The following is a 72,089-nucleotide window of genomic DNA, read 5'->3' on the forward strand; positions in this document are numbered from 1 at the left end:
TCACTGTCAAAGTATACTATTCATTGATAACTGATCGTTTCAATGTGTATGTTATTGTTATTATGCACTAAAAACTCAATAAATAAAAAACAAAAGAATGTCTAGGGTCTCAAAAAAAGACACTACCCGGTGATGGATGGCGTTAGTGAAAATGGAGCTAGTGGTTCAAAAATTATGGTAGGCTGATTAGTGGCAAAATATCTGCTGCCAGTCAGCCTGGTGTAATTTTTTGATGCGCAAGCAGCCAAATAATGACTCCTGTCTAAGCATAGACAGGAGTCACTACCACTAACCCCATGCCCACCACAAGGGAGCAGTGTCCCCAGGGCAAGCCCTACATACCCAGTGCCAGCCTGGGGGGCCCCTTGTAAGGAGCCCCCAGTGGCACACCACACTTACGCACATATAGTTACCTGCAACTTGCCTGGGATGAGCTCCCTCCTCCAGTAGTGTCCTTGTGGTATGGGTGGTGGTGATGCTGCGGTTTGGGGTGGGTATCTTTGTGTACATTCCATGGTGTTTGCCCATGGAAATGAGACTACCAGCGCATTAACACCTGGTCTGACCAGGTGTTAAATAATTACGCTAATCGGGCCTAGTGCCATTCCTTAGGTCCACCTCCTAGTTGTGCGCCATTTCAGTGTTGGGAGTTAAATATGGTATGGGGGTAGCATCATTTTTAGTAAGGGAACGCTTACCTTGCATCTCATCGATGAAAGGTGGGTTTGCACTTCCTAGAAATGGCCCTAACGCGAAATGGGTCTAGCATCAAAATATAGATCTGGAGTTAAGTGAGCGCCACTTTTAGCGTCAAAATAAATGGCGCTATGGTGACGCTAACTTTCCATAAATATGGGCCCCAGTTTTCAGACAAATTTGGTTTAATTTGCATGGGGGAATTGCATTTTGGGGCCTCCTTTTTTTCAGTGCTGGCTTGACGGATTACCCTGAAACTTTTAAAGAAGGAGCTGAGGTGGATAAACGTATTTCGGGAACATTTTGTGAAGTTTTGTCAAACTGTGCAAACTGTGCATGCAGCTCCCCTTCCCAGGCTGATTTCCATCTGGGGACCCCCATTCTCCAGGGTCCATTACTTAATTTAGGGGGAGAGGGGCATGCATCTCCCCTACCTGGGCTCATTTCAGCCCTGGGACTCCATTTACCTGGGCCCAGCCATAGTGTAAATGGAGAGGGGGCACACAGCCCCGCTGCCCGGACTGATTTCTGGCCTTAACAACCTCATCTATTGGGCCAAGCCATATTAAAAACGGGGGAGAACATGCAGCCTCGTCCCAGGACCAATATTGGCCTGGAGACCACATCCCCAGGGCCTTTCCAATTAAAAAATGGGGAGCAGGCTGCATGGAAACCGCTATGTACTGGGGGTGGGCACCCAAGGACATAGCTGGAGCCAGCCCTGGGGAATTGGGTCCCGAGGGCCAGCAATGGCTCCAGGAGGGGAGCTCAGCTGCCTCTATCCCCCTTTCTTCATGTCCTGGTCCAGGTGGCTGATGGTCCCTTGGGCCAAAATTAGACCAGGAGGGGAATGTGTGTCCTGTGTCCCTTTCCCAATATTCAAAAAGACTAAGCCCTGGGGGGTGAGGGTCCCCATGGCTGAAGTCTGCCTGAGGTGGGCTGCATACCACCTTCCCTCCATTCGTATTGCTGTGCCCCAGGGGGTGGCAGTCCCTGGGGCCAAATGAGTCAAGGATGGAGTGGCCTCATGCATCCTCCTCCCCGTTATATATTAATTAATTCTCGTCTGTGTAGGAGGCTGGCCTGACTTGTAGTGGGTACCATGGGGTACTTACACTCTGTACCAGGTCCAGTTATCCCTTATTAGTGTAGAAGAGGTGTTTCTAGCAGCTTAGGCTGATAGAAGGTAGCTATAGCAGAGAAGCTTAGGCTGAACTAGGAGACATGCAAAGCTCCTACTACCACTGGTGTCATATGCACAATATCATAAGAAAACACAATACACAGATATACTAAAAATAAAGGTACTTTATTTTTATGACAATATGCCAAAAGTATCTCAGTGAGTACCCTCAGTATGAGGATGCCAAATATACATAAGATATATGTACACAATACCAAAAATATGCAGTAATAGCAAAAGGAAGTAATGCAAGCAATGTAAAGTTACAGTGAATTGCAATAGGAGCACATAGGTATAGGGGCAACACAAACCATATACTCCAAAAGTGGAATGCGAACCACGATTGGACCCCAAACCTATGTGGGCTTGTAGAGGGTCGCTGGGGCTATAAGAAAACAGTGAGGGTTAGAAAAATAGCCCACCCCAATACCCTGAAAAGTAGGTGTAAAGTGCACCTATGTTACCCAGAGAGCACAGAAGTCGTGATAGGGGAATTCTGCAAGAAAGACCAACACCAGCAAAGCAACCAAAGTGGATTTCCGGACGAGAGTACCTGTGGAACAAGGGGACCAAGTCCAAGAGTCGCAACAAAGTTGAGAGTGGGCAGATGCCCAGGAAATGCCAGCTGATGGTGCAAAGAAGCTGCCACCGGATGGTAGAATCTGTGGATTCTGCAAGAACGAAGAGGGCTAGAAACTTCCCCTTTGGAGGATGGATGTCCCACATCATGTAAAAGCTTGCAGAGGTGTTCCCACGGAGAAAGACCGCAAACAAGCCTTGCTAGCTGCAAGGGCCGCGGTTAGGATTTTTGAATGCTGCTGTGGCCCTGGAGGGACCAGGATGTCGCCACTTGGAAGAGGAGACAGAGGGGGCGCCCAGCAAGTCAGGGAGCCCTCACAGAAGCAGGCAGCACCTGCAGAAGTACCGGAACAGGCACTTAGAAGAGGAGTGAACAAGAGCTCACCCGAAGGCACAAAAGGGAGTCCCATGATGCCGGGGGACAACTCAGGAGGTTGTGCACTGCAGGTTAGAGTGTTGGGGACCCAGGCTTGGCTGTGCAGGAAGGAAATCCTGGAAGAGTGCACAGGAGCCGAAGCAGCTGCAAATCACACGGTACCCAGCAATGCAGTCTAGCGTGGGGAGGCAAGGACTTACCTCCACCGAACTTGGACTGAAGAGTCACTGGACTGTGGGAGTCACATGGACAGAGTTGGTGAGTTCCAGGGACCATGCTCGTCGTGCTGAGAGGGGACCCAGAGGACCAGTGATGCAGTCTTTTGTTGCCTGCGGTTGCAGGGGGAAGATTCCGTCGACCCACGGGAGATTTCTTCAGAGCTCCTGGTGCAAGAAGGAGGCAGGCTACCCCCAGAACATGCATCACCAGGAAACAGGCGAGAAGGCGGCAGGATCAGCGATACAAGGTTGCAGTGGTCGTCTTTGCTACGTTGTTGCGGTTTTGCAGGCGTCCTGAGCAGTCAGCGGTCGATCCTTTGGCAGAAGGTGAAGAGAGAGATGCAGAGGAACTCTGATGAGCTCTTGCATTCGATATCTAAAGAATTCCCCAAAGCAGAGACCCTAAATAGCCAGAAAAGGAGGTTTGGCTAACCAGGAAGGAGGATAGGCTAGCAACACAGGTAAGAGCCTATCAGAAGGAGTCTCTGACGTCACCTGCTGGCCCTGGCCACTCAGAGCAGTCCAGTGTGCCAGCAGCACCTCTGTTTCTAAGATGGCAGAGGTCTGGAGCACACTGGAGGAGCTCTGGGCACCTCCCAGGGGAGGTGCAGGTCAGGGGAGTGGTCATGCCCCTTTCCTTTGTCCAGTTTCGCGCCAGAGCAGGGCTGGGGGATCCCTGAACTGGTGTAGACTGGCTTATGCAGAGATAGGCACCATCTGTGCCCATCAAAGCATTTCCAGAGGCTGGAGGAGGCTACTCCTCCCCAGCCCTGACACCTTTTTCCAAAGGGAGAGGGTGTAACACCCGCTCTCTGAGGAAGTCCTTTGTTCTGCCTTCCTGGGCCAAGCCTGGCTGGACCCCAGGAGGGCAGAAACCTGTCTGAGGGGTTGGCAGCAGCTGCAGTGAGACCCCGGGAAAGGTAGTTTGGCAGTACCCAGGTCTGTGCTAGAGACTCGGGGATCATGGAATTGTCTCCCCAATGCCAGAATGGCATTGGGGTGACAATTCCATGATCTTAGACATGTTACATGGCCATGTTTGGAGTTACCATTGTGACGCTATACATAGGTAGTGACCTCCAAAATGTTGATCTGTCCAAACTTGCATATGACCACCTTAGCTGAAAAGGAGCAAGGAGTCTCTGTGTAGAAAGAGGTTTGAGTGTAGGGAAGAATCCTTCCTTGGAATTATTGCTTAACATGCTTAGAGAACAAGATAAGGCCACAAGGGCCCCATCTGTTGAAAAAGCAGCTAATGGTTCCCAATCTGATCCAGGGACTCCCCTAGAAAAAGATTCAGGAAAGAAACTTCCTAGCCTGCCCATTACTAGACAGTCTAGCATAGTTGGTACTGATGGTGAGTCACACCATACAGATAGTGTTGTCTCACATCATAGCAAGAGCATTCATTCTCACCACAGTAGAACTGATGTTTCTGTTAACCAAGCTGTTAGGGTGCCCTCTGTAAGGGACAGGTCTCCTTCTGTCCATTCTCACCATACTTCTGTTTCAAGACATTTTCCTCCCACCCACCCTGATGACAGATTGTTAGAAAGGAGAGCTCAATAGATTGAGAGTGGAACAAACCAGACTGAAGCTCATGAAGCAACAGCTGGATTTGGATAGACAGTCCTTAGAAGTAGAGAAGGAGAGACAGAAACTGGGTTTAGAAACCCATGGTGGCAGCAGCAGTATTCCCAATAGTCATCCTGCAAAAGAGCATGATTCTAGGAATCTGCACAAGATAGTTCCCCCTTATAAGGAGGGGGATGACATTAACAAGTGGTTTGCTGCACTTGAGAGGGCCTGTGTTGTACAGGATGTCCCTCAAAGGCAGTGGGCTGCTATCCTATGGCTATCATTTAGTGGAAAGGGTAGGGATAGGCTCCTTACTGTGAAAGAAAGTGATGCCAATAATTTTACAGTTCTTAAGAATGCACTCCTGGATGGTTATGGCTTAACCACTGAACAATACAGGATAAAGTTCAGAGAGACCAAAAAGGAGTCTTCACAAGACTGGGTTGATTTCATTGACCATTCAGTGAAGGCCTTGGAGGGGTGGTTACATGGCAGTAAAGTTACTGATTATGACAGCCTGTATAACTTGATCCTGAGAGAGCATATTCTTAATAATTGTGTGTCTGATTTGTTGCACCAGTACTTGGTGGACTCTGATCTGACCTCTCCCCAAGAATTGGGAAAGAAGGCAGACAAATGGGTCAGAACAAGGGTGAACAGAAAAGTTCTTACAGGGGGTGACAAAGATGGCAACAAGAAGAAGGATGGTAAGTCTTCTGACAAGGGTGGGGACAAATCTAAAAATGAGTCTTCATCAGGCCCACAACAACACTCTGGTGGGGGTGGTGGGCCCAAATCCTCTTCTAATCAAAACAAGGAAAAGAAACCATGGTGCTATTTATGTAAAATAAAAGGCCATTGGACAACAGATCCCAGTTGTCCAAAGAAAATCACCAAGCCTCCTACCACTACAACCCCTACTGCTACACCTAGTGTCCCTACTAATAGCAGTGGTGGTGGGAGCAAACCTACTAATAGCCAATCCAAGGGAGTAGCTGGGCTCACTTTTGGTAACTTAGTTGGGGTTGGTCTGATTAGGGAGACCACAGAGGCTGTGTTAGTCTCTGAGGGGGCTATTGATTTAGCCACCTTGGTTGCTTGTCCCCTTAACATGGATAAGTACAAGCAACTACCCCTAATAAATGGTGTTGAGGTTCAGGCCTACAGGGACACTGGAGCCAGTGTGACTATGGTCATAGAGAAACTGGTCCACCCTGAACAACACCTACTTGGTCACTAGTACCAAGTAACCGATGCTCACAACAACACACTTAGCCACCCCATGGCTGTTGTAAATCTCAACTGGGGGGGGGGAGTTACTGGTCCAAAGAAAGTTGTGGTAGCTTCAGATTTACCTGTAGACTGTCTATTAGGGAATAATTTGGAGACATCAGCTTGGTCAGATGTGGAGTTGGAGGCCCATGCAGCAATGCTGGGCATCCCAGGGCATATTTTTGCTTTAACAAGGGCTCAGGCCAAAAAGCAAAAAGGACAGGGTGACTTGGATCCTGGAACAATGGACCAAGTGCTCCCTAAAGCTAGGGCTAGTAGAAGTAAAGCACTTCCTACTATCCCTTCCTCTACAGTGGATTCTACTTCTGAGGAAGAAGAATTTCCACCTTGTGCAGAACCTACACCAGAGGAGCTGGAAGCAGACACTGCTGAGCTTTTGGGTGAAGGGGGGCCTGCCAGGGAGGAGCTGAGTGTGGCACAGCATACCTGTCCCACACTAGAGGGTCTAAGACAGCAAGCTGTCAAACAGGCTAATGGGGATGTCAGTGACTCTCACAGAGTTTACTGGGAGGACAACCTCTTGTACACTGAAGCAAGGGATCCGAAACCTGGAACTGCCAGGAGGTTAGTGATTCCTCAGGAGTACAGAAAGTTCCTCCTAACTCTAGCCCACGACATTCCCCTTGCTGGGCATCTAGGACAAATGAAAACTTGGGACAGGCTTGATCCCTTGTTTCATTGGCCTAGAATGTCTGAGGACACAAAAAAATTTTGTAAGTCCTGTGAAACCTGTCAAGCCATTGGCAAGACAGGTGGCACCCCAAAGGCACCCCTTATTCCACTGCCTGTGGTTGGGGTTCCCTTTGAAAGGGTAGGGGTTGACATAGTTGGCCCCCTTGACCCTCCTACTACTTCAGGTAATAGGTTTATCTTGGTGGTAGTGGACCATGCCACAAGATATCCTGAAGCAATTCCTTTAAGGACCACTACAGCGCCTGCAGTGGCAAAGGCCCTCCTGGGAATATTTTCTAGGGTGGGCTTCCCAAAGGAAGTAGTATCAGACAGGGGAAGCAATTTCATGTCTGCTTACTTAAAGGCCATGTGGAAGGAGTGTGGTGTAACTTACAAGTTCACTACACCCTATCATCCACAAACTAATGGACTGGTAGAGAGATTTAACAAAACTCTCAAAGGCATGATTATGGGACTCCCTGAAAAACTCCGCAGGAGATGGGATATCCTTTTACTATGCCTCCTTTTTGCCTATAGGAGGTACCCCAGAAAGGAGTGGGCTTCAGCCCCTTTGAACTCCTCTTTGGACACCCTGTTAGGGGTCCACTAACACTTGTCAAGGAGGGTTGGGAACAACCTTTAAAAGCTCCAAAGCAAGATATTGTGGATTATGTACTTGGCCTCAGATCAAGGATGGCTGAGTATATGAAAAAGGCCAGTAAAAACCTTCAGGCCAGCCAAGAGCTCCAGAAGCAATGGCATGATCAGAAGGCTGTTTTGGTTCAGTACCAACCAGGGCAGAAAGTGTGGGTCTTGGAGCCTGTGGCCCCAAGAGCACTCCAAGATAAATGGAGTGGACCCCACATAATTGTTGAAAAGAAGGGTGAAGTCACCTACTTAGTTGACTTAGGCACTGCCAGGAGTCCCCTTAGGGTGCTCCATGTCAATCGCCTGAAACCCTACTATGACAGGGCTGATCTCACCCTGCTCATGGCAACTGATGAGGGACAGGAAGAAGACAGTGATCCTCTACCTGATCTCTTCTCTTCCACAGAACAAGATGCTCTAGTGGAAGGTGTAGTTTTGGCTGATTGTCTTACTGCTGAGCAGAAAGACCATTGCATAAATCTCCTGGGTCAGTTTTCTGAACTCTTCTCTACTGTGCCAGGTACCACTTCTTGGTGTGAGCACACCATAGATACTGGAGACAGCTTGCCTGTCAAAAGTAAGATCTATAGGCAGCCTGACCATGTCAGAGACTGCATAAAGCAAGAGGTGCAGAAAATGTTAGAACTGGGAGTGGTTGAGCACTCTGAAAGTCCATGGGCCTCTCCTGTGGTACTTGTACCAAAACCTCATTCCAAGGATGGAAAGAAGGAAATGCGGTTTTGTGTAGATTATAGAGGGCTCAACCAGGTAACCAAAACTGATGCTCACCCTATACCCAGGGCAGATGAGCTCATAGATACTCTGGCATCTGCCAAGTATCTAAGCACTTTTGATTTGACTGCAGGGTATTGGCAGATCAAATTATCAGAAGATGCTAAACCTAAAACTGCATTTTCAACCATTGGAGGTCATTACCAATTCACAGTAATGCCTTTTGGATTGAAAAATGAACCTGCCACTTTTCAGAGGTTGGTGAACACAGTCCTGCAAGGGCTGGAAGCTTTTAGTGCAGCATATTTGGACGATATAGCTGTCTTTAGCTCCATCTGGGATGATCACCTGGTCCACCTATGGAAAGTTTTGGAAGCCCTGCAGAAGGCAGGCCTCACTATCAAGGCTTCAAAGTGCCAGATAGGACAGGGGAAGGTGGTTTATCTGGGACACCTTGTTGGTGGGGAACAGATTGCACCACTACAGGGGAAAATCCGAACTATTATAGATTGGGTTCCCCCTACTACTCAGACTCAGGTGAGAGCCTTCCTAGGCCTCACTGGGTATTACAGGAGGTTCATTAAGAACTATGGCTCCATTGCAGCCCCTCTTAATGACCTCACATCCAAACAGATGCCTAAAAAGGTATTGTGGATAGCTAGCTGTCAGAAAGCTTTTGAGGAGCTGAAGCAGGCCATGTGCTCTGCACCTGTCCTGAAAAGCCCTTGTTACTCTAAAAAATTCTATGTCCAAACTGATGCATCTGAATTAGGAGCAGGGGCAGTCCTATCACAACTTAATTCTGAGGGCCAGGATCAACCTGTTGCTTTTATTAGTAGGAGGTTGACCCCTAGAGAAAAGCGTTGGTCTGCCATTGATAGGGAGGCCTTTGCTGTGGTCTGGGCACTGAAGAAGTTGAGGCCATACTTGTTTGGCACTCACTTCATTGTTCAGACAGACCACAAACCTCTACTTTGGCTAAAACAAATGAAAGGTGAAAATCCTAAATTGTTGAGGTGGTCCATATCCCTACAGGGAATGGACTATACAGTGGAACAAAGACCTGGGAGTAGCCACTCCAATGCAGATGGACTCTCCAGATATTTCCACTTAGACAATGAAGACTCATCAGGTCATGGCTAGTCTTATTGTCCTTCGTTTGGGGAGGGGTTGTGTAGGAAAGTACCATCTTGCCTGGCATGTTACCCCCATTTTTCACTGTATATATGTTGTTTTAGTTGTATGTGTCACTGGGACCCTGCTAGTCAGGGCCCCAGTGCCCATAAGTGTGCCTGAAAGTGTTACCTGTGTTATGACTAACTGTCTCACTGAGGCTCTGCTAACCAGAACCTCAGTGGTTATGCTCTCTCATTACTTTCAAATTGTCACTAATAGGCTAGTGACCAATTTTACCAATTTACATTGGCCTACTGGAACAAGCTTATAATTCCCTAGTATATGGTACTGAGGTACCCAGGGTATTGGGGTTCCAGGAGATCCCTAGGGGCTGCAGCATTTCTTTTGCCACCCATAGGGAGCTCTGACAATTCTTACACAGGCCTGCCACTGCAGCCTGAGTGAAATAACATCCATGTTATTTCACAGCCATTTTACACTGCACTTAAGTAACTTATAAGTCACCTATATGTCTAACCTTTACCTGGTAAAGGTTGGGTGCTAAGTTACTTAGTGTGAGGGCACCCTGGCACTAGCCAAGGTGCCCCCACATTGTTCAGGGCCAATTCCCCTGACTTTGTGAGTGCGGAGACACCATTACACGCGTGCACTACATATAGGTCACCACCTATATGTAGCTTCACAATGGTAACTCCGAATATGGCCATGTAATATGTCTATGATCATGGAATTGCCCCCTCCATACCATCATGGCATAGTTGGCACAATCCCATGATCCCAGTGGTCTGTAGCACAGACCCTGGTACTGCCAAACTGCCTTTCCCGGGGTTTCACTGCAGCTACTGCTGCTGCCAACCCCTCAGACAGGCATCTGCCCTCCTGGGGTCCAGCCAGGCCTGGCCCAGGAGGGCAGAACAAAGGACTTCCTCTGAGAGAGGGTGTTACACCCTCTCCCTTTGGAAAATGGTGTGAAGGCAGGGGAGGAGTAGCCTCCCCCAGCCTCTGGAAATGCTTTCATGGGCACATTTGGTGCCCATTTCTGCATAAGCCAGTCTACACCGGTTCAGGGACCCCTTAGCCCTGCTCCGGCGCGAAACTGGACAAAGGAAAGGGGAGTGACCACTCCCCTGACCTGTACCTCCCCTGGGAGGTGCCCAGAGCTCCTCCAGTGTGCTCCAGACCTCTGCCATCTTGGAAACAGAGGTGCTGCTGGCACACTGGACTGCTCTGAGTGGCCAGTGCCACCAGGTGACGTCAGAGATTCCTTCTGATAGGCTCCTTCAGGTGTTGCTAGCCTATCCTCTCTTCTAGGTAGCCAAACCCTCTATTCTGGCTATTTAGGGTCTCTGTCTCTTGGGATTCCTTAGATAACGAATGCAAGAGCTCATCCGAGTTCCTCTGCATCTCTCTCTTCACCTTCTGCCAAGGAATCGACTGCTGACCGTGCTGGAAGCCTGCAAAACTGCAACAAAGTAGCAAAGACGACTACTGCAACTCTGTAACGCTGATCCAGCCGCCTTCTCGACTGCTTTCCTGGTGGTACATGCTGTGGGGGTAGTCTGCCTCCTCTCTGCACTAGAAGCTCCGAAGAAATCTCCTGTGGGTCGACGGAATCGTCCCCCTGCAACCGCAGGCACCAAAGAACTGCATCACCGGTACCTTGGGTCTCCTCTCAGCACGACGAGCGAGGTCCCTTGAATCCAGCAACTCTGTCCAAGTGACTCCCACAGTCCAGTGACTCTTCAGTCCAAGTTTGGTGGAGGTAAGTGTAGGAGGCTGGACTGGCTTGTAGTGAGTACCAAGGGGTACTTGCACCTTGCACCAGGCCCAGTTATCCCTTATTAGTGTAGAGGGTGTCTAGCAGCTTAGGCTGATAGATAATGGTAGCTTAGCAGAGCAGCTTAGGCTGAACTAGGAGACGTGTGAAGCTACTACAGTACCACTTAGTGTCATATGCACAATATCATAAGAAAACACAATACACAGTTATACTAAAAATAAAGGTACTTTATTTTTATGACAATATGCCAAAGTATCTTAGAGTGTACCCTCAGTGAGAGGATAGGAAATATACACAAGATATATATACACAATAGCAAAAATATGCAGTATAGTCTTAGAAAACAGTGCAAACAATGTATAGTTACAATAGGATGCAATGGGGAAACATAGGGATGGGGCAACACAAACCATATACTCCAAAAGTGGAATGCGAACCACGAATGGACCCCAAACCTATGTGACCTTGTAGAGGGTCGCTGGGACTATTAGAAAATAGTGAGAGTTAGAAAAATAACCCTCCCCAAGACCCTGAAAAGTGAGTGCAAAGTGCACTAAAGTTCCCCTAAGGACAAAGAAGTCGTATTAGAGGAATAATGCAGGAAAGACACAAACCAACAATGCAACAACTGTGGATTTCCAATCTAGGGTACCTGTGGAACAAGGGGACCAAGTCCAAAAGTCACAAGCAAGTCGGAGATGGGCAGATGCCCAGGAAATGCCAGCTGCGGGTGCAAAGAAGCTTCTACTGGACAGAAGAAGCTGCGGTTTCTGCAGGAACGCAAAGGGCTAGAGACTTCCTCTTTGGAGGACGGATCCCTATCGCCTTGTAGAGTCGTGCAAATGTGTTTTCCCGCCGAAAGAATGCCAACAAGCCTTGCTAGCTGCAAATCGTGCGGTTAGCGTTTTTGGATGCTGCTGTGGCCCAGGAGGGACCAGGAGGTCGCAAATTGGACCAGGAGTTATAGGAGACGTCGAGCAAGACAAGGAGCCCTCTTAGCAGCAGATAGCACCCGGAGAAGTGCCAGAAACAGGCACTACGAGGATGCATGAAATGGTGCTCACCCGAAGTCGCACAAAGAAGTCCCACGTCGCCGGAGAACAACTTAGGAGGTCGTGCAATGCAGGTTAGAGTGCCGTGGACCCAGGCTGGACTGTGCACAAAGGATTTCCGCCGGAAGTGCACAGGGGCCGGAATAGCTGCAAAAGTCGCGGTTCCCAGCAATGCAGTCTAGCGAGGTGAGGCAAGGACTTACCTCCACCAAACTTGGACTGAAGAGTCACTGGACTGTGGGAGTCACTTGGACAGAGTTGCTGGATTCGAGGGACCTCGCTCGTCATGCTGAGAGGAGACCCAAGGGACCGGTAATGCAGCTTTTTGGTGCCTGCGGTTGCAGGGGGAAGATTCCATCGACCCACGGGAGATTTCTTCGGAGCTTCTAGTGCAGAGAGGAGGCAGACTACCCCCACAGCATGCACCACCAGGAAAACAGTCGAGAAGGCGGCAGGATCAGCGTTACAGAGTTGCAGTAGTCGTCTTTGCTACTATGTTGCAGGTTTGCAGGCTTCCAGCGCGGTCAGCAGTCGATTCCTTGGCAGAAGGTGAAGAGAGAGATGTAGAGGAACTCAGATGAGCTCTTGCATTCTTTATCTAAAGTTTCCCCAGAGACAGAGACCCTAAAAAGCCAGAAAAGAGGGTTTGGCTACCTAGGAGAGAGGATAGGCTAGCAACACCTGAAGGAGCCTATCAGAAGGAGTCTCTGACGTCACCTGGTGGCACTGGCCACTCAGAGCAGTCCACTGTGCCAGCAGCACCTCTGTTTCCAAGATGGCAGAGGTCTGGAGCACACTGGAGGAGCTCTGGACACCTCCAAGGGGAGGTGCAGGTCAGGGGAGTGGTCACTCCCCTTTCCTTTGTCCAGTTTCGCGCCAGAGCAGGGCTAAGGGGTCCCCTGAACCGGTGTAGACTGGCTTATGCAGAATTGGGCACATCTGTGCCCAAGAAAGTATTTCCAGAGGCTGGGGGAGGCTACTCCTCCACTGCCTTCACACCATTTTCCAAAGGGAGAGGGTGTAACACCCTCTCTCAGAGGAAGTCCTTTGTTCTGCCATCCTGGGCCAGGCCTGGCTGGACCCCAGGAGGGCAGATGCCTGTCTGAGGGGTTGGCAGCAGCAGCAGCTGCAGTGAAACCCCAGGAAGGGCAGTTTGGCAGTACCAGGGTCTGTGCTACAGACCACTGGGATCATGGGATTGTGCCAACTATGCCAGGATGGTATAGAGGGGGCAATTCCATGATCATAGACATGTTACATGGCCATATTCGGAGTTACCATTGTGTAGCTACATATAGGTAGTGACCTATATGTAGTGCACTCGTGTAATGGTGTCCCCGCACTCACAAAGTCCGGGGAATTGGCCCTGAACAATGTGGGGGTACCTTGGCTAGTGCCAGGGTGCCCTCACACTAAGTAACTTTGCACCTAACCTTTACCAGGTAAAGGTTAGACATATAGGTGACTTATAAGTTACTTAAGTGCAGTGTAAAATGGCTGTGAAATAACGTGGACGTTATTTCACTCAGGCTGCAGTGGCAGGCCTGTGTAAGAATTGTCAGAGCTCCCTATGGGTGGCAAAAGAAATGCTGCAGCCCATAGGGATCTCCTGGAACCCCAATACCCTGGGTACCTCAGTACCATATACTAGGGAATTATAAGGGTGTTCCAGTAAGCCAATGTAAATTGGTAAAAATGGTCACTAGCCTGTTAGTGACAATTTGGAAAGAAATGAGAGAGCATAACCACTGAGGTTCTGATTAGCAGAGCCTCAGTGAGACAGTTAGTCACTACACAGGTAACACATTCAGGCACACTTATGAGCACTGGGGCCCTGGGTTACCAGGGTCCCAGTGACACATACAACTAAAACAACATATATACAGTGAAAAATGGGGGTAACATGCCAGGCAAGATGGTACTTTCCTACACAACCCCCCCCCAAACGAAGGACAATAAGACTAGCCATGACCTGATGAGTCTTCATTGTCTAAGTGGAAATATCTGGAGAGTCCATCTGCATTGGAGTGGCTACTCCCAGGTCTATGTTCCACTGTATAGTCCATTCCCTGTAGGGATATGGACCACCTCAACAATTTAGGATTTTCACCTTTCATTTGTTTTAGCCAAAGTAGAGGTTTGTGGTCTGTCTGAACAATGAAGTGAGTGCCAAACAGGTATGGCCTCAACTTCTTCAGAGCCCAGACCACAGCAAAGGCCTCCCTCTCTATGGCAGACCAACGCTTTTCTCTAGGAGTCAACCTCCTAATAATAAAAGCAACAGGTTGATCCTGGCCCTCAGAATTAAGCTGTGATAGGACTGCCCCTACTCCTAATTCAGATGCATCAGTTTGGACATACTAAATATGGGGGTGACTAATGAGTGATATGGCGCTCCTATTTCTATTAAATATAGCAACAATTCTATTTTTAGTGCACGGTGCCAAATACTGGGGTTGCACCCTCCAACCTCCCCAAAAGAAGTAACAAAATGTCACCTATAATCAAATAAACGGTATTAGCACACATGCAATGATATAAAGAAAAAAGTATGATGACCAGTAAATATCATACTAATAAATTGCAAATTTTTTACAAATTCCAAATGAAATTTAATATAACAATTTTTTTACACACTTTAGAAAATTTAATCTAAACGATATGATGCATATAAAGTAAATAATATTCTTTTCATCCAATTATCATGATTTCCACATTGAAATAATATTTGTTTCCACACTGAAATATTCTTGTTTAATGATTGAACACATTAATCCCAAGAGTTCATCAAATTCCAAAATAAGTACAATCCAATTAATGGTAGAACGAATTAGTCCCAAAAATTCATAAAATTTCAAAATTAGTGCAATCCAATTCAAAGATTATCCATGAATGAGTTTCCATCCCATCGTCCCGTTGTCAAATGGTAGAACGAATTAGTCCCAAAAAATTCATAAAATTCCAAAATTAGTGCAATCCAATTCAAAGATTATCCATGAATGAGTTTCCATCCCATCGTCCCGTTGTCAACACGTGTTTCATCCTGGGAGTACCCATGGATTTCTTCAGGACCTCCTACAACAGTATTATATATATGATCTTATAATGTTTATAATCACTTTTAATTACTGACATTTCAATCTATATAGGTGTATTGTGAGAACCCAATTGTTAACATTAAATTTCATCAAATTGCATGCTGCGTGTCTTGAATGATTATCAAAAAATTAAGTGAGTATACTCTTATAAGTGACTATAACCACTCCTGTGATAAAGCATATTTTAATTTTAAAATGCTGTCTATACATGACCATTTCCCTCTAATACCTTATTTATCAATCTAGTGAGCTTGATCCATGCTGTGTTCATACCTTTAACTAATTGTTCCAATCGTCAAATTATTGATGTGTCCCTTGACTTCTATTCCAAATAAATCGTTCCTCAAATAAAAATATACAATTTAAAGTATTTTCTCATGTTTTCCACTTATTTGTATATCAAGAAATGTCTAGAATTCGGCTATATTTATCTGCTTACCGCTATCCTTCGTTAATTTTACGTTTATTTTTCTCTCGTTTATTAGCGTCGTCGTGCGAGTACGCCCGACCAGCTTCCCGTATCTAGCAGCCGCGGCGCCTCGGCTGCCGGCATTAAATACATCAAACGGATATAAAAATAAACAACGGACTACAGCTTAGGAGCGTTTGTGTGTTTCCCTATTGATAGAAATAGATGAAAGACTCCCGCATTCAGCAGGTTTACATTATATCGGTGTTCTATGTCACTACTAAAATTAAAAGCTACCATCTTAATTTGCAAATATTAAACTATAAACTTCCTGAAACTGACCCTATTAATAATATTGAGTTATTTTAACTAGTGGCTACCTTTAGCCCCCGATTATTATTATATCATTATCAATTTATTATGTATGAAACCCTTTATAATCTATGTCATAATTTTAATAATACAATGTATCAGTAAATAGAATTAGACTTAATAGAATAATGTTATACATATATTATTATATATTATAGTATACCCTGACCTTATTCTGATAAATAGCACTGTCCAACTATTCATTATGTATCACCCAGGAAGTACTCCATTTCATAATCTGTGTTCAAACCCTGTTCTACAGCTCTAAGCTTCAAAATCCAATATGACTCCCTTCTCCTTAGGGATAATTCCCTATTCCCACCACGTGGGTTAACTGCACAATGTTCAAAACCAAAAAATTTAAACATTTTGTATTTAGCCTGTGCTTGGCAGATCTTCATATGTAACGCTATGGGGTAACGTTCATCTTCTAAATTAATTGCCCTCCAGTGTTCGGCAATTCTAACTTTTAGTGGACGTATCGTACTACCTATTTAAATCTTATCACATTTACATATGATCATATATATCACAAATTTCGTATTACAATCAATATGTGACTTAATAGACACTAGGTTACCATAGTAATCCACAAATTCCTTCTTAGGCTGCCATGCCCATTTACATACTGTACATGCACCACATTTAAAAAAACCTAAATTACGCTTCCCTAGCCAATCTAAATTCTTCCTCTCCAGTGGGTAACTTGGACTCAATATATTACTAAGGGTATTACCCCTTCTATATGCAACTTCTGGTCTATTTCCAATGTATTTTTTAAGTATATCATCTTGTGTTAATATCGACCAATATTTTTTCATACTTCTAATCAATCTCTTAGATTTTTCAGTATAATCTAAAATAATCCTAATCTTACTGACCTCATCTTTAACTAGGGTGTCACCTTCTTGTACAACCTGACCTAGTGTCTGTTCACGTGACATTCTCTTCACTTTTTGCTTGGATTTCTTGATGATTTTCTCAGAGTATCCCCTGGCTAGAAATCTACGTCCCATATTATCAATTTCCTGAAGAAAATCACTATTTATACTACAATTTCTTCTCGCTCTAATCATTTCTCCAAGCGGTATTGCCTCAATCTGATGTTGTGGATGAGCACTAGTGGAATGCAATAAATTATTGCATGATGTTAACTTACGATACAATCTACTTTCTATTTTATTATTTGCAACGAACAATTCCACGTCCAAAAATTCCAGACATGTTTCACTATATTTGTATGTGAACTTAATATTCACATCATTGCTATTTAGATATTTGCAAAAATCCTCCAGTGTATTAACATCTCCTGTCCATAACATAAAACAATCATCGATGTATCGTCCCCAATATAGAATATGGGTGTGCCATCTTGCTGCATTTGGGCCCCATATCCAAATTTCTTCGAACCACCCCATAAACAAATTAGCATATGAGGGGGAAAATTTCGATCCCATGGCTACACCCTGTTTTTGTTTGTACCAATCGTCTTTAAATAAAAAATAGTTGTTATTAAGTATAAATTCTATCATACTAATTATCATCTTCGTATGTTCCATAAGACTTGCAGATCTCTTATATAATACATGTTCTAATGCTTGAATACCAAATTTATGTTGTATACTTGTATATAATGCCACCACATCTAGGGTAACCATAATCATACCTTTATCCCATTGAATATCTGAAAGTATACTCAGTATATGTTTCGTGTCCTTAATATAAGAAGGTAGATTATGAACAAAGGATTGTAAAAAAGTATCTACAAATTCTGATAATCTTTCTGTAGGACCTCCTACACCCGAGACTATTGGTCTTCCAGGTGGAAATGCAGATTGTTTGTGAATCTTAGGTAACGTATATATACAAGGATATTTAGGACGATATACCCGAAGATATAAATATTCCTCCTCATCCAGTAGTTCACTCTCTCTCCAATTCTTTAACATACCTAAACCTTTATTTAAAAGACCAATCATATCCGGGGATAATATTTTATCCGACAAATTTACCACGTTATTCTCTGAACCTTCTATACATTGTATATTTTTTTTTTTCTTTTTTTTTTTTTTTTTTTTCCATGATCTCGTTCTCATTCCTGGGCGGGATTCGCTTTTTTCTTCCTCTTTTCCCTCTTCTTGTCTTCCTGTTCTGTTTTTCTTTGAGTTTAATTCCCAATTGCCTTGTTTTATTCTTCTCAATTCTTGTAAAAAACCTGCTCCTTGAATTTCAGAACCTACACGTACATCTCTAACTTCTATATCACTACTATCTGTGGCCAAGCTACTCCTAGAGGTGGATGATGACTCCACTGAGGTACTTGGCTCTACTGTCAGTTTGGACATAGAATTTTTTAGAGTAACAAGGGCTTTTCAGGACAGGTGCAGAGCACATGGCCTGCTTCTGCTCCTCAAAAGCTTTCTGACAGTTTGCTGTCCATAATACAGTTTTAGGCATTTTCTTGGATGTGAGGTCATTAAGAGGGGCTGCAATGGAGCCATAGTTCTTAATGAACCTCCTGTAATACCCAGTGAGGCCTAGGAAGGCTCTCACCTGAGTCTGAGTGGTAGGGGGAACCCAATCAATAATTGTTTGGATTTTCCCCTGAAGTGGTGCAATCTGTTCCCCACCAACAAGGTGTCCCAGATAATCCACCTTCCCCTGCCCTATCTGGCACTTTGTAGCCTTGATAGTGAGGCCTGCCTTCTGCAGGGCTTCCAAAACTTTCCATAGGTGGACCAGGTGATCATCCCATCTGGAGCTAAAGACAGCTATATTGTCCAAATATGCTGCACTGAAAGCTTCCAGCCCTTGCAGGACTGTGTTCACCAACCTTTGAAAAGTGGCAGGTGCATTTTTCAAACCAAAAGGCATTACAGTAAACTGGTAATGTCCTCCAATGGTTGAAAATGCAGTTTTAGGTTTAGCATCTTCTGACAATTTGATCTGCCAATACCCTGCAGTCAAATCAAAAGTTCTTAGATACTTGGCAGATGCCAGTGTATCTATGAGCTCATCTGCCCTGGGTATAGGGTGAGCATCAGTTTTGGTTACCAAGTTGAGACCTCTATAGTCTACACAAAACCGCATTTCCCTCTTTCCATCTTTGGAATGGGGTTTTGGTACAAGTACCACAGGAGAAGCCCATGGACTTTCAGAGTGCTCAACCACTCCTAGTTCTAACATTTTCTGCACCTCTTGCTTTATGCAGTCCCTGACATGGTCAGGCTGCCTATAGATCTTACTTTTGACAGGTAAACTGTCTCCAGTATCTATAGTGTGCTCACACCAAGAAGTGGTACCTGGCACAGTAGAGAAGAGTTCAGAGAATTGATCTAGGAGATTTATGCAATGGTCTTTCTGCTCAGCAGTAAGACAATCAGCCAAAACTACACCTTCCACTAGAGCATCTTGTTCTGTGGAAGAGAAGAGATCAGGTAGAGGATCACTGTCTTCTTCCTGTCCCTCATCAGTTGCCATGAGCAGGGTGAGATCAGCCCTGTCATAGTAGGGTTTCAGGCGATTGACATGGAGCACCCTAAGGGGATTCCTGGCAGTGCCTAAGTCAACTAAATAGGTGACTTCTCCCTTCTTTTCAACAATTGTGTGGGGTCCACTCCATTTATCTTGGAGTGCTCTTGGGGCCACAGGCTCCAAGACCCACACTTTCTGCCCTGGTTGGTACTGAACCAAAACAGCCTTCTGATCATGCCATTGCTTCTGGAGCTCTTGGCTGGCCTGAAGGTTTTTGCTGGCCTTTTTCATGTACTCAGCCATCCTTGATCTGAGGCCAAGTACATAATCCACAATATCCTGCTTAGGAGCTTTTAAAGGTTGTTCCCAACCCTCCTTTACAAGTGTGAGTGGACCACTAACAGGGTGTCCAAAAAGAAGTTCAAAGGGGCTGAAGCCCACTCCTTTCTGGGGTACCTCTCTGTAGGCAAAAAGGAGGCATGGTAGAAGGATATCCCATCTCCTGCGGAGTTTTTCAGGGAGACCCATAATCATGCATTTGAGAGTTTTATTAAATCTCTCCACCAGTCCATTTGTTTGTGGATGATAGGGTGTTGTGAACTTGTGTGAGAAGGTAGCCTCTTTCTAGCCTTGTTACCCCCACTTTTGGCCTGTTTGTGAGTGTATGTCAGGATGTTTGTCACTGTTTTCACTGTCTCACTGGGATCCTGATAGCCAGGCCTCAGTGCTCATAGTGAAAACACTATGTTTTCAGTATGGTTGTTATGTGTCACTGGGATCCTGCTGGTCAGGACCCCAGTGCTCATAGGTTTGTGGCCTATATGTATGTGTCACTGGGACCCTGTCACACAGGGCCCCAGTGCTCATAGGTGTGCATGTATATGTTCCCTGTGTGGTGCCTAACTGTCTCACTGAGGCTCTGCTAACCAGAACCTCAGTGGTTATGCTCTCTCATTACTTCCAAATTGTCACTGACAGGCTAGTGACCATTTTTACCAATTTACATTGGCTTACTGGAACACCCTTATAATTCCCTAGTATATGGTACTGAGGTACCCAGGGTATTGGGGTTCCAGGAGATCCCTATGGGCTGCAGCATTTCTTTTGCCACCCATAGGGAGCTCTGACAATTCTTACACAGGCCTGCCACTGCAGCCTGAGTGAAATAACGTCCACGTTATTTCACAGCCATTTTACACTGCACTTAAGTAACTTATAAGTCACCTATATGTCTAACCTTTACCTGGTAAAGGTTAGGTGCAAAGTTACTTAGTGTGTGGGCACCCTGGCACTAGCCAAGGTGCCCCCACATTGTTCAGAGCCAATTCACTGAACTTTGTGAGTGCGGGGACACCATTACACGCGTGCACTACATATAGGTCACTACCTATATGTAGCTTCACCATGGTAACTCCGAATATGGCCATGTAACATGTCTATGATCATGGAATTGCCCCCTCTATGCCATCCTGGCATTGTTGGTACAATTCCATGATCCCAGTGGTCTGTAGCACAGACCCTGGTACTGCCAGACTGCCCTTCCTGGGGTTTCTCTGCAGCTGCTGCTGCTGCCAACCCCTCAGACAGGCAGCTGCCCTCCTGGGGTCCAGCCAGGCCTGGCCCAGGATGGCAGAACAAAGAACTTCCTCTGAGAGAGGGTGTGACACCCTCTCCCTTTGGAAAATGGTGTGAAGGCAGGGGAGGAGTAGCCTCCCCCAGCCTCTGGAAATGCTTTGTTGGGCACAGATGTGCCCAATTCTGCATAAGCCAGTCTACACCGGTTCAGGGACCCCTTAGCCCCTGCTCTGGCGCGAAACTGGACAAAGGAAAGGGGAGTGACCACTCCCCTGACCTGCACCTCCCCTGGGAGGTGTCCAGAGCTCCTCCAGTGTGCTCCAGACCTCTGCCATCTTGGAAACAGAGGTGCTGCTGGCACACTGGACTGCTCTGAGTGGCCAGTGCCACCAGGTGACGTCAGAGACTCCTTGTGATAGGCTCCTTCAGGTGTTAGTAGCCTTTCCTCTCTCCTAGGTAGCCAAACCCTCTTTTCTGGCTATTTAGGGTCTCTGTCTCTGGGGAAACTTTAGATAACGAATGCATGAGCTCAGCCGAGTTCCTCTGCATCTCCCTCTTCACCTTCTGATAAGGAATCGACCGCTGACCGCGCTGGAAGCCTGCAAACCTGCAACATAGTAGCAAAGACGACTACTGCAACTCTGTAACGCTGATCCTGCCGCCTTCTCGACTGTTTTCCTGCTTGTGCATGCTGTGGGGGTAGTCTGCCTCCTCTCTGCACCAGAAGCTCCGAAGAAATCTCCCGTGGGTCGACGGAATCTTCCCCCTGCAACCGCAGGCACCAAAAAGCTGCATTACCGGTCCCTTGGGTCTCCTCTCAGAACGAGGAGCGAGGTCCCTCGAATCCAGCGACACCGTCCAAGTGACCCCCACAGTCCAGTGACTCTTCAGCCCAAGTTTGGTGGAGGTAAGTCCTTGCCTCACCTCGCTGGGCTGCATTGCTGGGAACCGCGACTTTGCAAGCTTCTCCGGCCCCTGTGCACTTCCGGCGGAAATCCTGTGTGCACAGCCAAGCCTGGGTCCACGGCACTCTAACCTGCATTGCACGACTTTCTAAGTTGATCTCCGGCGACGTGGGACTCCTTTGTGCAACTTCGGCGAGCACCGTTTCACGCATCCTCGTAGTGCCTGTTTCTGGCACTTCTCCGGGTGCTACCTGCTTCAGTGAGGGCTCTTTGTCTTGCTCGACGTCCCCTCTCTCTGCAGGTCCAATTTGCGACCTCCTGGTCCCTCCTGGGCCCCAGCAGCGTCCAAAAACGCCAAACGCACGATTTGCGTGTAGCAAGGCTTGTTGGCGTCCATCCGGCGGGAAAACACTTCTGCACGACTCTCCAAGGCGTGGGGGATCCATCCTCCAAAGGGGAAGTCTCTAGCCCTTGTCGTTCCTGCAGTATTCACAGTTCTTCAGCCTAGTAAGAGCTTCTTTGCACCAACCGCTGGCATTTCTTGGGCATCTGCCCATCTCCGAGCTGCTTGTGACTTTTGGACTTGGTCCCCTTGTTCCACAGGTACCTTCAGACAGGAATCCATCGTTGTTGCATTGCTGATTTGTGTTTTCCTTGCATTCTCCCTCTAACACGACTATTTTGTCCTTAGGGGAACTTTGGTGCACTTTGCACTCACTTTTCAGGGTCTTGGGGTGGGTTATTTTGCTAACTCTCACTATTTTCTAATAGTCCCAGCGACCCTCTACAAGGTCACATAGGTTTGGGGTCCATTCGTGGTTCGCATTCCACTTCTGGAGTATATGGTTTGTGTTGCCCCTATCCCTATGTTTCCCCATTGCATCCTATTGTAACTATACATTGTTTGCACTGTTTTCTAAGACTATACTGCATATTTTTGCTATTGTGTATATATATCTTGTGTATATTTCCTATCCTCTCACTGAGGGTACACTCTAAGATACTTTGGCATATTGTCATAAAAATAAAGTACCTTTATTTTTAGTATAACTGTGTATTGTGTTTTCTTATGATATTGTGCATATGACACTAAGTGGTACTGTAGTAGCTTCACACGTCTCCTAGTTCAGCCTGAGCTGCTTTGCTAAGCTACCATTATCTATCAGCCTAAGCTGCTAGACACCCTATACACTAATAAGGGATAACTGGGCCTGGTGCAAGGTGCAAGTACCCCTTGGTACTCACTACAAGCCAGTCCAGCCTCCTACATTGGTTGTGCAGTGGTGGGATAAGTGCTTGAGACTACTTACCACTCTTGTCATTGTACTTTTCATAAGAGAAAAATATACAAAACAAGGTCAGTGTATATACACATAGCCAAAAAGTTTTGCATTTCCTCTTTTCACTCTTTTCTAAGTGCTGAAAAGTACTTCTAAACTTTCAAAAAGTTCTTAAAAGTTTAAAAAGTTTTTTTTCTGTCTTTCCAAAAAGTTCTGAAAACTTTTTTCTCTTTGTCTATCACTTTTACTCTCTCTAAAAAATGTCTGGCACAGGCCAAAAAGTTGAACTGTCCAAACTTGCATATGATCACCTTAGCTGGAAAGGAGCAAGGAGTCTCTGCATAGAGAGAGGTTTGAGTGTAGGGAAGAATCCTTCTTTAGAACTGTTAATTAATATGCTTAGAGTACAGGATAAGGCCATAAGTGCCCAATCTGTAGAAAAAGTAGCTAATGGTTCTCAATCTGATCCAGGGACTCCCCCAGGAAAAGGTTCAGGAAAGAAACTTCTCAGCCTGCCCATTACTAGACAGTCTAGCATAGTTGGTACAGAGGTTGAATCACATCATACTGATGATGTGCTCTCACATTATACTGGTAGCCAAGCTGTTAGGGTGCCCTCTGTAAGGGACAGGTCTCCTTCTGTTCATTCCCATCATACCTCTGTATCTAGAAATGTCCCTCCCACCCACCCTGATGACAGATTGTTGGAAAGGGAGCTCAATAGATTGAGAGTGGAGCAAACCAGACTGAAGCTCAAGAAGCAACAGCTGGATTTGGATAGACAGTCTTTAGAAATAGAGAGGGAAAGACAGAAAATGGGTTTAGATACCCATGGTGGCAGCAGCAGTATTCCCCATAGTCATCCTGCAAAAGAGCATGATTCCAGGAATCTGCATAAGATAGTTCCCCCTTACAAGGAGGGGGATGACATTAACAAGTGGTTTGCTGCACTTGAGAGGGCCTGTGCTGTACAGGATGTCCCTCAAAGGCAGTGGGCTGCTATCCTATGGCTATCATTTACTGGAAAAGGTAGGGATAGGCTCCTTACTGTAAAAGAAAATGATGCTAACAATTTCCAAGTTCTTAAGAATGCACTCCTGGATGGTTATGGCTTAACCACTGAACAGTACAGGATCAAGTTCAGAGATACCAAAAAGGAGTCTTCACAAGACTGGGTTGATTTCATTGACCAGGCAGTGAAGGCCTTGGAGGGGTGGTTACATGGCAGTAAAGTTACTGATTATGACAGCCTGTATAACTTAATCCTGAGAGAGCATATTCTTAATAATTGTGTGTCTGATTTGTTGCACCAGTACTTGGTGGACTCTGATCTGACCTCTCCCCAAGAATTGGGAAAGAAGGCAGACAAATGGGTCAGAACAAGAGTGAACAGAAAAGTTCATACAGGGGGTGACAAAGATGGCAATAAGAAGAAAGATGGTGAAAAATCTCAAGATAAGCATGGGGATAAGGGTAAAACCAAAGATCCCACTTCAAATCTTAAACACTCTTCGGAGGGTGGGGATAAAACAAAGTCTTCCTCTTCTTCCCAACCTGCACACATTAAAAAGCCTTGGTGCTTTGTGTGTAAAAACAGAGGCCATAGGCCAGGGGATAAGTCCTGTCCAGGTAAACCCCCTGAGCCTACCACCACTAATACATCAAGCTCTAGTGCCCCTAGCAGTAGTGGTACTAGTGGTGGGACTGCTGGCAACAGTCAAGCAAAGGGTGTAGTTGGGTTCACTTATGGGTCCATAGTGGAAACTGATGTAATCAGTCCCAAGACAGTTTCTGTCACACCTAGTGGCACTGGCCTTGCCACACTGGCTGCTTGTCCCCTTACAATGGATAAGTACAGGCAGACAGTTGCAATAAATGGTGTTGAGGCCTTGGCCTACAGGGACACAGGTGCCAGTTTCACTTTGGTGACTGAAAACCTAGTGCCTCCTGAACAACACATCATTGGACAACAGTATAAGATTATTGATGTCCATAACTCCACTAAGTTTCTTCCCTTAGCTATAATTCAGTTTAGTTGGGGTGGAGTTACTGGCCCTAAGCAGGTGGTGGTATCACCTAGCTTACCTGTAGACTGTCTCTTAGGTAATGACCTAGAGGCCTCAGGTTGGGCTGATGTAGAGTTTTATGCCCATGCAGCCATGCTGGGCATCCCTGAGGAATTGTTCCCTCTCATTTCTACTGAAATGAAAAAGCAAAGGAGAGAAGGCCTGAAAACTCAGGATCCCTCTCCATCAACAGGTAAAAAGGGTATCACAGTATCCCCTAACCACCCTACCATTCAGGATACCATTCCTGTGGTGGGAGAAACCTCTCCTGGGGTGGCACCTGTTCCAAGGGAATCATCAGCTGGCATAGCTGGACTCCCTGAGGTAGAAGTACCTCTCTGTGGGATAACTAACATTGGTGACAAAAAGAACACCATTTTAGTTAACATGGAGCATCCCTCCAACCCTCCCAGAGAAACTTTAGTGCAGAAACCCTGTACTGCCTCACAACACTTAGGACAGCATCCCTGCCCTAGTGTGGAGCTCATAGGACAGCATCCCTGCCCTGCTCCAACTCAAGAGAAACAGCATCCCTGTTCCCTCTTCCAGCCAAATGGACAAAGTTTTTGCCCAGCTATGGCTTTACTGAGACAGCATCCCTGTCTGGCATTTCCATCATTACAAATAGGTTCAGTGGATAATTCCCACTGCTCTAAACTAAAACTTACTGATAGAAACTCTGAAAATACATCTTCACATTGTTGGTTAGCTAAAAAACTTCAAACAGGGTGGTTTACATCCCCACAGCGAAGTAACCATATAGTGGATGATAAAGGGAGTAACCAGTCTATTGCAGAGCTACTCTCTACTTATCACCACTTAGACAATAAAGTCTCAACTGGCCAAGGTTAGCCTTATTGTCCTTCGTTTGGGGGGGGGTTGTGTGAGAAGGTAGCCTCTTTCTAGCCTTGTTACCCCCACTTTTGGCCTGTTTGTGAGTGTATGTCAGGATGTTTGTCACTGTTTTCACTGTCTCACTGGGATCCTGATAGCCAGGCCTCAGTGCTCATAGTGAAAACACTATGTTTTCAGTATGGTTGTTATGTGTCACTGGGATCCTGCTGGTCAGGACCCCAGTGCTCATAGGTTTGTGGCCTATATGTATGTGTCACTGGGACCCTGTCACACAGGGCCCCAGTGCTCATAGGTGTGCATGTATATGTTCCCTGTGTGGTGCCTAACTGTCTCACTGAGGCTCTGCTAACCAGAACCTCAGTGGTTATGCTCTCTCATTACTTCCAAATTGTCACTGACAGGCTAGTGACCATTTTTACCAATTTACATTGGCTTACTGGAACACCCTTATAATTCCCTAGTATATGGTACTGAGGTACCCAGGGTATTGGGGTTCCAGGAGATCCCTATGGGCTGCAGCATTTCTTTTGCCACCCATAGGGAGCTCTGACAATTCTTACACAGGCCTGCCACTGCAGCCTGAGTGAAATAACGTCCACGTTATTTCACAGCCAATTTACACTGCACTTAAGTAACTTATAAGTCACCTATATGTCTAACCTTTACCTGGTAAAGGTTAGGTGCAAAGTTACTTAGTGTGTGGGCACCCTGGCACTAGCCAAGGTGCCCCCACATTGTTCAGAGCCAATTCACTGAACTTTGTGAGTGCGGGGACACCATTACACGCGTGCACTACATATAGGAGCTTCACCATGGTAACTCCGAATATGGCCATGTAACATGTCTATGATCATGGAATTGCCCCCTCTATGCCATCCTGGCATTGTTGGTACAATTCCATGATCCCAGTGGTCTGTAGCACAGACCCTGGTACTGCCAGACTGCCCTTCCTGGGGTTTCTCTGCAGCTGCTGCTGCTGCCAACCCCTCAGACAGGCAGCTGCCCTCCTGGGGTCCAGCCAGGCCTGGCCCAGGATGGCAGAACAAAGAACTTCCTCTGAGAGAGGGTGTGACACCCTCTCCCTTTGGAAAATGGTGTGAAGGCAGGGGAGGAGTAGCCTCCCCCAGCCTCTGGAAATGCTTTGTTGGGCACAGATGTGCCCAATTCTGCATAAGCCAGTCTACACCGGTTCAGGGACCCCTTAGCCCCTGCTCTGGCGCGAAACTGGACAAAGGAAAGGGGAGTGACCACTCCCCTGACCTGCACCTCCCCTGGGAGGTGTCCAGAGCTCCTCCAGTGTGCTCCAGACCTCTGCCATCTTGGAAACAGAGGTGCTGCTGGCACACTGGACTGCTCTGAGTGGCCAGTGCCACCAGGTGACGTCAGAGACTCCTTGTGATAGGCTCCTTCAGGTGTTAGTAGCCTTTCCTCTCTCCTAGGTAGCCAAACCCTCTTTTCTGGCTATTTAGGGTCTCTGTCTCTGGGGAAACTTTAGATAACGAATGCATGAGCTCAGCCGAGTTCCTCTGCATCTCCCTCTTCACCTTCTGATAAGGAATCGACCGCTGACCGCGCTGGAAGCCTGCAAACCTGCAACATAGTAGCAAAGACGACTACTGCAACTCTGTAACGCTGATCCTGCCGCCTTCTCGACTGTTTTCCTGCTTGTGCATGCTGTGGGGGTAGTCTGCCTCCTCTCTGCACCAGAAGCTCCGAAGAAATCTCCCGTGGGTCGACGGAATCTTCCCCCTGCAACCGCAGGCACCAAAAAGCTGCATTACCGGTCCCTTGGGTCTCCTCTCAGAACGAGGAGCGAGGTCCCTCGAATCCAGCGACACCGTCCAAGTGACCCCCACAGTCCAGTGACTCTTCAGCCCAAGTTTGGTGGAGGTAAGTCCTTGCCTCACCTCGCTGGGCTGCATTGCTGGGAACCGCGACTTTGCAAGCTTCTCCGGCCCCTGTGCACTTCCGGCGGAAATCCTGTGTGCACAGCCAAGCCTGGGTCCACGGCACTCTAACCTGCATTGCACGACTTTCTAAGTTGATCTCCGGCGACGTGGGACTCCTTTGTGCAACTTCGGCAAGCACCGTTTCACGCATCCTCGTAGTGCCTGTTTCTGGCACTTCTCCGGGTGCTACCTGCTTCAGTGAGGGCTCTTTGTCTTGCTCGACGTCCCCTCTCTCTGCAGGTCCAATTTGCGACCTCCTGGTCCCTCCTGGGCCCCAGCAGCGTCCAAAAACGCCAAACGCACGATTTGCGTGTAGCAAGGCTTGTTGGCGTCCATCCGGCGGGAAAACACTTCTGCACGACTCTCCAAGGCGTGGGGGATCCATCCTCCAAAGGGGAAGTCTCTAGCCCTTGTCGTTCCTGCAGTATTCACAGTTCTTCAGCCTAGTAAGAGCTTCTTTGCACCAACCGCTGGCATTTCTTGGGCATCTGCCCATCTCCGAGCTGCTTGTGACTTTTGGACTTGGTCCCCTTGTTCCACAGGTACCTTCAGACAGGAATCCATCGTTGTTGCATTGCTGATTTGTGTTTTCCTTGCATTCTCCCTCTAACACGACTATTTTGTCCTTAGGGGAACTTTGGTGCACTTTGCACTCACTTTTCAGGGTCTTGGGGTGGGTTATTTTGCTAACTCTCACTATTTTCTAATAGTCCCAGCGACCCTCTACAAGGTCACATAGGTTTGGGGTCCATTCGTGGTTCGCATTCCACTTCTGGAGTATATGGTTTGTGTTGCCCCTATCCCTATGTTTCCCCATTGCATCCTATTGTAACTATACATTGTTTGCACTGTTTTCTAAGACTATACTGCATATTTTTGCTATTGTGTATATATATCTTGTGTATATTTCCTATCCTCTCACTGAGGGTACACTCTAAGATACTTTGGCATATTGTCATAAAAATAAAGTACCTTTATTTTTAGTATAACTGTGTATTGTGTTTTCTTATGATATTGTGCATATGACACTAAGTGGTACTGTAGTAGCTTCACACGTCTCCTAGTTCAGCCTGAGCTGCTTTGCTAAGCTACCATTATCTATCAGCCTAAGCTGCTAGACACCCTATACACTAATAAGGGATAACTGGGCCTGGTGCAAGGTGCAAGTACCCCTTGGTACTCACTACAAGCCAGTCCAGCCTCCTACAACTTGTAAGTTACACCACACTCCTTCCACATGGCCTTTAAGTATGCAGACATGAAATTGCTTCCCCTGTCTGATACTACTTCCTTTGGGAAGCCCACCCTAGAAAATATTCCCAGGAGGGCCTTTGCCACTTCAGGTGCTGTAGTGGTCCTTAAAGGAATTGCTTCAGGGTATCTTGTGGCATGGTCCACTACCACCAAGATAAACCTATTGCCTGAAGCAGTAGGAGGGTCAAGGGGGCCAACTATGTCAACCCCTACCCTTTCAAAGGGAACCCCAACCACAGGCAGTGGAATAAGGGGTGCCTTTGGGGTGCCACCTGTTTTGCCACTGGCTTGACAGGTTTCACAGGACTTACAAAAATCTTTTGTGTCCTCAGACATTCTAGGCCAATGAAACAATGGAACCAGTCTGTCCCAAGTTTTCATTTGACCCAGGTGCCCAGCTAGGGGAATGTCGTGGGCAAGAGTTAGGAGGAACTTTCTGTACTCCTGAGGAATCACTAGTCTCCAGGCAGCTCCAGGTTTAGGATCCCTGTGCTCAGTGTACAAGAGGTTGTCCTCCCAGTAAACTCTGTGAGATTCACTGACATCCCCATTAGCCTGTTTGACAGCTTGCTGTCTGAGACCCTCTGATGTGGGACAGGTTTGCTGTGCCACACTCAGCTCCTCCCTGGCAGGCCCCCCTTCACCCAAAAGCTCAGCAGTGTCTGCTTGAAGCTCCTCTGGTGTAGGTTCTGCACAGGGAGAGAATTCTTCTTCCTCAGAAGTTGAATCCACTGTAGAGGGAGGGATAGTAGGAAGTGGTTTGCTTCTACTAGCCCTAGCTTTAGGGAGCACTTGGTCCATTGTTCCAGGATCCAAGCTTCCCTGTCCTTTTTGCTTTTTGGCCTGAGCCCTTGTCAAAGCAAAAATATGCCCTGGGATGCCCAGCATTGCTGCATGGGCCTCCAACTCCACATCTGACCAAGCTGATGTCTCCAAATCATTTCCTAGTAGACAGTCTACAGGTAAATCTGTGGCTACCACAACTTTCTTTGGACCAGTAACCCCCCCCCAGTTGAGATTAACAACAGCCATGGGGTGGCTAAGTGTGTTGTTGTGAGCATCGGTTACTTGGTACTGGTGACCAAGTGGGTGTTGTTCAGGGTGGACCAGTTTCTCTATGACCATAGTCACACTGGCTCCAGTGTCCCTGTAGGCCTGAACCTCAACACCATTTATTAGGGGTAGCTGCTTGTACTTATCCATATTAAGGGGATATGCAACTAAGGTGGCTAAATCAATAGCCCCCTCACAGACTAACACAGCCTCTGTGGCCTCCCTAACAAGGCCAACCCCAACTAAGTTACCAATAGTGAGCCCAGCTACTCCCTTGGATAGGCTATTAGTAGGTTTGCTCCCACCACCACTGCTATTAGTAGGGACACTAGGGGTAGCAGTAGGGGTTGTAGTGGTAGGAGGCTTGGTGCTTTTCTTTGGACAACTGGGATCTGTTGTCCAATGGCCTTTTACTGTACATAAATAGCACCATGGTTTCTTTTCTTTGTTTTGATTAAAGGAGGATTTGGGCCCACCACCCCCACCAGAGTGTTTTTTTGGGCCTGATGAAGACTCATTTTTAGATTTGTCCCCACCCTTGTCAGAAGACTTACCATCCTTCTTTTTGTTGCCATCTTTGTCACCCCCTGTATGAACTTTTCTGTTCACCCTTGTTCTGACCCATTTGTCTGCCTTCTTTCCCAATTCTTGGGGAGAGGTCAGATCAGAGTCCACCAAGTACTGGTGCAACAAATCAGACACACAATTATTAAGAATATGCTCTCTCAGGATCAAGTTATACAGGCTGTCATAATCAGTAACTTTACTGCCATGTAACCACCCCTCCAAGGCCTTCACTGAATGGTCAATGAAATCAACCCAGTCTTGTGAAGACTCCTTTTTGGTGTCTCTGAACTTTATCCTGTATTGTTCAGTGGTTAAGCCATAACCATCCAGGAGTGCATTCTTAAGAACTGTAAAATTATTGGCATCACTTTCTTTCACAGTAAGGAGCCTATCCCTACCTTTTCCACTAAATGATAGCCATAGGATACCAGCCCACTGCCTTTGAGGGACCTCCTGTACAACACAGGCCCTCTCAAGTGCAGCAAACCACTTGTTAATGTCATCCCCCTCCTTATAAGGGGGAACTATCTTATGCAGATTCCTGGAATCATGCTCTTTTGCAGGATGACTATGCGGAATACTGCTGCTGCCACCATGGATTTCTAAACCCAGTTTCTGTCTCTCCTTCTCTATTTCTAAAGTCTGTCTATCCAAATCCAGCTGTTGCTTCTTGAGCTTCAGTCTGGTTTGTTCCACTCTCAATCTATTGAGCTCCCTTTCTAACAATCTGTCATCAGGGTGGGTGGGAGGGACATGCCTTGAAACAGAAGTATGGTGAGAATGGACAGAAGGAGACCTGTCCCTTACAGAGGGCACCCTAACAGCTTGGCTCACAGAAACATCAGTACCACTGTGGTGAGAATAAATGCTTTTGCTATGATGTGAGACAACACTATTTGTATGGTGTGACCCAACATCATTACCAACTATGCTAGACTGTCTAGTAATGGGCAGGCTAGGACGTTTCTTTCCTGAATCTTTTCCTGGGGGAGTCCCTGGATCAGATTGGGAACCATTAGCTACTTTTTCAACAGATGGGGCACTTCTTGCCTTATCTTGTTCTCTAAGCATGTTAAGTAACAATTCCAAGGAAGGATTCTTCCCTACACTCAAACCTCTCTCTATGCAGATACTCCTTGCTTCTTTCCAGCTAAGGTGATCATATGCAAGTTTGGACAGATCAACATTTTGGCCTGTGCCAGACATTTTTAGAGAGAGTTAAAGTGATAGCAAAAGATAAAAAGTTTGTCAGAGCTTTTAGAAAGACAGAGAAAAAAACTTTTTAAACTTTTTAGAACTTTTTAGAAAGTTAGAAGTACTTTTCAGCACTTAGAAAAGAGTGAAAAGAGGAAATGCAAAACTTTTTGGCTATGTGTATATACACTGACCTTGTTTTGTATATTTTTCTCTTATGAAAAGTACAATGACAAGAGTGGTAAGTAGTCTCAAAGCACTTATCCCACCGCTGCACAACCAATGTAGGAGGCTGGACTGGCTTGTAGTGAGTACCAAGGGGTACTTGCACCTTGCACCAGGCCCAGTAATCCCTTATTAGTGTATAGGGTGTCTAGCAGCTTAGGCTGATAGATAATGGTAGCTTAGCAGAGCAGCTTAGGCTGAACTAGGAGACGTGTGAAGCTACTACAGTACCACTTAGTGTCATATGCACAATATCATAAGAAAACACAATACACAGTTATACTAAAAATAAAAGGTACTTTATTTTTATGACAATATGCCAAAGTATCTTAGAGTGTACCCTCAGTGAGAGGATAGGAAATATACACGAGATATATATACACAATAGCAAAAATATGCAGTATAGTCTTAGAAAACAGTGCAAACAATGTATAGTTACAATAGGATGCAATGGGGGAACATAGGGATAGGGGCAACACAAACCATATACTCCAAAAGTGGAATGCGAACCACGAATGGACCCCAAACCTATGTGACCTTGTAGAGGGTCGCTGGGACTATTAGAAAATAGTGAGAGTTAGAAAAATAACCCTCCCCAAGACCCTGAAAAGTGAGTGCAAAGTGCACTAAAGTTCCCCTAAGGACAAAGAAGTCGTATTAGAGGAATAATGCAGGAAAGACACAAACCAACAATGCAACAACTGTGGATTTCTAATCTAGGGTACCTGTGGAAGAAGGAGACCAAGTCCAAAAGTCACAAGCAAGTCGGAGATGGGCCAGATGCCCAGGAAATGCCAGCTGCGGGTGCAAAGAAGCTTCTACTGGACAGAAGAAGCTGCGGTTTCTGCAGGAACGCAAAGGGCTAGAGACTTCCTCTTTGGAGGACGGATCCCACTCGCATTGTAGAGTCGTGCAGAAGTGTTTTCCCGCCGAAAGAACGCCAACAAGCCTTGCTAGCTGCAAATCGTGTGGTTAGCGTTTTTGGATGCTGTTGTGGCCCAGGAGGGACCAGGAGGTCGCAAAATTGGGACCAGGAGTTAGAGAGGGGTGTCGAGCAAGACAAGGAGCCCTCTTAGCAGCAGGTAGCACCCGGAGAAGTGCCAGAAACAGGCACTACAAGGATGCGTGAAACGGTGCTCACCCAAAGTTGCACAAAGAAGTCCCACGTCGCCGGAGAACAACTTAGGAGGTCGTGCAATGCAGGTTAGAGTGCCGTGGATCCAGGCTGGAACGTGCACAAAGGATTTCCGCCGGAAGTGCACAGGGGCCGGAGTAGCTGCAAAAGTCGCGGTTCCCAGCAATGCAGTCTAGCGAGGTGAGGCAAGGACTTACCTCCACCAAACTTGGACTGAAGAGTCACTGGACTGTAAGAGTCACTTGGACAGAGTTGCTGGATTCGAGGGACCTCGCTCGTCGTGCTGAGAGGAGACCCAAGGGACCGGTAATGCAGCTTTTTGGTGCCTGCGGTTGCAGGGGGAAGATTCTGTCGACCCACGGGAGATTTCTTCGGAGCTTCTAGTCCAGAGAGGAGGCAGACTACCCCCACAGCATGCACCACCAGGAAAACAGTCGAGAAGGCGGCAGGATCAGCGTTACAAGAGTTGCAGAGTAGTCGTCTTTGCTACTATGTTGCAGGTTTGCAGGCTTCCAGCGCGGTTGGCAGAAGGTGAAGAGCGAGATGCAGAGGAACTCGGATGAGCTCTTGCATTCGTTATCTTAAAGTTTCCCCAGAGACAGAGACCCTAAATAGCCAGAAAAGAGGGTTTGGCTACCTAGGAGAGAGGATAGGCTAGCAACACCTGAAGGAGCCTATCAGAAGGAGTCTCTGACGTCACCTGGTGGCACTGGCCACTCAGAGCAGTCCAGTGTGCCAGCAGCACCTCTGTTTCCAAGATGGCAGAGGTCTGGAGCACACTGGAGGAGCTCTGGACACCTCCCAGGGGAGGTGCAGGTCAGGGGAGTGGTCACTCCCCTTTCCTTTGTCCAGTTTCGCGCCAGAGCAGGGCTAAGGGGTCCCCTGAACCGGTGTAGACTGGCTTATGCAGATTTGGGCACATCTGTGCCCAAGAAAGCATTTCCAGAGGCTGGGGGAGGCTACTCCTCCCCCGCCTTCACACCATTTTCCAAAGGGAGAGGGTGTAACACCCTCTCTCAGAGGGAAGTCCTTTGTTCTGCCATCCTGGGCCAGGCCTGGCTGGACCCCAGGAGGGCAGATGCCTGGTCTGAGGGGTTGGCAGCAGCAGCTGCTGCAGTGAAGCCCCAGGAAGGGCAGTTTGGCAGTACCAGGGTCTGTGCTACAGACCACTGGGATCATGGGATTGTGCCAACTATGCCAGGATGGATAGAGGGGGCAATTCCATGATCATAGACATGTTACATGGCCATATTCGGAGTTACCATTGTGGAAGCTACATATAGGTAGTGACCTATATGTAGTGCACTCGTGTAATGGTGTCCCCGCACTCACAAAGTCCGGGGAATTGTCCCTGAACAATGTGGGGGTACCTTGGCTAGTGCCAGGGTGCCCTCACACTAAGAAACTTTGCACCTAACCTTTACCAGGTAAAGGTTAGACATATAGGTGACTTATAAGTTACTTAAGTGCAGTGTAAAATGGCTGTGAAATAACGTGGACGTTATTTCAGTCAGGCTGCAGTAGCAGGCCTGTGTAAGAATTGTCAGAGCTCCCTATGGGTGGCAAAAGAAATGCTGCAGCCCATAGGGATCTCCTGGAACCCCAATACCCTGGGTACCCTCAGTACCATATACTAGGGAATTATAAGGGTGTTCCAGTAAGCCAATGTAAATTGGTAAAAAATGGTCACTAGCCTGTTAGTGACAATTTGGAAAGAAATGAGAGAGCATAACCACTGAGGTTCTGATTAGCAGAGCCTCAGTGAGACAGTTAGTCACTACACAGGTAACACATTCAGGCACACTTATGAGCACTGGGGCCCTGGGTTACCAGGGTCCCAGTGACACATACAACTAAAACAACATATATACAAGTGAAAAATGGGGGTAACATGCCAGGCAAGATGGTACTTTCCTACAGTAAGTCCTTGCCTCCCCACGCCAGACTGCATTGCTGGGAACCGCGACTTTTGCAGCTACTCCGGCCTCCGTGCACTTCCGGCGGAAATCCTTTGTGCACAGTCCAGCCTGGGTCCACGGCACTCTAACCTGCATTGCACGACCTCCTAAGTTGGTCTCCGGCGACGTGGGACTCCTTTGTGCGACTTCGGGTGAGCACTGTTTCACGCATCCTCGTAGTGCCTGTTTCTGGCACTTCTCCGGGTGCTGCCTGCTGCTGAGAGAGCTCCTTTTCTTGCTCGATGCCCTCTCTGTCCCCTGACGCAATTTGCGACATCCTGGTCCCTACTGGGCCACAGCAGCATCCAAAAACACCAACCGCACGATTTGCAGCTAGCAAGGCTTGTTGGCGGTCTTTCGGCGGGAAAACACTTCTGCATGACTCTACACGGCGTGAGGGATCCGTCCTCCAAAGGGGAAGTCTCTAGCCCTTGTCGTTCTTGCAGAAACCTATGCTTCTACTGTCCAGTAGCAGCATCTTTGCACCCACAGCTGGCATTTCCTCGGCATCTGCCCATCTCCGACTTGCTTATGACTTTTGGACTTGGTCCCCTTGTCCAACAGGTACCCTCGACTGGAAATCCATCGTTGTTGCATTGTTGGTTTGTGTCTTTCCTGCAGAATTCCCCTATCACGACTTCTATGTCCTTTGGGGAACTTTAGTGCACTTTGCACTCACTTTTCAGGGTCTTGGGGTGGGCTATTTTTCTAACCCCTACAATTTTCTAATAGTCCCAGCGACCCTCTACAAGGTCACATAGGTTTGGGGTCCATTCGTGGTTCGCATTCCACTTTTGGAGTATATGGTTTGTGTTGCCCCTATTCCTATGTGTCTCCATTGCATCCTATTGTAACTATACATTGTTTGCACTGTTTTCTAATACTATTACTGCATATTTTGGTATTGTGTACATATATCTTGTGTATATTTGCCATCCTCATACTGAGGGTACTCACTGATATACTTTTGGCATATTGTCATAAAAATAAAGTACCTTTATTTTTAGTATATCTGTGTATTGTGTTTTCTTATGATATTGTGCATATGACACTAAGTGGTACTGTAGGAGCTTCACTCGTCTCCTAGTTCAGCCTAAGCTGCTCTGCTAAGCTACCATTATCTATCAGCCTATGCTGCTAGACACCCTATACACTAATAAGGGATAACTGGGCCTGGTGCAAGGTGCAAGTACCCCTAGGTACTCACTACAAGCCAGTCCAGCCTCCTACATTGGTTGTGTAGCGGTGGGATAAGTGCTTTGAGACTACTTACCACTCTTGTCATTGTACTTTTCATAAGAGAAAAATATACAAAACAAGTTCAGTGTATGTACACATAACTAAAAAGTTTTGCATTTCCTCTTTTCACTCTTTTCTAAAGTGCTGAAAAGTACTTCTAAACTTTCAAAAAGTTCTTAAAAAGTTTTTAAAAAAAAATTTTTTTCTGTCTTTCTAAAAGCTCTAAAAACTTTTTCTCACTTTTTCTGTCACTTAAACTCTTTCTAAAATGTCTGGCACAGGCCAAAATGTTGATCTGTCCAAACTTGCATATGACCACCTTAGCTGGAAAGGAGCAAGGAGTCTCTGTGTAGAAAGAGGTTTGAGTATAGGGAAGAATCCTTCCTTGGAATTATTGCTTAACATGCTTAGAGAACAAGATAAGGCCACAAGGGCCCCATCTGTTGAAAAAGCAGCTAATGGTTCCCAATCTGATCCAGGGACTCCCCTAGAAAAAGATTCAGGAAAGAAACTTCCTAGCCTGCCCATTACTAGACAGTCTAGCATAGTTGGTACTGATGGTGAGTCACACCATACAGATAGTGTTGTCTCACATCATAGCAAGAGCATTCATTCTCACCACAGTAGAACTGATGTTTCTGTTAACCAAGCTGTTAGGGTGCCCTCTGTAAGGGACAGGTCTCCTTCTGTCCATTCTCACCATACTTCTGTTTCAAGACATGTCCCTCCCACCCACCCTGATGACAGATTGTTAGAAAGGGAGCTCAATAGATTGAGAGTGGAACAAACCAGACTGAAGCTCAAGAAGCAACAGCTGGATTTGGATAGACAGTCCTTAGAAGTAGAGAAGGAGAGACAGAAACTGGGTTTAGAAACCCATGGTGGCAGCAGCAGTATTCCCAATAGTAATCCTGCAAAAGAGCATGATTCTAGCAATCTGCATAAGATAGTTCCCCCTTATAAGGAGGGGGATGACATTAACAAGTGGTTTGCTGCACTTGAGAGGGCCTGTGTTGTACAGGATGTCCCTCAAAGGCAGTGGGCTGCTATCCTATGGCTATCATTTAGTGGAAAGGGTAGGGATAGGCTCCTTACTGTGAAAGAAAGTGATGCCAATAATTTTACAGTTCTTAAGAATGCACTCCTGGATGGTTATGGCTTAACCACTGAACAATACAGGATAAAGTTCAGAGAGACCAAAAAGGAGTCTTCACAAGACTGGGTTGATTTCATTGACCATTCAGTGAAGGCCTTGGAGGGGTGGTTACATGGCAGTAAAGTTACTGATTATGACAGCCTGTATAACTTGATCCTGAGAGAGCATATTCTTAATAATTGTGTGTCTGATTTGTTGCACCAGTACTTGGTGTACTCTGATCTGACCTCTCCCCAAGAATTGGGAAAGAAGGCAGACAAATGGGTCAGAACAAGGGTGAACAGAAAAGTTCATACAGGCGGTGACAAAGATGGCAACAAGAAGAAGGATGGTAAGTCTTCTGACAAGGGTGGGGACAAATCTAAAAATGAGTCTTCATCAGGCCCACAAAAACACTCTGGTGGGGGTGGTGGGCCCAAATCCTCTTCTAATCAAAACAAGGAAAAGAAACCATGGTGCTATTTATGTAAAATAAAAGGCCATTGGACAACAGATCCCGGTTGTCCAAAGAAAAGCACCAAGCCTCCTACCACTACAACCCCTACTGCTACACCTAGTGTCCCTACTAATAGCAGTGGTGGTGGGAGCAAACCTACTAATAGCCAATCCAAGGGAGTAGCTGGGCTCACTTTTGGTAACTTAGTTGGGGTTGGTCTGATTAGGGAGACCACAGAGGCTGTGTTAGTCTCTGAGGGGGCTATTGATTTAGCCACCTTGGTTGCTTGTCCCCTTAACATGGATAAGTACAAGCAACTACCCCTAATAAATGGTGTTGAGGTTCAGGCCTACAGGGACACTGGAGCCAGTGTGACTATGGTCATAGAGAAACTGGTCCACCCTGAACAACACCTACTTGGTCACCAGTACCAAGTAACCGATGCTCATAACAACACACTTAGCCACCCCATGGCTGTTGTAAATCTCAGCTGGGGGGAGGGGTTACTGGTCCAAAGAAAGTTGTGGTAGCTTCAGATTTACCTGTAGACTGTCTATTAGGGAATGATTTGGAGACATCAGCTTGGTCAGATGTGGAGTTGGAGGCCCATGCAGCAATGCTGGGCATCCCAGGGCATATTTTTGCTTTAACAAGGGCTGAGGCCAAAAAGCAAAAAGGACAGGGTGACTTGGATCCTGGAACAATGGACCAAGTGCTCCCTAAAGCTAGGGCTAATAGAAGTAAAGCACTTCCTACTATCCCTTCCTCTACAGTGGATTCTACTTCTGAGGAAGAAGAATTTCCACCTTGTGCAGAACCTACTCCAGAGGAGCTGGAAGCAGACACTGCTGAGCTTTTGGGTGAAGGGGGGCCTGCCAGGGAGGAGCTGAGTGTGGCACAGCATACCTGTCCCACACTAGAGGGTCTAAGACAGCAAGCTGTCAAACAGGCTAATGGGGATGTCAGTGACTCTCACAGAGTTTACTGGGAGGACAACCTCTTGTACACTGAAGCAAGGGATCCGAAACCTGGAACTGCCAGGAGGTTAGTGATTCCTCAGGAGTACAGAAAGTTCCTCCTAACTCTAGCCCACAACATTCCCCTAGCTGGGCATCTAGGACAAATGAAAACTTGGGACAGGCTTGTTCCCTTGTTTCATTGGCCTAGAATGTCTGAGGACACAAAAGAATTTTGTAAGTCCTGTGAAACCTGTCAAGCCAGTGGCAAGACAGGTGGCACCCCAAAGGCACCCCTTATTCCACTGCCTGTGGTTGGGGTTCCCTTTGAAAGGGTAGGGGTTGACATAGTTGGCCCCCTTGACCCTCCTACTGCTTCAGGCAATAGGTTTATCTTGGTGGTAGTGGACCATGCCACAAGATATCCTGAAGCAATTCCTTTAAGGACCACTACGGCACCTGCAGTGGCAAAGGCCCTCCTGGGAATATTTTCTAGGGTGGGCTTCCCAAAGGAAGTAGTATCAGACAGGGGAAGCAATTTCATGTCTGCTTACTTAAAGGCCATGTGGAAGGAGTGTGGTGTAACTTACAAGTTCACTACACCCTATCATCCACAAACGAATGGACTGGTAGAGAGATTTAACAAAACTCTCAAAGGCATGATTATGGGACTCCCTGAAAAACTCCGCAGGAGATGGGATATCCTTTTACCATGCCTCCTTTTTGCCTACAGGGAGGTACCCCAGAAAGGAGTGGGCTTCAGCCCCTTTGAACTCCACTTTGGACACCCTGTTAGGGGTCCACTAACACTTGTCAAGGAGGGTTGGGAACAACCTTTAAAAGCTCCAAAGCAAGATATTGTGGATTGTGTACTTGGCCTCAGATCAAGGATGACTGAGTATATGAAAAAGGCCAGTAAAAACCTTCAGGCCAGCCAAGAGCTCCAGAAGCAATGGCATGATCAGAAGGCTGTTTTGGTTCAGTACCAACCAGGGCAGAAAGTGTGGGTCTTGGAGCCTGTGGCCCCAAGAGCACTCCAAGATAAATGGAGTGGACCCCACATAATTGTTGAAAAGAAGGGTGAAGTCACCTATTTAGTTGACTTAGGCACTGCCAGGAGTCCCCTTAGGGTGCTCCATGTCAATCGCCTGAAACCCTACTATGACAGGGCTGATCTCACCCTGCTCATGGCAACTGATGAGGGACAGGAAGAAGACAGTGATCCTCTACCTGATCTCTTCTCTTCCACAGAACAAGATGCTCTAGTGGAAGGTGTAGTTTTGGCTGATTGTCTTACTGCTGAGCAGAAAGACCATTGCATAAATCTCCTGGGTCAGTTTTCTGAACTCTTCTCTACTGTGCCAGGTACCACTTCTTGGTGTGAGCACACCATAGATACTGGAGACAGCTTGCCTGTCAAAAGTAAGATCTATAGGCAGACTGACCATGTCAGAGACTGCATAAAGCAAGAGGTGCAGAAAATGTTAGAACTGGGAGTGGTTGAGCACTCTGAAAGTCCATGGGCCTCTCCTGTGGTACTTGTACCAAAACCTCATTCCAAGGATGGAAAGAAGGAAATGCGGTTTTGTGTAGATTATAGAGGGCTCAACCAGGTAACCAAAACTGATGCTCACCCTATACCCAGGGCAGATGAGCTCATAGATACACTGGCATCTGCCAAGTATCTAAGCACTTTTGATTTGACTGCAGGGTATTGGCAGATCAAATTATCAGAAGATGCTAAACCTAAAACTGCATTTTCAACCATTGGAGGCCATTACCAATTCACAGTAATGCCTTTTGGATGGAAAAATGCACCTGCCACTTTTCAGAGGTTGGTGAACACAGTCCTGCAAGGGCTGGAAACTTTTAGTGCAGCATATTTGGACGATATAGCTGTCTTTAGCTCCAGCTGGGATGATCACCTGGTCCACCTATGGAAAGTTTTAGAGGCCCTGCAAAAGGCAGGCCTCACTATCAAGGCTTCAAAGTGCCAGATAGGGCAGGGGAAGGTGGTTTATCTGGGACACCTTGTTGGTGGGGAACAGATTGCACCACTACAGGGGAAAATCCAAACTATTATAGATTGGGTTCCCCCTACTACTCAGACTCAGGTGAGAGCCTTCCTAGGCCTCACTGGGTATTACAGGAGGTTCATTAAGAACTATGGCTCCATTGCAGCCCCTCTTAATGACCTCACATCCAAAAAGATGCCTCAAAAGGTATTGTGGACAGCTAGCTGTCAGAAAGCTTTTGAGGAGCTGAAGCAGGCCATGTGCTCTGCACCTGTCCTGAAAAGCCCTTGTTACTCTAAAAAATTCTATGTCCAAACTGATGCATCTGAATTAGGAGCAGGGGCAGTCCTATCACAACATAATTCTGAGGGCCAGGATCAACCTGTTGCTTTTATTAGTAGGAGGTTGACCCCTAGAGAAAAGCGTTGGTCTGCCATTGAGAGGGAGGCCTTTGCTGTGGTCTGGGCACTGAAGAAGTTGAGGCCATACTTGTTTGGCACTCACTTCATTGTTCAGACAGACCACAAACCTCTACTTTGGCTAAAACAAATGAAAGGTGAAAATCCTAAATTGTTGAGGTGGTCCATATCCCTACAGGGAATGGACTATACAGTGGAACATAGACCTGGGAGTAGCCACTCCAATGCAGATGGACTCTCCAGATATTTCCACTTAGACAATGAAGACTCATCAGGTCATGGCTAGTCTTATTGTCCTTCGTTTGGGGGGGGTTGTGTAGGAAAGTACCATCTTGTCTGGCATGTAACCCCCATTTTTCACTGTATATATGTTGTTTTAGTTGTATGTGTCACTGGGACCCTGGTAACCCAGGGCCCCAGTGCTCATAAGTGTGCCTGAATGTGTTACCTGTGTAGTGACTAACTGTCTCACTGAGACTCTGCTAATCAGAACCTCAGTGGTTATGCTCTCTCATTTCTTTCCAAATTGTCACTAACAGGCTAGTGACCATTTTTACCAATTTACATTGGCTTACTGGAACACCCTTATAATTCCCTATTATATGGTACTGAGGTACCCAGGGTATTGGGGTTCCAGGAGATCCCTATGGGCTGCAGCATTTCTTTTGCCACCCATAGGGAGCTCTGACAATTCTTACACAGGCCTGCCACTGCAGCCTGAGTGAAATAACATCCACGTTATTTCACAGCCATTTTACACTGCACTTAAGTAACTTATAAGTCACCTATATGTCTAACCTTTACCTGGTAAAGGTTGGGTGCTAAGTTACTTAGTGTGAGGGCAACTTGGCACTAGCCAAGGTGCCCCCACATTGTTCAGGGCCAATTCCCCGGACTTTGTGAGTGCGGGGACACCATTACACGCGTGCACTACATATAGGTCACCACCTATATGTAGCTTCACAATGGTAACTCCGAATATGGCCATGTAATATGTCTATGATCATGGAATTGCCCCCTCTATACCATCCTGGCATAGTTGGCACAATCCCATGATCCCAGTGGTCTGTAGCAGAGACCCTGGTACTGCCAAACTGCCTTTCCCGGGGTTTCACTGCAGCTGCTGCTGCTGCCAACCCCTCAGACAGGTATCTGCCCTCCTGGCGTCCAGCCAGGCCTGGCCCAGGATGGCAGAACAAAGGACTTCCTCTGAGAGAGGGTGTTACACCCTCTCCCTTTGGAAAATGGTGTGAAGGCAGGGGAGGAGTAGCCTCCCCCAGCCTCTGGAAATGCTTTCATGGGCACATTTGGTGCCCATTTCTGCATAAGCCAGTCTACACCGGTTCAGGGACCCCTTAGCCCTGCTCTGGCGCGAAACTGGACAAAGGAAAGGGGAGTGACCACTCCCCTGACCTGTACCTCCCCTGGGAGGTGCCCAGAGCTCCTCCAGTGTGCTCCAGACCTCTGCCATCTTGGAAACAGAGGTGCTGCTGGCACACTGGACTGCTCTGAGTGGCCAGTGCCACCAGGTGACGTCAGAGACTCCTTCTGATAGGCTCCTTCAGGTGTTGCTAGCCTATCCTCTCTCCTAGGTTGCCAAACCCTCTTTTCTGGCTATTTAGGGTCTCAGTCTCTTGGGATTCCTTAGATAACGAATGCAAGACCTCATCCGAGTTCCTCTGCATCTCTCTCTTCACCTTCTGCCAAGGAATCAACTGCTGACCGCGCTGGAAGCCTGCAAAACTGCAACATAGTAGCAAAGACGACTACTGCAACTCTGTAACGCTGATCCAGCAGCCTTCTCGACTGCATTCCTGGTGGTGCATGCTGTGGGGGTAGTCTGCCTCCTCTCTGCTCTAGAAGCTCCGAAGAAATCTCCCGTGGGTCGACGGAATCGTCCCCCTGCAACCGCAGGCACCAAAGAACTGCATCACCTGTACCTTGGGTCTCCTCTCAGCACAACAAGCGAGGTCCCGTGAATCCAGCAACTCTGTCCAAGTAACTCACACAGTCCAGTAACTATTCAGTCCAAGTTTGGTGGAGGTAAGTCCTTGCGTCCCCACGCCAGACTGCATTGCTGGGAACTGCGACTTTTGCAGCTACTCCAGCCTCCGTGCACTTCCGGCGGAAATCCTTTGTGCACAGTCCAGCCTGGGTCCACGGCACTCTAACCTGCATTGCATGACCTCCTAAGTTGGTCTCCGGCGACGTGGGACTCCTTTGTGCAACTTCGGGTGAGCACTGTTTCACGCATCCTCGTAGTGCCTGTTTCTGGCACTTCTCCGGGTGCTGCCTGCTGCTGAGAGGGCTCCTTGTCTTGCTCGACGCCCTCTCTGTCCCCTGACGCAATTTGCGACATCCTGGTCCCCCCTGGGTCCCAGCAGCATCCAAAAACACCAACCGCACGATTTGCAGCTAGAAAGGCTTATTGGCGGTCTTTCGGCAGGAAAACACTTCTGCACGACTCTCCACGTCGTGATGGATCCGTCCTCCAAAGGGGAAGTCTCTAACCCTTGTCGTTCTTGCAAAAAACTACGCTTCTACTGTCCAGTAGCAGCATCTTTGCACCCACAGCTGGCATTTCCTGGGCATCTGCCCATCTCCGACTTGCTTGTGACTTTTGGACTTGGTCCCCTTGTCCAACAGGTACCCTCGACTGGAAATCCATCGTTGTTGCATTGTTGGTTTGTGTCTTTCCTGCAGAATTCCCCTATCATGACTTCTGTGTCCTTTGGGGAACTTTAGTGCACTCACTTTTCAGGGTCTTGGGGTGGGCTATTTTTCTAACCCTTACTATTTTCTAATAGTCCCAGCGACCCTCTACAAGGTCACATAGGTTTGGGGTCCATTCGTGGTTCGCATTCCACTTTTGGAGTATATGGTTTGTGTTGCCCCTATCCCTATGTGTCTCCATTGCATCCTATTGTAACTATACATTGTTTGCACTGTTTTCTAATACTATTACTGCATATTTTAATAGTGTGTACATAAATCTTGTGTATATTTGCTATCCTCATACTGAGGGTACTCACTGAGATACTTTTGGCATATTGTCAAAAAAATAAAGTACCTTTATTTTTAGTATATCTGTGTATTGTGTTTTCTTATGATATTGTGCATTTGACACTAAGTGGTACTGTAGGAGCTTCACTCGTCTCCTAGTTCAGCCAAAGCTGCTCTGCTAAGCTACCATTATCTATCAGCCAATGCTGCTAGACACCCTATACACTAATAAGGGATAACTGGGCCTGGTGCAAGGTGCAAGTACCCCTAGGTACTCACTACAAGCCAGTCCAGCCTCCTACATTGGTTGTGCAGCGGTGGGATAAGTGCTTTGAGACTACTTACCACTCTTGTCATTGTACTTTTCATAAGAGAAAAATATGCAAAACAAGTTCAGTGTATGTACACATAACTAAAAAGTTTTGCATTTCCTCTTTTCACTCTTTTCTAAAGTGCTGAATAGTACTTCTAAACTTTCAAAAAGTTCGTAAAAAGTTTTTAAAAAAAAGTTATTTTCTGTCTTTCTAAAAGCTCTAAAAACCTTTTCTCACTTTTTCTGTCACTTAAACTCTTTCTAAAATGTCTGGCATAGGCCAAAATGTTGATCTGTCCAAACTTGCATATGACCACCTTAGCTGGAAAGGAGCAAGGAGTCTCTGTGTAGAAAGAGGTTTGAGTGTAGGGAAGAATCCTTCCTTGGAATTATTGCTTAACATGCTTAGAGAACAAGATAAGGCCACAAGGGCCCCATCTGTTGAAAAAGCAGCTAATGGTTCCCAATCTGATCCAGGGACTCCCCTAGAAAAAGATTCAGGAAAGAAACTTCCTAGCCTGCCCATTACTAGACAGTCTAGCATAGTTGGTACTGATGAGTCACATCATACAGATAGTGTTGTCTCACATCATAGCAAGAGCATTCATTCTCACCACAGTAGAAATTATGTTTCTGTTAACCAATCTGTTAGGGTGCCCTCTGTAAGGGACAGGTCTCCTTCTGTCCATTCTCACCATACTTCTGTTTCAAGACATGTCCCTCCCACCCACCCTGATGACAGATTGTTAGAAAGGGAGCTCAATAGATTGAGAGTGGAACAAACCAGACTGAAGCTCAAGAAGCAACAGCTGGATTTGGATAGACAGTCCTTAGAAGTAGAGAAGGAGAGACAGAAACTGGGTTTAGAAACCCATGGTGGCAGCAGCAGTATTCCCAATAGTAATCCTGCAAAAGAGCATGATTCTAGCAATCTGCACAAGATAGTTCCCCCTTATAAGGAGGGGGATGACATTAACAAGTGGTTTGCTGCACTTGAGAGGGCCTGTGTTGTACAGGATGTCCCTCAAAGGCAGTGGGCTGCTATCCTATGGCTATCATTTAGTGGAAAGGGTAGGGATAGGCTCCTTACTGTGAAAGAAAGTGATGCCAATAATTTTACAGTTCTTAAGAATGCACTCCTGGATGGTTATGGCTTAACCACTGAACAATACAGGATAAAGTTCAGAGACACCAAAAAGGAGTCTTCACAAGACTGGGTTGATTTCATTGACCATTCAGTGAAGGCCTTGGAGGGGTGGTTACATGGCAGTAAAGTTACTGATTATGACAGCCTGTATAACTTGATCCTGAGAGAGCATATTCTTAATAATTGTGTGTCTGATTTGTTGCACCAGTACTTGGTGGACTCTGATCTGACCTCTCCCCAAGAATTGGGAAAGAAGGCAGACAAATGGTTCAGAACAAGGCTGAACAGAAAAGTTCATACAGGGGGTGACAAAGATGGCAACAAGAAGAAGGATGGTAAGTCTTCTGACAAGGGTGGGGACAAATCTAAAAATGAGTCTTCATCAGGCCCACAAAAACACTCTGGTGGGGGTGGTGGGCCCAAATCCTCTTCTAATCAAAACAAGGAAAAGAAACCATGGTGCTATTTATGTAAAATAAAAGGCCATTGGACAACAGATCTCAGTTGTCCAAAGAAAAGCACCAAGCCTCCTACCACTACAACCCCTACTGCTACACCTAGTGTCCCTACTAATAGCAGTGGTGGTGGGAGCAAACCTACTAATAGCCAATCCAAGGGAGTAGCTGGGCTCACTTTTGGTAACTTAGTTGGGGTTGGTCTGATTAGGGAGACCACAGAGGCTGTGTTAGTCTCTGAGGGGGCTATTGATTTAGCCACCTTGGTTGCTTGTCCCCTTAACATGGATAAGTACAAGCAACTACCCCTAATAAATGGTGTTGAGGTTCAGGCCTACAGGGACACTGGAGCCAGTGTGACTATGGTCATAGAGAAACTGGTCCACCCTGAACAACACCTACTCGGTCACCAATACCAAGTAACCGATGCTCACAACAACACACTTAGACACCCCATGGCTGTTGTAAATCTCAACTGGGGGGGGTTACTGGTCCAAAGAAAGTTGTGGTAGCTTCAGATTTACCTGTAGACTGTCTATTAGGGAATGATTTGGAGACATCAGCTTGGTCAGATGTGGAGTTGGAGGCCCATGCAGCAATGCTGGGCATCCCAGGGCATATTTTTGCTTTAACAAGGGCTCAGGCCAAAAAGCAAAAAGGACAGGGTGACTTGGATCCTGGAACAATGGACCAAGTGCTCCCTAAAGCTAGGGCTAGTAGAAGTAAAGCACTTCCTACTATCCCTTCCTCTACAGTGGATTCTACTTCTGAGGAAGAAGAATTTCCACCTTGTGCAGAACCTACACCAGAGGAGCTGGAAGCAGACACTGCTGAGCTTTTGGGTGAAGGGGGGCCTGCCAGGGAGGAGCTGAGTGTGGCACAGCATACCTGTCCCACACTAGAGGGTCTAAGACAGCAAGCTGTCAAACAGGCTAATGGGGATGTCAGTGACTCTCACAGAGTTTACTGGGAGGACAACCTCTTGTACACTGAAGCAAGGGATCCGAAACCTGGAACTGCCAGGAGGTTAGTGATACCTCAGGAGTACAGAAAGTTCCTCCTAACTCTAGCCCACGACATTCCCCTAGCTGGGCATCTAGGACAAATGAAAACTTGGGACAGGCTTGTTCCCTTGTTTCATTGGCCTAGAATGTCTGAGGACACAAAAGAATTTTGTAAGTCCTGTGAAACCTGTCAAGCCAGTGGCAAGACAGGTGGCACCCCAAAGGCACCCCTTATTCCACTGCCTGTGGTTGGGGTTCCCTTTGAAAGGGTAGGGGTTGACATAGTTGGTCCCCTTGACCCTCCTACTGCTTCAAGCAATAGGTTTATCTTGGTGGTAGTGGACCATGCCACAAGATATCCTGAAGCAATTCCTTTAAGGACCACTACAGCACCTGCAGTGGCAAAGGCCCTCCTGGGAATATTTTCTAGGGTGGGCTTCCCAAAGGAAGTAGTATCAGACAGGGGAAGCAATTTCATGTCTGCTTACTTAAAGGCCATGTGGAAGGAGTGTGGTGTAACTTACAAGTTCACTACACCCTATCATCCACAAACTAATGGACTGGTAGAGAGATTTAACAAAACTCTTAAAGGCATGATTATGGGACTCCCTGAAAAACTCCACAGGAGATGGGATATCCTTTTACCATGCCTCCTTTTTGCCTACAAGGAGGTACCCCAGAAAGGAGTGGGCTTCAGCCCCTTTGAACTCCTCTTTGGACACCCTGTTAGGGGTCCACTAACACTTGTCAAGGAGGGTTGGGAACAACCTTTAAAAGCTCCAAAGCAAGATATTGTGGATTATGTACTTGGCCTCAGATCAAGAATGGCTGAGTATATGAAAAAGGCCAGTAAAAACCTTCAGGCCAGCCAAGAGCTCCAGAAGCAATGGCATGATCAGAAGGCTGTTTTGGTTCAGTACCAACCAGGGCAGAAAGTGTGGGTCTTGGAGCCTGTGGCCCCAAGAGAACTCCAAGATAAATGGAGTGGACCCCACATAATTGTTGAAAAGAAGGGTGAAGTCACCTACTTAGTTGACTTAGGCACTGCCAGGAGTCCCCTTAGGGTGCTCCATGTCAATCGCCTGAAACCCTACTATGACAGGGCTGATCTCACCCTGCTCATGGCAACTGATGAGGGACAGGAAGAAGACAGTGATCCTCTACCTGATCTCTTCTCTTCCACAGAACAAGATGCTCTAGTGGAAGGTGTAGTTTTGGCTGATTGTCTTACTGCTGAGCAGAAAGACCATTGCATAAATCTCCTGGGTCAGTTTTCTGAACTCTTCTCTACTGTGCCAGGTACCACTTCTTGGTGTGAGCACACCATAGATACTGGAGACAGCTTGCCTGTCAAAAGTAAGATCTATAGGCAGCCTGACCATGTCAGAGACTGCATAAAGCAAGAGGTGCAGAAAATGTTAGAACTGGGAGTGGTTGAGCACTCTGAAAGTCCATGGGCCTCTCCTGTGGTACTTGTACCAAAACCTCATTCCAAGGATGGAAAGAAGGAAATGCGGTTTTGTGTAGATTATAGAGGGCTCAACCAGGTAACCAAAACTGATGCTCACCCTATACCCAGGGCAGATGAGCTCATAGATACACTGGCATCTGCCAAGTATCTAAGCACTTTTGATTTGACTGCAGGGTATTGGCAGATCAAATTATCAGAAGATGCTAAACCTAAAACTGCATTTTCAACCACTGGAGGCCATCACCAATTCACAGTAATGCCTTTTGGATTGAAAAATGCACCTGCCACTTTTCAGAGGTTGATGAACACAGTCCTGCAAGGGCTGGAAGCTTTTAGTGCAGCATATTTGGACGATATAGCTGTCTTTAGCTCCAGCTGGGATGATCACCTGGTCCACCTATGGAAAGTTTTAGAGGCCCTGCAAAAGGCAGGCCTCAATATCAAGGCTTTAAAGTGCCAGATAGGGCAGGGGAAGGTGGTTTATCTGGGACACCTTGTTGGTGGGGAACAGATTGCACCACTGTAGGAGGCTGGACTGGCTTGTAGTGAGTACCAAGGGGTACTTGCACTTTGCACCAGGCCCAGTTATCCCTTATTAGTGTATAGGGTGTCTAGCAGCTTAGGCTGATAGATAATGGTAGCTTAGCAGAGCAGCTTAGGCTGAACTAGGAGACGTGTGAAGCTACTACAGTACCACCTAGTGTCATATGCACAATATCATAAGAAAACACAATACACAGTTATACTAAAAATAAAGGCACTTTATTTTTATGACAATATGCCAAAGTATCTTAGAGTGTACCCTCAGTAAGAGGATAGGAAATATACACAAGATATATATACACAATAGCAAAAATATGCAGTATAGTCTTAGAAAACAGTGCAAACAATGTATAATTACAATAGGATGCAATGGGGAAACATAGGGATAGGGGCAACACAAACCATATACTCCAAAAGTGGAATGTGAACCACGAATGGACCCCAAACCTATGTGACCTTGTAGAGGGTCGCTGGGACTATTAGAAAATAGTGAGAGTTAGAAAAATAACCCTCCCCAAGACCCTGAAAAGTGAGTGCAAAGTGCACCAAAGTTCCCCTAAGGACAAAATAGTCGTGTTAGAGGGAGAATGCAAGGAAAACACAAATCAGCAATGCAACAACGATGGATTCCTGTCTGAAGGTACCTGTGGAACAAGGGGACCAAGTCCAAAAGTCACAAGCAGCTCGGAGATGGGCAGATGCCCAAGAAATGCCAGCGGTTGGTGCAAAGAAGCTCTTACTAGGCTGAAGAACTGTGAATACTGCAGGAACGACAAGGGCTAGAGACTTCCCCTTTGGAGGATGGATCCCCCACGCCTTGGAGAGTCGTGCAGAAGTGATTTCCCGCCGGATGGACGCCAACAAGCCTTGCTACACGCAAATCATGCGTTTGGCGTTTTTGGACGCTGCTGGGGCCCAGGAGGGACCAGGAGGTCGCAAATTGGACTTGCAGAGAGAGGGGACGTCGAGCAAGACAAAGAGCCCTCACTGAAGCAGGTAGCACCCGGAGAAGTGCCAGAAACAGGCACTACGAGGATGCGTGAAACGGTGCTCGCCGAAGTTGCACAAAGGAGTCCCACGTCGCCGGAGACCAACTTAGAAAGTCGTGCAATGCAGGTTAGAGTGCCGTGGACCCAGGCTTGGCTGTGCACGAAGGATTTCCGCCGGAAGTGCACAGGGGCCGGAGTAGCTTGCAAAGTCGCGGTTCCCAGCAATGCAGCCCAGCGAGGTGAGGCAAGGACTTACCTCCACCAAACTTGGGCTGAAGAGTCACTGGACTGTGGGGGTCACTTGGACGGTGTCGCTGGATTCGAGGGACCTCGCTCGTCGTGCTGAGAGGAGACCCAAGGGACCGGAGATGCAGCTTTTTGGTGCCTGCGGTTGCAGGGGGAAGATTCCGTCGACCCACGGGAGATTTCTTCGGAGCTTCTGGTGCAGAGAGGAGGCAGACTACCCCCACAGCATGCACAAGCAGGAAAACAGTCGAGAAGGCGGCAGGATCAGCGTTACAGAGTTGCAGTAGTCGTCTTTGCTACTATGTTGCAGGTTTGCAGGCTTCCAGCGCGGTCAGCGGTCGATTCCTTATCAGAAGGTGAAGAGGGAGATGCAGAGGAACTCGGCTGAGCTCATGCATTCGTTATCTGAAGTTTCCCCAGAGACAGAGACCCTAAATAGCCAGAAAAGAGGGTTTGGCTACCTAGGAGAGAGGAAAGGCTACTAACACCTGAAGGAGCCTATCACAAGGAGTCTCTGACGTCACCTGGTGGCACTGGCCACTCAGAGCAGTCCAGTGTGCCAGCAGCACCTCTGTTTCCAAGATGGCAGAGGTCTGGAGCACACTGGAGGAGCTCTGGACACCTCCCAGGGGAGGTGCAGGTCAGGGGAGTGGTCACTCCCCTTTCCTTTGTCCAGTTTCGCGCCAGAGCAGGGGCTAAGGGGTCCCTGAACCGGTGTAGACTGGCTTATGCAGAATTGGGCACCTCTGTGCCCAACAAAGCATTTCCAGAGGCTGGGGGAGGCTACTCCTCCCCTGCCTTCACACCATTTTCCAAAGGGAGAGGGTGTCACACCCTCTCTCAGAGGAAGTTCTTTGTTCTGCCATCCTGGGCCAGGCCTGGCTGGACCCCAGGAGGGCAGATGCCTGTCTGAGGGGTTGGCAGCAGCAGCAGCTGCAGAGAAACCCCAGGAAGGGCAGTCTGGCAGTACCAGGGTCTGTGCTACAGACCACTGGGATCATGGAATTGTACCAACAATGCCAGGATGGCATAGAGGGGGCAATTCCATGATCATAGACATGTTACATGGCCATATTCGGAGTTACCATGGTGAAGCTACATATAGGTAGTGACCTATATGTAGTGCACGCGTGTAATGGTGTCCCCGCACTCACAAAGTTCAGTGAATTGGCTCTGAACAATGTGGGGGCACCTTGGCTAGTGCCAGGGTGCCCTCACACTAAGTAACTTTGCACCTAACCTTTACCAGGTAAAGGTTAGACATATAGGTGACTTATAAGTTACTTAAGTGCAGTGTAAAATGGCTGTGAAATAACGTGGACGTTATTTCACTCAGGCTGCAGTGGCAGGCCTGTGTAAGAATTGTCAGAGCTCCCTATGGGTGGCAAAAGAAATGCTGCAGCCCATAGGGATCTCCTGGAACCCCAATACCCTGGGTACCTCAGTACCATATACTAGGGGATTATAAGGGTGTTCCAGTAAGCCAATGTAAATTGGTAAAAATTGTCACTAGCCTGTCAGTGACAATTTGGAAAGAAATGAGAGAGCATAACCACTGAGGTTCTGATTAGCAGAGCCTCAGTGAGACAGTTAGGCACCACACAGGGAACATATACATGCACACCTATGAGCACTGGGGCCCTGTGTGACAGGGTCCCAGTGACACATACATATAGGCCACAAACCTATGAGCACTGGGGTCCTGACTAGCAGGATCCCAGTGACACATAACAACCATACTGAAAACATGGTGTTTTCACTATGAGCACTGAGGCCTGGCTATCAGGATTCCAGTGAGACAGTGAAAACAGTGACAAACACCCTGACATACACTCACAAACAGGCCAAAAGTGGGGGTAACAAGGCTAGAAAGAGGCTACCTTCTCACACAACCCCCCCCCAAACGAAGGACAATAAGGCTAACCTTGGCCAGTTGAGACTTTATTGTCTAAGTGGTGATAAGTAGAGAGTAGCTCTGCAATAGACTGGTTACTCCCTTTATCATCCACTATATGGTTACTTCCCTGTGGGGATGTAAACCACCCTGTTTGAAGTTTTTTAGCTAACCAACAATGTGAAGATGTATTTTCAGAGTTTCTATCAGTAAGTTTTAGTTTAGAGCAGTGGGAATTATCCACTGAACCTATTTGTAATGATGGAAATGCCAGACAGGGATGCTGTCTCAGTAAAGCCATAGCTGGGCAAAAACTTTGTCCATTTGGCTGGAAGAGGGAACAGGGATGCTGTTTCTCTTGAGTTGGAGCAGGGCAGGGATGCTGTCCTATGAGCTCCACACTAGGGCAGGGATGCTGTCCTAAGTGTTGTGAGGCAGTACAGGGTTTCTGCACTAAAGTTTCTCTGGGAGGGTTGGAGGGATGCTCCATGTTAACTAAAATGGTGTTCTTTTTGTCACCAATGTTAGTTATCCCCCAGAGAGGTACTTCTACCTCAGGGAGTCCAGCTATGCCAGCTGATGATTCCCTTGGAACAGGTGCCACCCCAGGAGAGGTTTCTCCCACCACAGGAATGGTATCCTGAATGGTAGGGTGGTTAGGGGATACTGTGATACCCTTTTTACCTGTTGATGGAGAGGGATCCTGAGTTTTCAGGCCTTTTCTCCTTTGCTTTTTCATTTCAGTAGAAATGAGAGGGAACAATTCCTCAGGGATGCCCAGCATGGCTGCATGGGCATAAAACTCTACATCAGCCCAACCTGAGGACTCTAGGTCATTACCTAAGAGACAGTCTACAGGTAAGCTAGGTGATACCACCACCTGCTTAGGGCCAGTAACTCCACCCCAACTAAACTGAATTATAGCTAAGGGAAGAAACTTAGTGGAGTTATGGACATCAATAATCTTATACTGTTGTCCAATGATGTGTTGTTCAGGAGGCACTAGGTTTTCAGTCACCAAAGTGAAACTGGCACCTGTGTCCCTGTAGGCCAAGGCCTCAACACCATTTATTGCAACTGTCTGCCTGTACTTATCCATTGTAAGGGGACAAGCAGCCAGTGTGGCAAGGCCAGTGCCACTAGGTGTGACAGAAACTGTCTTGGGACTGATTACATCAGTTTCCACTATGGACCCATAAGTGAACCCAACTACACCCTTTGCTTGACTGTTGCCAGCAGTCCCACCACTAGTACCACTACTGCTAGGGGCACTAGAGCTTGATGTATTAGTGGTGGTAGGCTCAGGGGGTTTACCTGGACAGGACTTATCCCCTGGCCTATGGCCTCTGTTTTTACACACAAAGCACCAAGGCTTTTTAATGTGTGCAGGTTGGGAAGAAGAGGAAGACTTTGTTTTATCCCCACCCTCTGAAGAGTGTTTAAGATTTGAAGTGGGATCTTTGGTTTTACCCTTATCCCCATGCTTATCTTGAGATTTTTCACCATCTTTCTTCTTATTGCCATCTTTGTCACCCCCTGTATGAACTTTTCTGTTCACCCTTGTTCTGACCCATTTGTCTGCCTTCTTTCCCAATTCTTGGGGAGAGGTCAGATCAGAGTCTACCAGGTACTGGTGCAACAAATCAGACACACAATTATTAAGTATATGCTCTCTCAGGATTGTGTTATACAGGCTTTCATAATCAGTAACTTTACTGCCATGTAACCACCCCTCCAAGGCCTTCACTGCCTGGTCAATGAAATCAACCCAGTCTTGTGAAGACTCCTTTTTGGTATCTCTGAACTTTATCCTGTACTGTTCAGTGGTTAAGCCATAACCATCCAGGAGTGCATTCTTAAGAACTTGGAAATTATTAGCATCATTTTCTTTTACAGTAAGGAGCCTATCCCTACCTTTTCCAGTGAATGATAGCCATAGGATAGCAGCCCACTGCCTTTGAGGGACATCCTGTACAGCACAGGCCCTCTCAAGTGCAGCAAACCACTTGTTAATGTCATCCCCCTCCTTGTAAGGGGGAACTATCTTGTGCAGATTCCTGGAATCATGCTCTTTTGCAGGATGACTATGGGGAATACTGCTGCTGCCACCATGGGTATCTAAACCCAACTTCTGTCTTTCCTTCTCTAATTCTAAAGACTGTCTATCCAAATCCAGCTGTTGCTTCTTGAGCTTCAGTCTGGTTTGCTCCACTCTCAATCTATTGAGCTCCCTTTCTAACAATCTGTCATCAGGGTGGGTGGGAGGGACATTTCTAGATACAGAGGTATGATGGGAATGAACAGAAGGAGACCTGTCCCTTACAGAGGGCACCCTAACAGCTTGGCTACCAGCATAATGTGAGAGCACATCATCAGTATGATGTGATTCAACCTCTGTACCAACTATGCTAGACTGTCTAGTAATGGGCAGGCTGAGAAGTTTCTTTCCTGAACCTTTTCCTGGGGGAGTCCCTGGATCAGATTGAGAACCATTAGCTACTTTTTCTACAGATTGGGCACTTATGGCCTTATCCTGTACTCTAAGCATATTAATTAACAGTTCTAAGGAAGGATTCTTCCCTACACTCAAACCTCTCTCTATGCAGAGACTCCTTGCTCCTTTCCAGCTAAGGTGATCATATGCAAGTTTGGACAGTTCAACTTTTTGGCCTGTGCCAGACATTTTTTAGAGAGAGTTAAAGTGATAGCAAAAGATAAAAAAGTTTTCAGAACTTTTTGGAAAGACAGAAAAAAACTTTTTAAACTTTTAAGAACTTTTTGAAAGTTTAGAAGTACTTTTCAGCACTTAGAAAAGAGTGAAAAGAGGAAATGCAAAACTTTTTGGCTATGTGTATATACACTGACCTTGTTTTGTATATTTTTCTCTTATGAAAAGTACAATGACAAGAGTGGTAAGTAGTCTCAAGCACTTATCCCACCACTGCACAACCAATGTAGGAGGCTGGACTGGCTTGTAGTGAGTACCAAGGGGTACTTGCACTTTGCACCAGGCCCAGTTATCCCTTATTAGTGTATAGGGTGTCTAGCAGCTTAGGCTGATAGATAATGGTAGCTTAGCAGAGCAGCTTAGGCTGAACTAGGAGACGTGTGAAGCTACTACAGTACCACCTAGTGTCATATGCACAATATCATAAGAAAACACAATACACAGTTATACTAAAAATAAAGGCACTTTATTTTTATGACAATATGCCAAAGTATCTTAGAGTGTACCCTCAGTAAGAGGATAGGAAATATACACAAGATATATATACACAATAGCAAAAATATGCAGTATAGTCTTAGAAAACAGTGCAAACAATGTATAATTACAATAGGATGCAATGGGGAAACATAGGGATAGGGGCAACACAAACCATATACTCCAAAAGTGGAATGTGAACCACGAATGGACCCCAAACCTATGTGACCTTGTAGAGGGTCGCTGGGACTATTAGAAAATAGTGAGAGTTAGAAAAATAACCCTCCCCAAGACCCTGAAAAGTGAGTGCAAAGTGCACCAAAGTTCCCCTAAGGACAAAATAGTCGTGTTAGAGGGAGAATGCAAGGAAAACACAAATCAGCAATGCAACAACGATGGATTCCTGTCTGAAGGTACCTGTGGAACAAGGGGACCAAGTCCAAAAGTCACAAGCAGCTCGGAGATGGGCAGATGCCCAAGAAATGCCAGCGGTTGGTGCAAAGAAGCTCTTACTAGGCTGAAGAACTGTGAATACTGCAGGAACGACAAGGGCTAGAGACTTCCCCTTTGGAGGATGGATCCCCCACGCCTTGGAGAGTCGTGCAGAAGTGATTTCCCGCCGGATGGACGCCAACAAGCCTTGCTACACGCAAATCGTGCGTTTGGCGTTTTTGGACGCTGCTGGGGCCCAGGAGGGACCAGGAGGTCGCAAATTGGACCTGCAGAGAGAGGGGACGTCGAGCAAGACAAAGAGCCCTCACTGAAGCAGGTAGCACCCGGAGAAGTGCCAGAAACAGGCACTACGAGGATGCGTGAAACGGTGCTCGCCGAAGTTGCACAAAGGAGTCCCACGTCGCCGGAGACCAACTTAGAAAGTCGTGCAATGCAGGTTAGAGTGCCGTGGACCCAGGCTTGGCTGTGCACGAAGGATTTCCGCCGGAAGTGCACAGGGGCCGGAGTAGCTTGCAAAGTCGCGGTTCCCAGCAATGCAGCCCAGCGAGGTGAGGCAAGGACTTACCTCCACCAAACTTGGGCTGAAGAGTCACTGGACTGTGGGGGTCACTTGGACGGTGTCGCTGGATTCGAGGGACCTCGCTCGTCGTGCTGAGAGGAGACCCAAGGGACCGGAGATGCAGCTTTTTGGTGCCTGCGGTTGCAGGGGGAAGATTCCGTCGACCCACGGGAGATTTCTTCGGAGCTTCTGGTGCAGAGAGGAGGCAGACTACACCCACAGCATGCACAAGCAGGAAAACAGTCGAGAAGGCGGCAGGATCAGCGTTACAGAGTTGCAGTAGTCGTCTTTGCTACTATGTTGCAGGTTTGCAGGCTTCCAGCGCGGTCAGCGGTCGATTCCTTATCAGAAGGTGAAGAGGGAGATGCAGAGGAACTCGGCTGAGCTCATGCATTCGTTATCTGAAGTTTCCCCAGAGACAGAGACCCTAAATAGCCAGAAAAGAGGGTTTGGCTACCTAGGAGAGAGGAAAGGCTACTAACACCTGAAGGAGCCTATCACAAGGAGTCTCTGACGTCACCTGGTGGCACTGGCCACTCAGAGCAGTCCAGTGTGCCAGCAGCACCTCTGTTTCCAAGATGGCAGAGGTCTGGAGCACACTGGAGGAGCTCTGGACACCTCCCAGGGGAGGTGCAGGTCAGGGGAGTGGTCACTCCCCTTTCCTTTGTCCAGTTTCGCGCCAGAGCAGGGGCTAAGGGGTCCCTGAACCGGTGTAGACTGGCTTATGCAGAATTGGGCACCTCTGTGCCCAACAAAGCATTTCCAGAGGCTGGGGGAGGCTACTCCTCCCCTGCCTTCACACCATTTTCCAAAGGGAGAGGGTGTCACACCCTCTCTCAGAGGAAGTTCTTTGTTCTGCCATCCTGGGCCAGGCCTGGCTGGACCCCAGGAGGGCAGATGCCTGTCTGAGGGGTTGGCAGCAGCAGCAGCTGCAGAGAAACCCCAGGAAGGGCAGTCTGGCAGTACCAGGGTCTGTGCTACAGACCACTGGGATCATGGAATTGTACCAACAATGCCAGGATGGCATAGAGGGGGCAATTCCATGATCATAGACATGTTACATGGCCATATTCGGAGTTACCATGGTGAAGCTACATATAGGTAGTGACCTATATGTAGTGCACGCGTGTAATGGTGTCCCCGCACTCACAAAGTTCAGTGAATTGGCTCTGAACAATGTGGGGGCACCTTGGCTAGTGCCAGGGTGCCCTCACACTAAGTAACTTTGCACCTAACCTTTACCAGGTAAAGGTTAGACATATAGGTGACTTATAAGTTACTTAAGTGCAGTGTAAAATGGCTGTGAAATAACGTGGACATTATTTCACTCAGGCTGCAGTGGCAGGCCTGTGTAAGAATTGTCAGAGCTCCCTATGGGTGGCAAAAGAAATGCTGCAGCCCATAGGGATCTCCTGGAACCCCAATACCCTGGGTACCTCAGTACCATATACTAGGGGATTATAAGGGTGTTCCAGTAAGCCAATGTAAATTGGTAAAAATTGTCACTAGCCTGTCAGTGACAATTTGGAAAGAAATGAGAGAGCATAACCACTGAGGTTCTGATTAGCAGAGCCTCAGTGAGACAGTTAGGCACCACACAGGGAACATATACATGCACACCTATGAGCACTGGGGCCCTGTGTGACAGGGTCCCAGTGACACATACATATAGGCCACAAACCTATGAGCACTGGGGTCCTGACTAGCAGGATCCCAGTGACACATAACAACCATACTGAAAACATGGTGTTTTCACTATGAGCACTGAGGCCTGGCTATCAGGATTCCAGTGAGACAGTGAAAACAGTGACAAACACCCTGACATACACTCACAAACAGGCCAAAAGTGGGGGTAACAAGGCTAGAAAGAGGCTACCTTCTCACAACCACTACAGGGGAAAATCCAAACTATTATAGATTGGGTTCCCCCTACTACTCAGACTCAGGTGAGAGCCTTCCTAGGCCTCACTGGGTATTACAGGAGGTTCATTAAGAACTATGGCTCCATTGCAGCCCCTCTTAATGACCTCACATCCAAAAAGATGCCTAAAAAGGTATTGTGGACAGCTAGCTGTCAGAAAGCTTTTGAGGAGCTGAAGCAGGCCATGTGCTCTGCACTTGTCCTGAAAAGCCCTTGTTACTCTAAAAAATTCTATGTCCAAACTGATGCATCTGAATTAGGAGCAGGGGCAGTCCTATCACAACTTAATTCTGAGGGCCAGGATCAACCTGTTGCTTTTATTAGTAGGAGGTTGACCCCTAGACAAAAGCGTTGGTCTGCCATTGAGAGGGAGGCCTTTGCTGTGGTCTGGGCACTGAAGAAGTTGAGGCCATACTTGTTTGGCACTCACTTCATTGTTCAGACAGACCACAAACCTCTACTTTGGCTAAAACAAATGAAAGGTGAAAATCCTAAATTGTTGAGGTGGTCCATATCCCTACAGGGAATGGACTATACAGTGGAACATAGACCTGGGAGTAGCCACTCCAATGCAGATGGACTCTCCAGATATTTCCACTTAGACAATGAAGACTCATCAGGTCATGGCTAGTCTTATTGTCCTTCGTTTGGGGGGGGGGTTGTGTAGGAAAGTACCATCTTGCCTGGCATGTTACCCCCATTTTTCACTGTATATATGTTGTTTTAGTTGTATGTGTCACTGGGACCCTGCTAGTCAGGGCCCCAGTGCCCATAAGTGTGCCTGAAAGTGTTACCTGTGTTATGACTAACTGTCTCACTGAGGCTCTGCTAACCAGAACCTCAGTGGTTATGCTCTCTCATTACTTTCAAATTGTCACTAACAGGCTAGTGACCAATTTTACCAATTTACATTGGCCTACTGGAACACCCTTATAATTCCCTAGTATATGGTACTGAGGTACCCAGGGTATTGGGGTTCCAGGAGATCCCTATGGGCTGCAGCATTTCTTTAGCCACCCATAGGGAGCTCTGACAATTCTTACACAGGCCTGCCACTGCAGCCTGAGTGAAATAACATCCACGTTATTTCACAGCCATTTTACACTGCACTTAAGTAACTTATAAGTCACCTATATGTCTAACCTTTACCTGGTAAAGGTTGGGTGCTAAGTTACTTAGTGTGGGGGCACCCTGGCACTAGCCAAGGTGCCCCCACATTGTTCAGGGCCAATTCCCCGGACTTTGTGAGTGCGGGGACACCATTACACGCGTGCACTACATATAGGTCACCACCTATATGTAGCTTCACAATGGAAACTCCGAATATGGCCATGTAATATGTCTATGATCATGGAATTGCCCCCTCTATACCATCCTGGCATAGTTGGCACAATCCCATGATCCCAGTGGTCTGTAGCAGAGACCCTGGTACTGCCAAACTGCCTTTCCCGGGGTTTCACTGCAGCTGCTGCTGCTGCCAACCTCTCAGACAGGCATCTGCCCTCCTGGGGTGCAGCCAGGCCTGGCCCAGGAAGGCAGAACAAAGGACTTCCTCTGAGAGAGGGTGTTACACCCTCTCCCTTTGGAAAATGGTGTGAAGGCAGGGGAGGAGTAGCCTCCCCCAGCCTCTGGAAATGCTTTCATGGGCACATTTGGTGCCCATTTCTGCATAAGCCAGTCTACACCGGTTCAGGGACCCCTTAGCCCTGCTCTGGCGCGAAACTGGACAAAGAAAAGGGGAGTGACCACTCCCCTGACCTGTACCTCCCCTGGGAGGTGCCCAGAGCTCCTCCAGTGTGCTCCAGACCTCTGCCATCTTGGAAACAAAGGTGCTGCTGGCACACTGGACTGCTCTGAGTGGCCAGTGCCACCAGGTGACGTCAGAGATTCCTTCTGATAGGCTCCTTCAGGTGTTGCTAGCCTATCCTCTCTTCTAGGTAGCCAAACCTTCTTTTCTGGCTATTTAGGGTCTCTGTCTCTTGGGATTCCTTAGATAACGAATGCAAGAGCTCATACGAGTTCCTCTGCATATCTCTCTTCACCTTCTGCCAAGGAATCGACTGCTGACCGTGCTGGAAGCCTGCAAAACTGCAACATAGTAGCAAAGACGACTACTGCAACTCTGTAACGCTGATCCAGCCGCCTTCTCGACTGCTTTCCTGGTGGTGCATGCTGTGGGGGTAGTCTGCCTCCTCTCTGCACTAGAAGCTCCGAAGAAATCTCCCGTGGGTCGACGGAATCGTCCCCCTGCAACCGCAGGCACCAAAGAACTGCATCACCGGTACCTTGGGTCTCCTCTCAGCACAACGAGCGAGGTCCCTTGAATCCAGCAACTCTGTCCAAGTGACTCCCACAGTCCAGTGACTCTTCAGTCCAAGTATGGTGGAGGTAAGTCCTTGCCTCCCCACGCCAGACTGCATTGCTGGGAACCGCGACTTTTGCAGCTACTCCGGCCTCTGTGCACTTCCGGCAGAAATCCTTTGTGCACATTCCAGCCTGGGTCCATGGCACTCTAACCTGCATTGCACGACCTCCTAAGTTGGTCTCCGGCGACGTGGGACTCCTTTGTGTGACTTCGGGTGAGCACCGTTTCACGCATCCTCGTAGTGCCTGTTTCTGGCACTTGTGCGGGTGCTGCCTGCTGCTGAGAGGCCTTCTTGTCTTGCTCGACGCCCTCTCTGTCCACTGACGCAATTTGCGACATCCTGGTCCCTCCTGGGCCACAGCAGCATCCAAAAACACCAACCGCATGATTTGCAGCTAGCAAGGCTTGTTGGCGGTCTTTTGGCGGGAAAACACTTCTGCGCGACTCTCCACAGCGTGCGGGATCCGTCCTCCAAAGGGGAAGTCTCTAGCCCTTGTCGTTCTTGCAGAAACCTACACTTCTACTGTCCAGTAGCAGCACCTTTGCACCCACAGCTGGCATTTCCTGGGCATCTGCCCATCTCCGACTTGCTTGTGACTTTTGGACTTGGTCCCCTTGTCCAACAGGTACCCTCAACTGGAAATCCATAGTTGTTGCATTGTTGGTTTGTGTCTTTCCTGCAGAATTCCCCTATCACGACTTCTATGTCCTTTGGGGAACTTTAGTGCACTTTGCACTCACTTTTCAGGGTCTTGGGGTGGGCTATTTTTCTAACCCTTACTATTTTCTAATAGTCCCAGCGACCCTCTACAAAGTCACATAGGTTTGGGGTCCATTCGTGGTTCGCATTCCACTTTTGGAGTATATGGTTTGTGTTGCCCCTATCCCTATGTGTCTCCATTGCATCCTATTGTAACTATACATTGTTTGCACTGTTTTCTAATACTATTACTGCATATTTTGGTATTGTGTACATATATCTTGTGTATATTTGCCATCCTCATACTGAGGGTACTCACTGAGATACTTTTGGCATATTGTCATAAAAATAAAGTACCTTTATTTTTAGTATATCTGTGTATTGTGTTTTCTTATGATATTGTGCATATGACACTAAGTGGTACTGTAGGAGCTTCACTCGTCTCCTAGTTCAGCCTAACACAGGTAAGAGCCTATCAGAAGGAGTCTCTGACGTCACCTGCTGGCACTGGCCACTCAGAGCAGTCCAGTGTGCCAGCAGCACCTCTGTTTCCAAGATGGCAGAGGTCTGGAGCACACTGGAGGAGCTCTGGGCACCTCCCCTGGGAGGTGCAGGTCAGGGGAGTGGTCACTCCCCTTTCCTTTGTCCAGTTTCGCGCCAGAGCAGGGCTGGGGGATCCCTGAACCGGTGTAGACTGGCTTATACAGAGATGGGCACCATCTGTGCCCATCAAAGCATTTCCAGAGGCTGGGGGATGGCCATGTTCGAAGTTACCATTGTGACGCTATACATAGGTAGTGACCTATGTATAGTGCACATGTGAAATGGTGTTCCCGCACTCACAAAGTCCGGGGAATTTGCCCTGAATAATGTAGGGGCACCTTGGCTAGTGCCAGGGTGCCCACACACTAATTAACTGAGCACCCAACCTTTACCAGGTAAAGGTTAGACATATAGGTGACTTATAAGTTACTTAAGTGCAGTGGTCGACAACAGAAAACCCTAACACAAGGCCTCACTTTCCTATAATATAGAGTGTGATGATGGTGCTCAAGACATTCTAAACATTCCTGTTGTCAAACATGTATTGCAGGGCAAGAGGACTTGCGCAATCAGACTGTAGCGGGAATAAGAATGGAGCACACTGAGAATAGTTAATTACATGTAATAGCTAAGTCCATGGATCCTAATATTCTACTAAAACTTCTAAGAATGGATGTAGTATAATCCTAGTAAATATCAATTGTGTGTAATGGCTTCAAGACTACATTACTGAAATCACAAATTTAATACAAAACCAAAAATAACAATGTAACACACAAGTGTACATAAAAATGACTAGAAACAGAACAACATATATATCACAACACTATTACATTACAAGTATAAATTACACAAATCATCTAATTAAATGACAAACAATTCAATTCCAAAGACTCTGAGTCCACGCACACCGGTCCAGTTAGTCCATAGAGCGAGTGTGCACTATCCAATTTGTTTGACTAGACGCAATGAAGGTTCTGTCATCCAATGCAAGAAATTAATTGCAAACTCCAAACCAGATTCAGCCGACACGTGTTTCGTCCCTTGAGGGACTTTATCAAGGCTGACAAAACAAATTATGCAAGCTCTTGTTATAACTTAATGTCCCATTACTAATTCAATAAATATCTATTATAATCTAAAAACATACAACAACACATCTTCATAAAAACCACCGCATGCATGTCAGTTTCCTAAAACTATGGACATTGTGAACAAAAAACCACTACACCAAAGTCTCATAATCATAAAATCCAGTCTATGTGACCCGCAAATATGTGAGAACCTGTCCACTGTATCCTATTCAGTGATGTCTCTAATATTATACTTTGAAAAAGTGATGTGCAATTTTAGTTACCATACGGATAAACAGCAGGTATCTTGTTTCCATGCTGGTTAGTATTAATAATATCACCGAAGGGACTGAAAAAGAAAAATCCTTAAGTGACTAAAAGACCAAAATAGTCACTAATATCATCTATGATTATGTCTTAGTTGACACCTCAGTGCCACAGTTCTGTACCTTGTCCTCCTATATTTAATATACACTGCTCAGGCTACATTCGTCCAATGGGGTGCAGGGGCACTATCCATCTGTAAAATAAAAAGGCAGTGTCCCATATCCAATCAAAACACCCACAGTGTTAGACTAAAAATATCTGTCAGGGGTTCAACCAACCTGTGCTGATTTGACTCCAATGGAAGAATTCCTAATGAAATAAGCTTAATTGGCATGACCAAAGCATCCTAAAGTTCTCAGAGATTGCTCCCAAACCCAGACACTGTATAGTCTGAAACAAATATAGAAATAAAAAGGTAAGGTAGCATTATCAGCAGTATTGTTAATACATTGCCATACAACGGAAGTGAGTAAAATATGAAACTCCCCACTAGTTTCAAAAGTCTCCAAAATACCAATTATAAAGCGTGTCTAACATTCAATATGTATATCCATGATGAAAAAAGCCCCATCCCTTTAACTATTGGAACTTCCACTCCTACCTTGTAATTAGCGACCTCATCGCAGAAAAACGCCCTTCCCTGTACACAGGGCGAAACCGACTACCTATCAAGTACAACTTTATATAGTTTGGTGAAATGGAGGTAGGACTCATTATTAAAACGCTTGTTTGTTGACCCACCCAAAAACGCTATCTCGCCGTAGCACTAAGTTGACCGGCATCTTTGAATTGTATATTGACCCTGTCAAAAGTGCCGAATATAGAGAGCGACCAATTGAAACATAGCCCAATCACCAGTTTACCACATCCCAATAAGGTCCACATACCTCCCTCACTGCTGCCGTCCGGTGCCCGCATTATTGACAAGGACAATCTGATATTAAAGTCTGCGCCTGTACCCATACGTGCAGACTACATCCGATTCCGGGCGCCGTCTTTAGTGAACTCGCAATGCATTTAAGAATGTACTTATCTACAAAGTACAGAGAACACCCTATCCCTTTTTGGAGCAGGTGATCGATCTGGTTTCCATAGATGGCGGATTACTAAATCTAATCATAACAAACTTTTCACAAAATCCAACATGTTGTGTAAGACACCATCTTGGAATGGTTACCTGCCATTGGGGTGACAATTCCATGATCTTAGACATGTTACATGGCCATGTTCGGAGTTACCATTGTGACGCTATACATAGGTAGTGACCTATGTATAGTGCACGCGTGAAATGGTGTCCCCGCACTCACAAAGTCCGGGGAATTTGCCCTGAACGATGTGGGGGCACATTGGCTAGTGCCAGGGTGCCCACACACTAAGTAACTTAGCACCCAACCTTTACCAGGTAAAGGTTAGACATATAGGTGACTTATAAGTTACTTAAGTGCAGTGGTAAATGGCTGTGGAATAACGTGGACGTTATTTCACTCAGGCTGCAGTGGCAGGCCTGTGTAAGAATTGTCAGAGCTCCCTATGGGTGGCAAAAGAAATGCTACAGCCCATAGGGATCTCCTGGAACCCCAATACCATGGGTACCTCAGTACCATATACTAGGGAATTATAAGGGGGTTCCAGTATGCCAATGTGAATTGGTGAAATTGGTCACTAGCCTGTTAGTGACAATTTGGAAAGTAAAGAGAGAGCATAACCACTGAGGTTCTGGTTAGCAGAGCCTCAGTGAGACAGTTAGTCATCACACAGGGAACACATACAGGGCACACTTATGAGCACTGGGGCCCTGGCTGGCAGGGTCCCAGTGACACATACACTAAAACAACATATATACAGTGAAATATAGAGGTAACATGCCAGGCAAGATGGTACTTTCCTACAGTCTGGACGTAGCCCTGCTAGGGAGTCTACTAAAAACAAGCATGTGAATCAGTGCTTGCTTTTAAAAAAAATTCCCACAGATCCATGGATCATCTGCAGACTTGCAAGAAGATTTTAAAAGAAACATTTTGGGGCCCTGGCTGGGTCCCTGTAGAACCCCACCACCAGGCCTAGGGGATTAGGGTGTTAGTACTATGTCCTCCTATGGGTTTTTTGGGGGGGGTTTCTTGGGAGTCAGCTGAGTCTGAGTCCCAAGATGACTGCCACCACTCTCTGGTTGAAGTTGTGGCAGCCAATCAGACCTCACTGTGCAACATGTTGTATTTGAGGACTCTCCGCTTCCCTAAATCCACATACATCTTTTTTTTTTAATAACTCCAAAACTACTGAACAGATTCACACCAAATCATTAAAAGATATCTTTCTGGACCAAGATGTAGCTTTTTGCCGAATTTGGTGTAATTCCATTTAGCATTTCGGACTATACTTGTGTCCAAAATCCCAATGGGAAATTCCATGGGGAAAATGTGCTGTGGATCCCCCTCTTTTCTCAACCCCCACTTGACAAATTACCCTGAAACTTTCAAGTCAGCAGCTGAAGTGAGTGGCAAACTGGTTTTGAAAATTCTCAGAAGATTCGTCAAACTGCGCCAGAGTTATTAGCAAAACAAAAATTGTTTTTCCTATGGAAACTAGGTCCTAACTATAACTACCTACTGTCGACCACCAGTAGCATACTTTCACTTAAAAAAAAGCAAAGGTTAAAGTGACATTAGCAGGTTAATATGTCATTGACAACATTAACGTTTCAAACTCAGAAAAACACTAAAATTTAACAGTTATAGTTCACAGAGCTAACTACAACTTCCACCTAACACCATTCACTGCTTATTACCTCACATATTACATCACTCATTACATGTTTTCTAACATTATTTATGACCTCAATGATGACTGATACATTTCTAGGACTGGTTTTGTGTAAAGGAATATTTTATTGACCTAAGTAAAGCCAACCCCACAACGCACATGGCCTGCAGCCACATCCCCAGCAGCCAGAAAACACTCCACTCCACAAAGCCTTTGCTGTACACAACATAAGCTTGGCCTTCGAACCCTCGAAACCCCCATCTGGGGCCAAATACAAGTATAAAGGGTAGAGGGACCATGTAACTCTACTCCTTGAGACTGATTAGGGCCTGGGGATCCCATTCCTGGGGCAATACCATCCAAAAGGAGAGGGGGGCATTTGTCCTTCCAAGCCTCATTACGCCCTGGGGACCTCATCCTCCAGGGCCATATGTATTTTAAAGGGGAGGGGTATGTGGGCCACCCCTCCCTGAGCCTCCTTACACCCTGAGGACCCCATCCCCGGGGCCATTTTTATTTTAAATTGGAGGAGGTTGCACATACTGCCTCCCAGAGCCTATTATGGCCTTTGGGACCTCCTCCCCCAGTGCTTTATATATTTTCAAGTGGATGGGATGGTAGCAATGTCATCCTCCTCCTGAGCCTCTTTAGGCCCCAGGAGTGCCAAGCCAATATAAGCACCGTTGTTGAATAGTTTACTTTATTGCACAGATAATAAAACCCAATACCATTAAAACGAAAAACAATCGATAATACATTTACACAGAATAAAAAAGCCCCAGTTGTGCATATGACCTAATAACATCAGACATTAAATGCATACTAAAATACTCAATAATTTGTATATGTTAACAACAATAAAAAACATTCCCACAGTGGTATTGCATGATCTACAGTTGAGATATGACCGAGCCTCCTCAAGCCGGACACCCACCTAATGAATAATAAAAAAGGGACCAACGATAGTAAAGGTCCTGAAAGAGCTTAAGTGCAATTAATATTTATACATTAACTACCAACAGACATCAAAACCCATAGTGCAAGATTAAAACAACAGCTGGACAAAGTTAATCCAAACCCAAAGGGCAAGAGTAGAATTACATTTCAAACATCGTTATCCACTGCTCGCAGTGCCCCTGATAAATTTGACCTGAGCAGCTTTAATGAATTTGGTCAACAGAACGTTCAGCAATGAGTTCACAGGATCCAAGGACATAGTAATAGCCTGCCAACAGGAGCGGATCCCCAATTAATTCCACTTGCTCAGAGGCAGAGATCTATGCTCATTAAGCAGGGATGGACACAAACAAACCATGTGTTCAAGGTTTTCTTCCCAACTGCAGCAACCCCTACACATCACACCCTCCTCCGGAGTTGACCGCCATGTGGGTAAATGCTTCAGAAAAACACAATTTCCCATTCTTAAGCCATAAATACCCATAAGCATTGTAGAATTCAACAAGTAGCTGAAACTCAAAAAAGCAGGTGGGCTGCATGCCCTCTCTGCCCAAGTCTCTTTAGGCCCCATCCCCCAGGGCCTTTTTTTATTACAGAGAAGATGGGCCAGATGATCCTCCTCTCCATGCTGTTTTTTGCCCTGAGGACCCTATACCCAAGAACCCACTTAATTAAAGGTGGGTCCCCACCCAGGAAACTCATCATACACACATTGGGGCCATAGGGAAGCCCCTGGGCCCAACGGCCACAGACAGCTCCTCCCCACTGAGAGATTGTTTCAGGTGAGAACAATCTCTTGATATGTTTCCCTGCCAGAATCAATGCAAGAAGGGAAATAAATCAAAAGTCCACTCCTAGCTGGCAGGAGTATTTTTAAGCTTGTTGAGAGCATGCTTTTTGTTTGCTCCAGTGTGACAGGGGATTTAAAAATGCCCCCCCAAACAGGACCATATTTCTGCTGTCTTTGTCAGGTTGTGCTTAAGGACACAAAATATACTACTACAACAATACTTGTGTACTGCTTACTATATGACTACCCAGCTTTCAAAACAACACATCAAAACATATCCAGTTGTCTATTAGTTTCCTACTCCTTTAACTGCTTGGATCAGTGGTTCCCAACCTTTTGACTTATGTGGACCCCAACTTTATCATTACTGGAACCCAAGGACCCCCACTGAATCATTAATGTGATCTGGGGAGTTTTTACTGAAAGGTGGGAACCTAACCCTTTCATAATATTTAATTTTCTAAGCAGTAGTGGACCCACAGGGGTTCCCTGACCACAGGCTGAGAACCACTGGCTTGGATGATTGAGCAAACAAATAACAGGCCAGATTTACAAGAAACTGGTGCAGTGGAGTGTTGCGCCAAAATTAGCAGCATTTCACCTGTTTTGAAACTCAGGGATGTGCTGTATTGACAAGAATACGGTGCACCCCTGCATGCCCACCAGTGCTAAATTGAGCAGCCTGCATGAGGGGTGTGATTATTTATGTGCAGCAAGGTGTCGCTTCCAGCACATAAACAATTATCCAATGGCATTTTGCTTCTTCTCTGTGTGCTGTAGAACGCAGCACATGTAGAAACAGCAAACAAAAATGAGGACAAATAAAAGTACTCCTCCTCTTTGTTCCATGCTAACGTCAACCTTGGGGTGGTGTTAGATTTTGGCTGTAGCTACTAATTCATGTAAATCTGGGGCAGCGTCAAAAGCAATGGGTGTTGTGGTGGAATGCCCACTGCAAATTCCATTGCACTGACACAGAAAACTGCGTTGGAGGAGCCCATATTGACAAGGAGGTGTAAAGCCACAAAAAATGGCATTACACCTCCTTGTGAATATAGAGAAGTGGTAAGCGCCACCAGAGCGTCGCAAAAAGTGACACTCTTGTGGTGTCAGGGCCTATTAAATCTCTCCCAAAATGTCCTTCTTTTATCATTACCTGAAGCACCTTTTTCACAAAGCGTTCTCTGGTAAAGTGAAATGTGCCTCTGTGGGGTAACTAGACTGACCAGCTTGCTACTACTATTTATTGTGCAGGGATAGTGCATCACTACTTGTTGTTGGGGTTCATAGCAACCATACTGAGGCATTTTGCTTGCTTGACTTTGAAGCTAACCATAGGACAGTGCCCATGTCATGAGGTTGTCCGTGAGTGCTTTTAGTTGATATGCCTGATACAGATGTCACTAACACTTTTCTCCATCTTTTACAATTTTTGGAATTGGTATTTCAGAATAAAGGTTATGTTCTGTGGAAGTAGTACTGGAACAGGACCAAATATGCTTCTCCTACTGATTGCTTGTGGAAGAGTAATGGGTTTGGTAATGTCTCTACTACAATACTGTTGTCGTTCATTTGGTCCTTTTTCCTACATCGTATGATACTGTGTGGCTTCCCATGTATTAAAACTTCGTGGTACTGGTTCTGTTTTACTTGGAAGGAGTTTCTCATAAGCTTCATGAAAATTCATGTAAATCAAAGCAAAGTGGCACTGCCAACCTTCAGACCTTCCTTGTCTCTTGAACATACTGCATGACCTTAAATAACATTGTTCCATGGTGGCCAAATTATTACCAAGACAAAAAAGCTCATCTGTCCCAGATTGATTACTCAAGGTCTCAGCTCATCCTTATATTATGTGGTTAGATACAAGGCTCCTTCCTCTTCAGTTCAGTAAAAAAAGTAGACAATCATACTTAAGTGATTATAGGCCTGTTAATAAACAAAGTGCAGATTTAGGTTAGCCTAACAGTCAATGACATGGAAACTGAATCAAAGTATTAACAATGAAAGGCCTATTTTTTACATTGAATACTTGTTTGTGCAAGTGAAAGGAATGATTATAAATGTTGCATTTTTCTCAGAGCCTTCTGTGAGCTGCTGAATAGACATTTGCTATATATTCGATGACTGATTAATTATCACAGAGAGAAGAGGAGGTGAGTGAAAGAATGATTCATTCGAAAGAACCGTCTGGACTGCAAACATCAAAGCTGTCATTTTTAAGGTACAGTGTCTGAAAGTCTATTGTGCACCCCTGCAAAAATGGGGAGTTTGCTTATATCTATTAAAGGATTTATAAGAAAAAAAAAACTATGTTGCAAAACAGAGTCTGTGTGTTTAAATAAGTGCATGTTGATTGGGTAGCTAGCTAGATTACGGAATCCTCTGCAGCTCTTTGGAGACTCGCATTTGAGTTATTGATGACTTTACTTCATGAGAGGCTGCCTTACTTAAATTTTAATTAACTGTCAGCTGACATCAATGAGCTTAGAATACTTTCCAACTGTTGCAACTATCGTCCCAACCGTACCAGCTCACTAGCAGCACCTCACCAAAAACCCAAATAGTAAAAGGTGATTTGTGGCAGCCTTTACGCATGGACTCGAGAGTATGACTTCTCAGGGAGTGTTGTGGTCAAACGGAGATTACCCCTTTCTCACAGATATATCATGTCTCATCCAAACACAGGCAATAACGAAGATACGAAGATACAGTAAAGTTTCAATGGTTTTTATTCAACACAACTGCAATCTGCGATATGTTGTATGAGCTGCAATGATTAGGATAATGAACAGTGCAAGAAACAGAATTGTAAAGACAAGAGTCATTATTACAAAGACCCCCACCATCTTGCATTAAGATGAAAAGACATGAAGTGTATAATATGTCCTAGTACCCTATCATGATAGGCCTAACCTCCTACCTAAAGGAGAGCTGGGTATGTTAATCCTAATCTGCCAATGCCATATCCATGAGAGGAGCCCCCAAACCTCGTTACCTTGGAATGAGGGCTCTATCTCAGACTCCATAGGGACACAAAGACTGGGTCAGCGTCAAAACGACATGCAGCATCGATATCAGCAATGGTGGCGATGCCCTCTGGTCGGAATCCCTCTGATTATCTGTCTAAAGTGTGATGTATTTATACAGATCTACTTGGACCCCTGACGTGTGAACACCTACTGTTTGTTTGTCTTTGTCACTTGATCTTGATGCCTTAATGCGGTGGCACTGATAATGCAAATCATAACAAGTGGCCTAACTATAAACAAGGAAGCCATCTTAGAAGAATTAAATAATTAAATGGGCTAACACAGAGCAAGCTAAGTAGGTTAAAAGTCACCAGGTGACGGGGGCACGAGTTTGCAAGCTAAAGGCTAAGCTAACTCCTGTTATCCCATTAAAACAAACTAGGATTCACTACACCCTCCCCATTGCTGTAACAAATATGACGCCATAACCGGACGCCACCGAAGGTGAATGAATCCAAACACTAAAATTGCTCTGGACTAAAAAGCTAAAATCATAAAACTAGCTAAAAAGACTTTAAAAAATGTGTTAAAAGGTAGTTAGTTAAAAAATACATACAGAGAATGTTAATGTCAACCATGGCAAGTACAGCAGGCCAAAGTACAAGCAATTTGAATGTATACTTTTAATCGGGAATGGCAAGTCAATTCATCAAATTATTTGCTATAGTCATGATCTCTAAGAGTGTCATTGAAGTCACTAACCAAGGACCTCAAAAATGAGTCCACATCGTCAGATGTTCGATCGATCGCAGGACGGGCAAATGGGTCCACAGAGCAGTAGTGCATGTCAGTCTCTTGTGCAGGTCCA

The sequence above is a fragment of the Pleurodeles waltl genome, chromosome 6, assembly GCF_031143425.1.
Source record: "Pleurodeles waltl isolate 20211129_DDA chromosome 6, aPleWal1.hap1.20221129, whole genome shotgun sequence".
In the NCBI taxonomy this organism is placed as follows: domain Eukaryota; kingdom Metazoa; phylum Chordata; class Amphibia; order Caudata; family Salamandridae; genus Pleurodeles; species Pleurodeles waltl.